We start from the raw sequence: 72089 nt of genomic DNA, 5'->3' as shown, positions 1-72089 counted from the left end.
GCAGAGCTCCAACTGTTTCTTAAGTAGGATTCCGAGTTACAAAACATTAGTCTAGGCTATGCAATTTTTCAAAAGTACTTCCTGACCTGAAACTGAATATCTTTTATTTGGAGAGGTGACATTTAGAGACAGAGGAAAAAAAGAATATTATTTGATACTTAGAATAAAAAATACTGTAAAGAAAATGTATCTTTTAACAACTTGGAATGAACTGAGACTTGTATGAATTAAACATTAAAAGCTGTTTAATAAATATATTTATCAAATATACCCATAATTTATTGCACGGAGCTACAATTTTTATTTTTTGCATGGAGCTGCAGGAATGTAAAATAAATCTAAGCATTTCAAAATTGCAGTCATACTCCCAAAATTACAAGAGCTGATACCATTCATAAAATAACTTTAAATGCTGGAGGTTCCTTTAACATGATTTTTGAGGTTTTTGAACTTATCTGTGTTATCACAAATATCCAGAAAATTACTTGATCAGAATCCCTAAATTATTTTCTATCAATCACCTGACTCCAGGAGCTGATATTACAAGAATGATATTATGTAACATAATTATTTGCAAGATTGTTTTTTAGAGGTGCTCCTGGAAATTTTTTGGTTTTACTTTACAAAATGTAAGGGTATGGAAATTCAGATTAACTATCTGCTAATAGTAATTGATTCGTAATAGCTAGCTTTCAACGTGGACTATGTGACTATAACAAATTTTCATTGTATTGAAAATGTGTGTATCAAATATGAATTACACTCTTTATTAATTTCTAGATATCTTTCTAAACTAAGATTAATTTGGTCAATGCCTAGTCCTAGTCTTTCTTTAGGCAACAGCAAAGTTTCTATTCACAGTAAGACCATAGTCACTGTTTTTACAGTAACAGACAAAAGTCAATTATATTTAATTTTCTAAAATTTCAGTTAAAAAGTTACTTTTTTTCTTCTTATCTTCAATACATATACATGTTCATACACATTGTAGAAGTGTTCTCCAGCATCATCTTCATATGCAGCACACAAATAATTCTGTAAAAGGTAATTAGAGAAAAATATGGCCTCAGCTGGAAACAGCAAGTGTGGACTCTGGTACTTGATAGCAGGGATTAACATTGGTAGATGGTTTTAAGATAACACTGTGACTTATAGCACTACAAGTTCATAACCGTATACAGAGAAACTAAAGGTCTCAGGAGAAGGATTATTTTAAGACTTAATAATAGGAATTGGACCAAAGAATCAGCAGATATTTTTCAGGTCACATTTGATGAATTTTAATGGCATGATTTTTCAAATGTAGCAGCATCCTTAGCCAGCTGATACATATTTAAACAACAATTTTGGTATCAGTACTATGTACTCTTAATTTCTTGCTTATGGCTGCATTCCTAATCAATTGTGCTTTAAAGAAAAGCAACCACCTTCAACTGAACTAGTATACATATACACCCATTTATTTAAGTACTTAGCATAAAAGGAGTGGAAGCTGGATACTTCTCTAACCCCAGGCTACCTGCAAACAACAGAATAACAACAAGCAAATAGGTCCAATCACACAGTCACTGTTTTCCAGCATAAGAAAGAGTCACTACTACTAGGTATGTTATACAGTGGTACTTAGGAAGCTCTAACTAAAATAGATCCCAGGCCATTGGCTTAGTTCTACATTTAATGTGATTTGCTAGGAAAATGTGGTTTCTTATAATTATATGTGTTCCGTAAGAGTCATGACAATTGTCATGGGAATTTCCAGACTGAGGTAGCTACTGAAGTCACCAAACTCCCTCCATAAAGAAGTGAACCGACATATTCAGAACTTATTTACTGTACAGTTTCACTGCCTTCAAGTAAACAAACACACACAAAAGACGACTGAGCTACAAGACACAAGATGGTGCCAAAGAGGGTATTGCTTTTCTTCTCAGTCTTTCAGCAGATGTGGGAGTGTTATCATCTTTGCTCCTGAAGTAATGAACCTCAGCCTGTATGAGGACTCTTTTCCAGCAAAACTGAATAGTAAATGCAGTGTGGACTTGAAGTATCAGAGTAGTTCTAAACAACTTTCTAGCCAGTGGCAGAGTACAATGTCTACTGAGATCCAGCCCAGACCCTCCTCAGGAGGCTGTGCCAGCCCAAAACAGGTTTTGCAGCCAACTCAAGTATGATCTTCAGACTTGTCTTTTAGATGATCTTAACTCCCCCAACCAGAAAACCTGCTATTCTCTGCCTGTGTCGCAGTCTCACAAATGCTGTCTGCTTTCTGTCTTCTCACCTACAAGTGTAGTTCTAAATTGTACAGTCTTCCAGAACACAGAATAAAGCATGGCCATTCGAGAAGACAGTATGCATAAAGCTCCTCTTCTTCCAGTATTGCTGTTGGTTGTGGGCAGCATGGGAAGGATAAGATGACAAGAACGAAGAACTATGGCACAACTATGAGTGCACTTCTTGCTCATGAAGCCAGCAGAGCAGAAGCAAAATTACTCAGTTTCTCTACCTGTGAAATAGTGATTATGGCTCTCCTTAGTATGTAAGATACTTTGCAATCCACCAGTTATGTGCTAAATATCTTTTCCAAAATGTGTTAGGAGGACTAAGGATGCATCTCTGCAAGTTAGAATAGTATGAAGCTGTTTTAAAGCCATAGAATTTACTAGTATAAAGAACAAACCTTACTTAAATAAATAATAATAATAAAATAATAATAATAATAGTGATGATGATAATAATAATAATAATAATAATAATAATAATAATAATAATACTATAAAAGTAATCTCTACAAAGAGATTTTTATTTCTTACTCATTCTAGATAAATACACTGCATATGTGATTCCATTTACATTTTGTATGAACTGTCTGTTTGCAGACAGGAACAGCTACATCATAACCATCACTATCCTAATGCATACTGGTGCTTTAGTGCCTAACATTAAAAGCAATTCTAAATGGCTCAGTTTGTAAAATATTATTTTCATCAATGTAACAGTGCCCTCTATGTTCCAGAGATTGCGCTGAGGGTAATATCATTCTTTGTATACTTAATAAAACTTCCTTTTATATTTCAATTCCTTTTTAAGAAAGGGTGAACTTAGCATGGCAACTTTTTTTTTTAAAACGAGATTTTAAATTTGAAGCTGTTAATCTCATTGTAAATACGCAGTCACATATCATTTTCTGACATTAGAAAAAAGGAAAAACAGAAATGTTTTTTGTTGGAAAATGGCTGTACAAACATTTTTCAAACCCTACAATTAACATTTTAAAGGTCTCAGAAGTAATAGCATATTTGCTTTCAGCAGAAGATCATAACCAGTGAGTTATAGGTTTATTGCACACATGAAAACCTCCAAGAGGCTTCATGGTGAAAGGGAAGCACATATGAATTATGAGGCACTGAGATGTGTATACATTCATGTCCACTGAATCTGTATTATACAGAACTGACAGATTTTCGTAATATATTTGTAAGATAAATATGGGAACGATTTCTTCGTATTGTGTGCAAAATTCTCACAATTAAATTGTAACACAAAGGAGCTCTGTCCGATTCTTCCCTAATGTCAAGAAGATGACCTCTTGAGGACATAATTTCTTTATTCAGAGTTTTTCTAAGAACAATAAAAGAAGGAAAAAACATGAAAGAAAAAAATCTTTCATGAGAGCTATTGTACTTACATCGTATGCAGTGGGACCAACCTACTAAGTACAAGTCATAAACAGTTATTTTGGGACCAGGAAACCACAGGTTATTATTCAGCCAAGAGGGAGGAATAATTGTAATGATGCCATTAAACACACAGAGGGGATAGCGTGAGTCCAGGTGGAAAGCATGCTGAAAATAAAGATTAATTTAAACTTTTTCACCTTATTTTGAAACATTTCAGTTCTATGCTCTCTCTACATTAGCTTTCAGTCTCTACACACCTTGATAGGAAAGAATGGGAGAACAACAGGGTACTAACCCCAATTTCTTTTTTCTCAACTCCTGCTACTATTTAGTGCTCAGAATGCTTCTGAACTTCTAGGACAATATCTCTTCCTTGGGGGTGAGCTGAAATGAGCCCACAGTAAACTGAGCTGTTTTAAAAATTCCATGACAACATTTTCCTGGAGCTTATGAAAAGAAAGAGGAGATGGGTGGAAAGGTTAATATATTTTACTTCAGGTGAAATGTTGCTATAAAGAAAATCACTTTGCTGAAAATCGAGGCTTTTTGAATTAATAGATGTCTTACTGTTTTCCAGATGCAAGGTTCCTGAAATAATTTATGGTGAAACATATTTAACAGCCAAAGCACAAGGCAGCTACTAGATACATTATAACAGAAACTCATTGCAACTGCCTCTATTTCTCTCTTGAAAATGGCAATGTTCAATGAATTCTATGAATCCTTAGAAATAACACGGTTCCAGTACTGAGAGTGGAACCTTCTCATTGCCCAAAGAAATTTCATTGTTTGCTTATTCTTTGTACTGTATATGCTTACAGAAATGCAAGATGTCGTAGAACAACAGCCTGTTATGCATGTCTGTTCTAGTGAAAAGTGCCACTTCCCCAGGAACCTCAGGGTTTTTTTCATAATAGTTGAGGCAAAGAAAGTTTGATAAAATACCTGTGGCCTTTCATTAAGAGAATGATGATGCTTTGTGTGGCAGAGCACGTGCATAGACAACTGCATGCTTTTCTTAATTATCTCTGTATTCTTTCCTTACTCTTTCCCTACTCTCAGATCCTAAGAGTCTGGGAACCCTGACTTTGTTGCTATCTTCTTCTCCATATTAGCACCAAGTGGTTTTGGCACTATTTCCATTTCCCATTTGTTCTGAAGCCAAGAATATCTTCCTTCCTTCTCTTCTTTTCTATCTATCTACACGAAAGACAGAGATTTGTGTCAGGCAACAGTGGTAATTAAATATGAGTCTCTACCTTTCAAATTTTTAAATTATCCTCACAGCATGTAGAAGACAGCTCCTTCTACTCAACTTCTTATGGAGAAAGATGCTGTGATATAAAAGCATTTTTCATGGAGGTGAAGTTACAACAACAACTAAACAAAACAAACAAAAAAAAAGATTTTCCAGCTACTCAGAAATGATGGAGAAATGGAAAGGTCAAGGGACAGGGCACACCACTGTAATTCAAGAAATATACAAGGCACTGAAATTAAATTCATCACCCTGATGACAAAGGCTGTAAAAAGTGCAAGAAATACAGAGTAAGTCCTTCTTGTGATAGTGATTACAATGACTGAGAAATGCAATGAAGTTTGCTCACTGCTGTAATAGCTTCAAATCTCATGAATTTACTATCCTACTCTTTTACTCCATTAACTCAATCCCACTGCTTTATTTGTCTAAAAGATTTGCCTTTTGGGGAGCAGGCAGTTCACAAAAACAGGATTTGTGATGCATCAATCTGCACTTTTGTTGGCAGAGGACAGACCTGAAATACATAAAATATACTCCCTTTCTAGTGCTTACTTAAATTGATTTGAAACTAGGAACTGCAAATGAAGATTGGAAAATGTTCTCTAACTCATTAGTATGAAAATCAGCAAATGAATATAATTTTAAGAAAATAGTTAAATACACTATACATAAAAATTTGCAGTGACAAATTACCCAACCTACAGATAATTATACACAGTTATCTATCCTAGAGCTCAGTAAATGTTAAGAGGGACTAAATCGTGACACTCTCTAGTGACCCAGTTTACTAAGTTTACTGAGCCTTTTTTACCTACCTTATGAGACAGGAGCTCAGAGAAAGGAGCTCAGCTAAGGCAGTAACACAGTTGTCTAGGAGAACCTGCTATCTTAGCTGGTTATTCAAGAGAACAAATGATAAGAAACTTCTATAACCTTCTGATATGTGGTAATCAGTGAGTGTTTTCTGCATTATATGAATAAAGAAGAGAGAGGTGCCTAGCCACTATGACCATGAAAGAAGGAAACCTTGTAAAAGCAAGATGGAGAACAAGAGAAACTAGGAAAAGTCCAATCAACGACAGAGGCAGTATCATTACAACACTGTACAAACTGATCCTGTATCCACATTTGAAATAATTCTGGTTGCTTGTGATATAGAAGCATTTTTCAAGGAGGTAAAGTTACAAGAGTTAAACAAAACAAAACAAAGAACAGAATTGGACTAGAAAAGATACAGAAATAATATGACAAGGACAGTTTCTATAAAAGACTATGCAACCTCGAAATGAGACAGTACAAACAAATACGATGGAGGTCTCAAAAATCATGAATGGCAATGACTGTTCACTCCCTCTGTGAACTAGGAGTACAAAATGAAAACAGTATAGCACATATAAATAAGACAAATTTAGTGATTCTCTACATTATACAAACTATAGATCCCCATATTAAAGCACTTTCAATTTACAAGTCCACAGTACTTCAGAAAGTGATTGGACAAAACTACCACCTCTGGATCAGGCATTGACTGAAGTACAAATCACTAGAGGCTGTAAAATGCACCAGCAAATATTATTCTGTCCTGTTGTTGGACAGTCTCTGTGAATCTTGCAGCAGCATTTTCATATGGAGTGATGACTAGTTGGACTGTGCTGTAACCTAACTATTCTTGCATTGGTGAGAGGGGTTTCTAAAACTTAGTGCCCTGAATATCCCTCCCTGTAATGCCTGAACAGGTTTAAGCCTAAAAATATTATCCATTCTCTAACTGTATGATTTTTTTTTCCTTTTGATATCAACAGGACACTGACATTTTTTCCAGAAGTTAAAATTATCCCAGATACCCTTTTCAAAATATCTTGCAAACATTGTTTGCTTAGTGTCACCAATTTTTGAAAAAAGAACTATGCAGCTAGTATATTCCTAAAAGATTTTTGAAATTATTACTTCTACATTTAGATTTATGAACAGATTTTTAATTTTCTGTTCCATCCCCCTTTTTCCTTAGTGTTTCTTTCACTCACAAAGTTGAAGGACGATGCATTTCTGAGAGGTTATATTGGTAGGTGATCTTTCTTATGCTACACACTGCTACTTGAAGAAGTACAGTTAACCCAAAAGAACTTGAAGATGGGGTGGGATCCTGTGTCTTCAATGCATCCTTGTTGCTGTGAGACAAAGGAGCTCTCTGGTACATTGATTATGGTACATTGTCTTCCTCAATCAGGAATCGACATGTAATTGCAAGACTGATAAGAATTGTAGGGTGGTTTAGAAAATCACTGGTAATAATCTGTTGGAACAGATAAAAGGAATCTTGCATCAGAATGCAGAGACAATTCCAGATTTTCAAGATGTTGGAAGAATTTTTAGGTAAAAATTTTCTTAACAGTTGTTTTCATCCCATGAAGGCGAAAGCAGGAAAGCCTGAATGTAAATTGCCCTCTATGTTGCTAGTGTCAACCCTGTTTGGCTGAAAACAAGTTATTATGGAGTTGTAATGATAGATTACCTTCTAGTTCAGAAGGAGAATACATAAGCATGATTTCTGATGTCTCCTTAATGAAGAGACCAGTCTTTGCCAAAGGCAGGCTAGAGCAGTCTGAAGCTGAAAGAACTTTTAAGAAGATTTCCGGGCCATTAATTTTCAGTGTTTAATAAATCTAGGGGTAGGCACAGTACAGTATCATAAAGTACAATATGTTGAATGGATCAAGAACTGGTTAACTGACTTCTTAAAAATAAGCCATCAGTGGTTAATCATCACTCTACAGGAGAATGGGGCTCTACAGGGAGCAGGACACTGTCCAGTGAGACATACTAAGGAAGTAATTATCTAATCACCAGCAATAAAACGTGTGGAAGGCATAAAATTTATCACAATGGTAAATAATAATGAGAATGTAGATGCCATAAAGTAATCTGGATAGCTTGATAAACCGGTCATATCCAAATGAAGTATTTCTAATGCAACCGGATAGAAAGCTATTAATTTAGTAACGGAGTTTGCAGCTGCAGAATAAGATTTTTTTTTCCTGAAAAGAAGGGATTGAAAAGATCTAAGAGTCATAGAGGCAAGATAACCAGCTTTCAGAACAATGCTGTAGCAATAAGAAGTAATCTGCTTCTTGGAGAAGGAAGAGAAAAGTTAATTAGAGCACATATAGTTGATTTTACCATTGCTGAGAGTGTTATCAGGATATTCCCTATAATTCTGGTCGCTAGATATTTTAAAAGACGGATGAAAGTTAGGGAAAGTTCATGAAAAAAAGATTAGCAAAAATGGTGGAAGCATTGGAGAAAGTACCTTAAAGTGAAATACAGAACATATCGAAAAGAAGATTGTAAGGTGATTTGATTACAGTGTGTAAGTATCTTCACTTAAGAAAAAAACAAAACCCCAAAAAAACAATATTAAGTACTACAGAGCTCTTTTATCTAGTGGAAGACATTGTAACAAGAAACAGTAGGTATTCACACTGGAAATAAGTTGTGCATTTTCATCAATTAAGGAAGAAAATCTATCAATGCTAGTGACAGATTTTTGCATCTCTTGATAGCTTCAAATCAAGACTGGGAGGTTTTCTAAAAGCCTGTTACATCCTGATACGGTGAAAAAGTAAAAGAAAAAAGTTTTTCTGCTTAATTTAAACCATCCAGGTGAAATTTAAGGACCAGAAACATTCAAAGATTCAAATAAAATGATCTCTTGTAAAAATCCCATATGATTAACAGTCTTATAAAATTGCATTTTGATTTCAAATTGATAAATCCCACTTGTTGTTATCACAATATAGAGCGAAGGTGCCACATTACAAACTTGGTCTCCAGATGATCAGTTCATGGTATGCTGCTTCTGCAATGTCCTCAGGATGTTATAGCACTCTCAAGAGAAATGCTACACTCCATCAAAGAAAATATAAGCACTTTATTTCTTTTCTTCATTTGATGGCTGGATTTTAAGTAATGCCTTTCCCTTCCTCCTACTCATCATCACCTCAAGCTCTCCATCATACCTCCCTCTCTGACCCTTGAATTCTGGTTGCTTCTAATCTTAAAATTCCTTTGTCTCTGCCTTTTTCCACTGGCAGCATTGAAAAGAATTTTCAGTCTCAAATGTTTCCTGGATTACTAAATTTTTCCCTTGTGAAAAGTAAGCTATTGACACTATCGTCTGTGCAGGTTTCAAAGATTTAAATTTATTTCTACTTTATTTAGGAACAAGTGACAAAAAATCTCTTAAACTATTAAAATAGAACTAGCTTTTCCACTCTCTATCATAAACTTGGAAAAGATCTGAATTTTCTTTTATGAATACCATATCTGATTCTATCTGCCTCTCGTGTTGCTGTCCACCTGCTTGCATACCGTTTACTCTAAAGGAGCATGAAAGCAGTTAGAAACTGAAGAAGAAAAGTAAAATAGTGATCCAGTCAGAAGTATCCCCAAAGGCAACACTGCCAGAGGTATAGCTGTGAAGGACATCTCAGGAGATTTGATAATTCATCAATAAAAAATGTTTTGTCCTGGAAAATGTTTCATCAAGGCTATTTCTGCAGGGGTGTTTGCTACTTTTGCTACTGGTGGCTCTGGGCTTCTTTCACACTCCCTTCTCCGCCAGTAAAACTTTAAAAAATCTTGGGTTCATCCTAACCTAAGAAACTCCTTTTTTCTATCATAGGGAGCCTATCAATAGAAGCCTCCTAGTTCTGCTCTATGATCCAGCCTTGGAGACAAGCTGTTTAGTCAAGACTGAAAAGAGGGACATCAAAAGTCAGTGATCTGTTTGAAGAATGGTCATATCAAGTGCTGTGGGGTAAGGCAGGCTATCTAGGATGAATCAGAAGAAGCTGACATGAACGTGCTTTGAATTGATGAACGGAAAAATAAATAATGCCTTGTTTTGAAGAAGTTGGTTTAAAACCATTTTGATAAAACAATTTCACAGGTTTTCGGAGAGAGATCCCAGGCTAGATTTGATGACAAAGTAACATCTGTTATCCTGGGATCTGTAACACAGGACTCGGGTTGGGGCTGGGCAGGCTATAGACCCATTCCTGGAAGGTGATAGCATGATACTTAATGTCTGTATGAGGGATGATAAGACCTTGAGCAAGAACTGTAATTCAGTCAGTCTGGTATGTGTAATATTGCCTGTATTTCTCTTTCATAACAAGTTTAGATGATAACTTTCCTGGAAATGATCTGGATTTTTTTTTTTTTAATGTTTCTCATTCTGACTTCTCCCTCCTTACTTAGGTATCCTTATGTTCAGGAAGTTTTTCTGTGGACTGACCTAACCCTCATTTTCATGAATTTAAACACTATTTTTTTGTTCTGTCCATCAGGACATGAAATTCTTTCTTTTCACAGCAGCACTTCACATGACTTAAGGTTGTTATCTTATCCTTGATTAGTCTTCTCTAAATAGGTAATTCCAGTCCTCTAAATCTTTCTCTAATATCTTTTTCAAATTTCAGTGCTTGCATTAGCTTATCTAGTTGATCAAAACTCTTCTTGAAGTATGATGCCCAAAAGTGTGCCTTGAATTATGGTGCAGTTCTGCATAACCATGCTAGAACAGGATACAGATAGCTTCCTGCATTTTCAAGGTGACACTTTTATTTATTCCAATAAACCTGACATTTGTCTTTTTTGCAACCTATTATTACTTATGTTCATAAGTCTCATGGTAATCCTTGGTTTATAGAAGTAAAAAAAAAAGGACTTGTTGGAGGTCACTTAGTGGAGAAATGTCTTGAGTCCTTTTCTGGTGCTATAGCCAATCATTCATGCTGTTTTGGAACATGCTTAGTTTCATTTTCTTTTCAGAATATGTTTGCCCCATTGACATGTGCACTTACAGTCTGTTTCTCCCCAGCAGATCTGACTGCTGCAGACACGCTGCTGGGCAGACACTGCGTCCTGCCCTCTTCCGTGGCATTGTTCATTGCTATGGGTCACTCCTAGGGAGCTTGTAATAAATCACTCACGTATTTCCCCAAATATCAGGTTACAAAGAATAAATACTAAGAAGATTTCATCTAGCAAAAGGACCCTCCTGAGATGTACACAAAGAAATAGTTTGAATCTGGAGACAGCATAAATTATTTCAGTGTGTCCATAGCTATACACAAAAACATTTAGCAGCCTATATGTCATTCCTGTAGGTCTAATGATGCAGGCTGATGTGATTTTTGCTGTTGTCTGAAGTGTAACCTCTACTCTACTTGTTTGTAATTTGCTTTAAGATCATTTATATGTGGAAATGGAAGAGATAAAACTTTGGGGTGTTGAGAAAAATATATTTAACATTTGTGAAGTGCCATCCACTATAATCCTATGACTTTTTTGTCAACACCTTTCTTCAGAGCAACTCTCTGTCATTCTAGCCTAACAGTGGGAAACAAAAGAGCTGAAAAGCCTGCAAGTGTTTGCTAGAGAGCTGCAATATCTCATATATTTAAATGTCACTTATTAAATTATAGTGGATGATTTTTTCCTATTGCAGACAGTACAGTAAAGGGGGACAGAGAAGAGAGCAGGAAGCTATGAAAAAAATTCATCAGTTTATTTTCTTTGATCTATCCACTGGAACTGGAGAGGAATTTTTTTCTTTGTTTCTTTACACTAATTAATTATTTGTATGTATATTTGGGTAGCGATTCAATAGTTTTATTGGAAGTTTGAGTAAAAAAGTTTCAATATTTCTAAGATTGAGTTCCAGGGAACAATTGCGGTCCAAATCAGTGCTACATTAGAAAATATTTCAGCACAGTGATTTGACTACTATCCTGGGTTGCAAACGAGGATGTCAGTTGCCTAAAATTAAACATCTAGGGGCAGTTTAGATGCCCCAGGTTATCAACCATGTTTATATGTGCCTATAGCAGTCCAGAGAAGCAGCTGGGGGAAGCCAAACAGTGAATGAAACCAAAATGGATGTGCAGGAGAGAAACATGAGCAAAAAGTCTTGTGAAGTCCTGACCTAGTTCAGCTTTAGCCTGGCAGAGTATCCTTTTTACTACTCTTCAGACATAGCTAGTCTCCTGTTTGTGAAATTGTGAAGATCTCTAGCAAGAAAGATTTCCATTTCAGAATAGTCAGGTAAAGAGATATACGTGCAGAATGAGCATCTCCAACTTCAAATTGAGCAGGGAAGGAACTTGAAACTCTTTTTCCCATGGCCCAAACAATTGCGCTGACAATGGCTGTCCTCCAGCATCCTGCAGTTTCTCTCTTTATTTTATCCACTATAATTTAAATTTCAAAAGGTTTTGATTTAATCCTAATGTCAAACAGCAACAGTTTTTGAATACTCAGAAATTGTTTTGCAATGGAAAAACTGTTTACCAATCTAGTAAAAATCAAAAAGGCTTTTGCTACCCGACAAGTACAAATGACAAAAGATGAGTATTTAAAGGTACATACAATATATATTTTAAAAATATTAACTATTTTAAATCAACTACAGGTTTATTTCATAGGGCTGCACTGCACTGACAGTTTCTGAGGTGACATCATGAACACAGTTTCAACACTGGTGTGTTTTTCCTTCTGTTTTTCTTTCCCTCCTTTGTGGAAAGCACGTCTCCATGCCTAAATGCTTCCTCGGTTGACTAGTATCATATTTCATGTTATCTCAGTACTTTCTAGTAGTATCCAGCATCATGAAACCTACTTCAGCAGTGACCTTATTTCAGTCTAGCTATATGTATGTTAACTTGCATTATTTTTATGTCTGACTTCATATTCCTGTTTACCACCATGTTTCTAACATCTCATCTCTTTGTTTTATCTCTGTTTCAGCTGTGTTCAATATTGCTTTCCATGTAATATCAGACTGATTATCACTGAATTCCATGAATAAGCTCTTTGTTCTTTTAGATCATTAAAGATTGGAAATAAGAAAAGACAACACAGAGAGCTTGTTTCTTCCAGTAAAAACCTTCCAGCAAATTCACATTTTGCCATTGCTCATTAACCTTTGTTTATATTCCTCCAGCCAGCATGCAGTTCAAGTGAAAGTACCTAAGTACTGTTAACTGAGTAAATAATGTTAAGTATTTTGAAACATTTACTCACTACTAGGCATATATGCGTAGACAGTGTTCTTTATACTGAAGATAATTGTAGTCAAATAGTTTGGAGTGAAACTAAGATTACTATTTCATGACAATGTTACTCTAGTATAATAATTATTGTATTTTATCCACACAAGATATAATAGTAGCAAAATGTAAGCATACCATGTGCATGTGCTAGTTTTAAATATTGCTCTGTAAATCTACCCAGCTACGTAAAGATATAACAGAATTACAACATATTTATTGACATAGCTGCTACAGCATTATTATTGCCACAAAAGAAAACATTTTCAGCTTGCATGCTCTTAATCTGCTGGTGCATTTTCCAATTTGTGCAGGCAATTTTCCATCCTTATGCATTTATTTGCAATGTAGTAGTCTAAAGACACAAATCACTACACATATACACACAGGCATGTAGACATTTGCACAAAGATAGACACTTTTATGTATATATAGATATATATGTGTATATGTGTGCATAAATTTAGATTTAATGTATCTGCTTTTATATGGATATTTGTGTTATATTTAAGGTACAAAACATATTTGAACAGTTATTTAAAATATGTTGCTAATTTGTACACCTGCATGAAGGCTGTGAGTTACACTATTTTCACAAGTGTTATGCTGACTTCCAAGCAAAAGCTTCAGGAATTTCCAGTATGGCTATTCAAAATCCCATTTATTACCTTTCTTGCATTCATGACACACAATTATGAATATAGACACTAATTGCATCACATTTCCTGAGTGCTTAGTACCGTTGCATTTCAGAACAATTTCATTATACCTTTAGGAAGCTGATGTAATAAAATTACCAACTGAAAAGTCACCCTTAATTTATTGTCTTTTAAGGATAGTTTCAATAATCTGAGAAAAAAAATGTGATCAAGTTTATTATCAATTATGGAGTTTATCTTAGTAGAAGGAAAAGTGTTTATTTCTAGCTAAAAAGAAAAGAAAAACTTGTGCCACAGGGCTCAGCTTGCTTCAGATTGTTCAACATGGAATTCAAGTGAGGTTAAAAGATGAGGAGAGTTCCCAGCAGAGCAAAGGCATCCTCATTTTTCATTGTCATATCCCATTAGAGCTAAATGACATGAATTCAAGAGTAATGTGGATTTCTTTGGGCACGTATGCAGTCTATACAAAGGCATTCAGTAGTATTCTTGAGATCAACTTAGCAGTGCTGGAGAGTTTCAGGTACTGAAAATTCCAGCTTACTTCATATACTAAACACACAGACAGAGGCATCCAAAACTACTAGTCCTACTACTTGGACAAGTATGTACAGAAATACATAGAACAGAAGGAGCAGGGAAGGAACAGAGGAACAGTTGTATAAGCAAATGGAAACAGAATTTGATAGGCAACTGGATAAAGACACAGACCAAGTTACTAGTTTCAATCTCCATATTAATAGACATGGAGAATTTTATTTGCAATGACTCCTTAAGTTATGTATAGGATGAAATTAGCAACAATGCTAATACATATAATAACAGTAAATATCACTAAAGTAGCTTCTAGAGTGAGTATTACTCCAAAAACATGCCAAATTATTGAATAATAACACTTTCATACATTAAACACATAAAATATCACAATTTAAATTATTAACTTACATGGTTTTGAATTACACTAGTGTCCTGGTTTTGGCTGGGATAGAGTTAATTTTCTTCCTAGTAGCTGGTATAGTAAGATGTTTTGGATTTAGCATGAGAATAATGTTGATAACTGATGCTTTAGTTGATGCTGAGCAGTGCTTACCCTAAGTCAAGGACTTTTCAGCTTCTCATACTGCTCTGCAAGCAAGGAGGCTGGAGGTGCGCAAGAAGCTTGGAGGGAACTCAGCCAGGACGGCTGACCCAAACTGGCCAAAGGGATATTCCATACCACATGTCACGCTGAAGAAAACAAACTAGGGGAAGTTGGCTGGGGGGGTGCAGCCACTGCTCAAGATGTGGCTGGGCATCGTTCAGCGGATGGTGAGCAATTGCATTGTGCGTCTCTTGTTTTGTATATTCTTTTTTTCATTATTATTACTTTCCCTTCCTTTTCTGTCCTATTAAATTGTCTTCATCTCATCTCAACTCACGAGTTTTAACTTTTTTCCGATTCTCTCTCCCATCCCACTGTGGGGGGAGTGAATGAACGGCTGTGTCATGTTTAGCTGCGTGACAGGTTAAACCACGACAACTAGTTGCCAGCTTAAATAATAAATGTAGACTTTTGATGAATACAAATTACATTTTAGTACAATTGAGATAAGGGCCAAGTAAGTTTTACTAGGGAAGTTTTTAAGAGCAGGAGCATAATCCTTTATGTCTAACAAGTGTTGATCTCCAGCCACTCCTAAGTATCTTAGCCATCTCCATATTTTACTGTTGCTTATCTTAGATGGCTTCCACATACCCAGGGTGATGATATTTAGTGTGGTCAGGTTTGCATGAGGTGAAAAGTCTAGTCAGCAGCAGAACATGCAATAAGTTGAGTTTGCAGTATTCATCCTAAAACTCCGTATCAGCCCTTTGAATCATGTGAGGGTAATGCTATCTTTCTTGAGCAGGCTCCTGTGACCACATATAGAATGACCATAGGATCCAAGTGTTAAATAACATGGCAAAGAGAAAAAGAAAGCAATAGGGAAAACAAAAGTGGTGTGCAATAACAGGTTCTCTCATATGCACTGCATGGTGAATTTCTGTTTGTCAGCTGTTAATACCGTGAGTTAAAAGAGGTGAGAAAGTCAAGAAATAGCACTGAAATTGAAGTGGTGGTGTGAAAGAAAAGAGCTCTTTCAGGCAGGTTCAACACAGAAGACTTTTACATTACAGGAAAGGGAGGTTATTAATACTTCAGTTTACTATCTGATTAATAAGTCTGTCTGTAAAATGTAAAAGTGTTTTTTTTTATACTTTTAAAATACCAATTACAAGTTTCACTACCTTGCAAAAATCAAGCCAATTAATCAAAGGAAATGTAGAGAAAAGGAATGAAAATAAACAAATAATTAGTAGTGATGAAGTCTAATCACAGATGATTCTTAAATCATTACTTTGAGATTTAGGTATGAAGGTTACTAGAAACATACAAAGTGCTTTATAAATTTGGAGTGTGTATTTCATTCCTAACTGCTTACCATCCTTGAATAATATGCACCCATACCGAAGATCAGAGTTCATTTGCATGTTAATAACTGACTAGTAGTGATTTACCAGTCTGTTTATACAGCACCTGATCCAGGTGTCATTAAAATAAGGATGAATACTTAATTACTTTAATGGGACTTGGATGATCTCCCAGGTGATAAGAAGCAGTGCCACCTTTTTAAAGTCTTCTGGTACATTTCCCTGAGCAGAGATGCCTGAGTAACTTTCTGCCAGCAAAAGTGACAATTTCACTGTTCATTCCCCTGCTCTTTTTTGCATCATTCCTTCACTTGTGTTATATGGCTTGGAGGATACCTTGCTGAGCCAATTCTATTTATCAGCTTGGCAAAAAGCTGATAAGCTACAGTTGGTCTACAGTTTTCTTAGCATTTTTTGCTGAGCTACTGAAATGAAGTAACTCACAGAAGCCTCACTAAAACATCAAGGTGAGCTGAGCAAGAACTGTGCAGACAAGACTGAAGAAAAGAAAAATGAGATGGAGAATAATAATTCCTTTTTTTTTAATTGCGATCTGCCAGGTTACTCCAGCTAGTGAAATCACTTCTGTAGGCATACTTTCCTGTTACTAATGCTTTGATGCAAGATCTGGATGAGGTTCTCTTCTCCTGTCTCTCCATCCCCTCAGCATTATGGATTCAGAGACATGAGCCCATGCTGTGAATTAGATCCTGGAAGAAAAAAGTTGAGGTTCAGCAACGATTAAATCTGGCATTAATTCTTCAGCAGGATGGATTAGTACCGTATTAGTGAAGTACTCATTTGGTACAAACTAACTTTTCCCATTCATGTTCACTAAACAAAAATCAGTGGGTAAGCTTGGTACAACCAGATGTTGTGCCCATCCTCCTGCAGCCATCAGTAAACCAGTGTATGAGCATAAACTCAGGAAAAACTTGTGGCCTGTTAATTCAACAGTAATGCAACCAAGAATCTGTCTAAGCCCCCCAGGTGATCTGAGAGTGTATAAATCTAACGTGAACAGTAGAGTAACCATGGATAAAGCATTTCTCTAAATCAGTGAATGTGGCTAGCTGGTTCAGTACACAGCAGCACAAACAGCTCATTTAGCAAAGAGGAAGTATAATACTGGGGAAGGAGGGAAAGCTAAGGGTGAACAAAAAGGGAAAATAAATACACTGTTTACAATGGGATGATGTACCATTACGCTTTGGACATACGTCCTTTTCTAGCCCTAAGTTACCTTATGGACTTCTCCAGCTGCTTATCTCTGCCTCTGTCCGTCCTGACTCCCAGGCAGAATTTATCACCACTCTGATATCCTAGCTCTGCTGCTGCCAAGACAGCTTCAGCGTGTTTTGTCTTAGGAATAATCTTGTATTTAAACCTGTTAACTTAACCTGTCTCACTTTGACTGAAATTTTGACACGAGCAGCTCTGCTGAGAAATTTAAGGGAGTGATAGCCACTAGTGAAGAGAGCTGGCAATGAGCAGCTGGGAAAGTAACCCTTCCACCTGCTTGCAAAGCACACTTCTGCCTGAACACTTACAGGTTAACGTAGCAGCATCATTGACTACTGCTTTACAAGAGCAGCTCTGTAACTATGTTTTGATATGTGTGTAAGAGTAAGAAATTATTCTCTCTCTGACAGATTTCAGATCCTGAATGATTTCATGTGGACTGAGTACTGGCAAACGGAGTAGTGAAGACAGCTTTTGGATCCATGAATGCTCAGTGAAAGGCATTGCTAAGGTTGTTACCAAACTGACAAGTAACTGAAATATATACCAGTTCACTTATTAATCAGTGCAGCAGAAGAGAAATAGAGAGGCAATTTTTATCCAGAATAAGAAAAGATTGGTTAACATATCAGTAACAGGTCTGGTTTTCTATGTTGGAAGGCTGAAAGTCTATGCTTTTGTGTTGGAACAGTTCAGGTTTTCCTTTATGGCTGAGAAGATGTTGTTTTGCCCATATGCCAAACAAAAATAATACAAGCAATAAGTAAGGAAGAGTTAGTAACTTACTTATCATTCTTCCTTATCAAATATTACAGCTGAAAGGGACCTCAGGAGTTTATTTAGTCCATGCTCTGCCTCAGAGACACTTACCTGTACCTAGATCTTTCACATTTGTCTAATTTGTTCTTCTAGAATTCATTTGATGGAAATTCCCCAAAACCTCCATACAGTCTTCTCCAGTTTGATAATATCTTATTGTTAGGAATAAGACGGGGGGTGGGGGGGGGGGAGGAGGCTCCCAAATATATAATCCAGTAAGTAAGCAAAAATTCAGTTCTTGAGGAAGAAAAAGAATTAATTACAACTTCAGAATTGCATCTTTGCCAATTTGCCAAGAGATTGAGGGCACTGGAAAGGAAAGGTTTCATTTCACTCACATTTGTACTCATCCAGCTACTGTCACTAAAACTTTGACAATGGGATGAATCAAATAAAGGCTTGGCTACACAGGGTGTTAGGCTGCATAAGAGAAGTTTCTGCCCTATTCACAGGCACCATTCAGCTATTTAATTTTTTGTTTTCTTTTTCTCTTTTCTGTAGAACTCTAGTAAATCCTCCTTTTGTTCACAAAGAAATGAACATGACTGTGGCTGTGAGAGAGGGATGTTCTTCCATGGTGTTCCAAGAAGAATCTATCTGTGTCTTCTTAACAGGCAGAATAGCACATGCATAATCTAAAGGCAAAAAACATCACAGCATTTGTAATCAAGTCAAAATCCCATTCTTTCAAAGATCCTATTGATTTTTAGAAATTTCTTTTGGATGATAAGAAAGAGATTACCATTCTTTATTGGACAACCGACCAAAGCATTCATCCTGAGTATGGAGCAACTCATGTCACTTTTTCTGTGGTGAAGAACTTCTCATATCAGATTCTTCTGATACAAGAAGATCAGAGACTTGAATTTGTATTTCCTCTATCCTGGACAAGCACATTAATCAAGAGATTGAAAAGTGTGTGAATTTATTTCTCATTAGAGGTGGCTACTGAGCACCATATAGAACATTTTTTTTAATTATTTGTTTTATTCTCCCCAAACTGAAAGCTCCAGTTCCAATTAAAAAAGATGAAAGAAATTGGATCTTTTAAATACTTTCCAAAAGGTATTTTATTTGCTTTGATGGAAAAAAAAATATTTTGAAGGTTAAGAAATAATTTCAAAATGAAAGTGTCGTTCTCTGGATAATTGCATTAAGAATATAAGATTAGAAGTTATATATAGTAATTAAAATAATATTTCAATAATATCTTAAAAGTTTTTATAAACAGCACAGCCAGAAATCATGAGTTATAGATGTTTACCATTTCCTGTTATATAGCTCAGATTTGCTTGGTAGATTTGTTAAATTCAAATCATTTGGGCACAAAACCAGAAAGAAAGCCAAATATATGCAAGGAGCAACAGCTCAAGTTCACGTTTTTCAATAAAATTTGATCAGCTGTTGCTGAGAAGGAGCTGTTTTGCCCATGTTTCAAACAAAACCCAGAATTCTTGAGAAGAACCAGTTCATTTGACAGTATGTCATTATAGAGGCAGGAAACGATTCACTGGGTGCTAAAGTTCTATAGTCTTTAGCAAAAGCACTGTGTAATTCTCCAAACTCAGTTTGCATATGTTGAGTAGAGACTGATTTTTTTTTCCCACTACTTCTCACAAGATTTGATCCTTGCTAAACACACTTCATCCCCTCACAGCTCTTAGTGCGCATAAGTCATTACCAGACTGAAATTCCCAAAGCTGGTTATGCTTTCAATGTGTAAAAGATGGTTTCCCAATCCCATGCTACACTAGAGAGACTTTCTCATACTGCTGCTCCGCTTGTTCAACTGAACAAGAAGAAAGAAGAGGCTGCATTTAAGAAAAGCTACAAAATAAGAATAGAAAGAAGCAACAAGGTAAGGGAGAAAGAGTAAACACAGGGAAAAATAGGAGCAAGCAGATAGGAGAGATGCACACAAGGCTGAAAGAAAAACAGGGAGAGTTTAGAAGAAAAAGCTTGTGAGCTGGGGAAACATGGTGAGGAGCTAAGAGAATAATTGTGGACTAAACCACCAGCAGAGGCTGAGGAGATTGGTATGAAAACAGGGAAAATTGTGTGGTAGTAAACACAATACATCTGTAACTGTTAGACAATATTTCCTGCTGAACATGGAAATTAATAAATTATTTTCATATTTCAGCCTTTCTTTGTTATCCGAAAAAAGATAGTCTTCATTTTTTATTGCTTGAGGTAATATTTTTTGACAACACTTTTTTTCCTAATACATAAAAAGAAAGTGGTCTGCTTCACCAGAAGCATCCCAAAACTGTATGCTTAAATCATTTGATCACAAATAAAAATAAGTGAAAAAAATGAGAAGAAAAATATAATTTTGAAGTTTGATCAAATGCTATGTTTTGAATTAAAACAAACCTCACACATGAAACGAAGCACTCTGAGGGTGCCCTTCACCATCTGAATGATTTTCAGTTTGTTATACAACAATGAAAGAATTTAATTCTGCATTAGAAAGAACATTGCCAGAAGGTCAAGGGAGGTGATCCTTCCTCTCTACTCAGCACTGGTGAGGCCACGCCTGGAGTACTGGGTCCAGTCCTGGGCTGAGGGATATGGAGCTACTTGAGAGGATCCAACAAAGGACCACTAAAAGGATTAAGGGGCTGGAATGTCTCTAATCTAAGGAAAGGCTGAGAGAGTTGAGGATCCAGGGGAGCTCATCAATATGTACAAATACCTGAAGGGAGGGTTCAAAGAGAGGGGAGCCAGTCTCTTTTCAGTGGTGCCCAGTGACAGTACCAGAGGCAGTGAGCACAACCTGAAACACAGGAGCATCTGTCTGAACTTCAAGAAACACTTTTTTACTGTGAGGCTGACTGAGCACTGGAATACGTTATCCAGAGAAGGTGTGAAGTCTCCACCCTTGGACGTACTCAAAAGCCATCTCAACACGCTCCTGGGCAACCAGCTCTAGTCAGTCCTGCTTGAACAGGGTGTTGGATTAGATGGCCTCCAGAGGTCTCTTCCAACTTCAGCTATTCTGTGGTGCTGTGATTCTGTAATTTTGGATGATATCTTTGGCTTCAAGCTTGAGATTAAACAACAAACCAATTAAAGATGAAAATCAGCTTCTCGAAGTAGACTTGTGTTAGGTTAAATAATTAATTATTTTTGAAGTTGAACGATTAATCTCAACTGCTGTATCATCCTGATAGAGGATGATACTGTTACCAAGAATGTAATTTTCATTATTTCCAGCATTCAGTTATAAAAGTGAAAAAAAGTTTCAAACAATGTTATGACTAGAATATTTCACTTGCAAATAAAAATTTCTGAAGTTTCAAAACAGTTTCCAGTGCAAATTTAAGTCGGCTCCTTTATGATACCCTGTATTTGGGTAATGTATGAAATGCTTCCTTTTTAAAGAGAGTTCCTAGCTTATCAAAGGCTAAGAGAAAGGAGAAAGGACTGAAAACGCAACGTATTAAATCTCCTGACCTGTGAGTAGTGGACTCATTGAGTCCAGTAAACTGTGAGTACCGTTATTAAATGAATGTTCTTTTAATAATACTTTCTTTTTTGAAGCTGCTTTATACTACAGCTGAGAAAAGCCTGCGTTTCAGTAAAGGAGTAATAGTGCAGGTTACTCTTCTCTTCCAAGGCAGCATCAGAAAATTACATTTGTTAAATAGTTTTATTCCTTACAGTCTTTTGCATTTGAAAAGTGTAGAGAGCCGGAGAGATGGAATGAGAGAACCAGGAGTTTGAATGGCCACCCACAATCATATTCTCTAAAAGATTTCTAGTTGTGTGATTTCTTTGGTCACATAATCAATTTTTTCTAGACACGCATATGAGAGTGTCTAGAAAAACACCCTTAAGGCCTGTCAAGTCTATAATATAACATGTAATAAGAATTTTGGACATTCCTGATAATGGGAAACCTTACAAATCTCTTCCTGACATACCTTGGTTGTCTACCAAAGGCAGTAGTGGGTATCCCCATACATAAATTTGTGTGGCAGCCATTTCTGTGAGGAGAGTTCCCTCATTCAGATTTGCAAACTGAGAATCTGGCTTGATTCCTCTCAGAGTAACTCAGCAATCGCATGGACAGGTTGATCTTAGACAGGTTGCAAGTTCTATCTAATTTCTTCACACAGTCCAGTTTTCCCTGTCAGGTGACTAAAGTACATTAGTATATGAAGCTGAGAAGGAAGGAAAGAAATTCATGTTTCTGTATATAAGAGAAGATACAGAGTGCAACTGTTTTAAACATAATTTTTCAAAGAAGAGAGGTAGAATATATACAGTGCACAAGAGAGCATAACTGCACTTGAAACTGAAAAAAAGGTAACTACATCTGACTTTTTTTTTTTTTAGCATTAAGAAAAATTGGGTAATGAAATGATGCCCAGAAAGAAAGTTGAGGTATAGTTGCTGCAATTGCTTGACTGAGGATTACATTAAATTTTAGGAATATATGTAGTTGAGTATTTATGTGTGTATATGTTTATGTGTTCACACACATAGACACCTCCAGGAGACAGACTAGCAGTGAAAAAAACCCTGCTATGTGCAAAAAGATTGTAGACAGATGACCCAGGAGATCTTTTCCAGTCGTATCAGCTGAGTGATTCTATGATTAGGAATAAAAACATAAATAAAAACTGCATACAATATCAGTTGTTTATGCAAAATCCAGGCTCAGAACTCATTAACATATTTGCAGTGCTTATTTGAACAGACTACAGTAAATTGTATTTTTAAAAATAGTTCACATAGATTCCAACAAAAAAATGGCACAGAAAAAAAACAGGTTGTCAACATCAAGTAAGAGAAACCTGTCCAAAACAAAAATAAATATGATTGCAAGGGAGAAAAAAGTCTCTTCTCCCTGAAGATTTCTCAGAGTAGTCAAGAAAAATTAAATGTGTAACTGAAACTGAGAGAAGGGAGGATGATTTCACACAAAGATGAGTTATGTGGTGTGACAGGGAAATATATTAATAAATTTCTTATTTAACTTAGCAATAAGATCAATATAGGAAGATTAAATAACCTTTTTTCAATTTAATGTAAAGCTTTTTAAACTTACAATCTTGATGAGAGACATATATGCACACATATCTGTTATTATTTTTCCATTATTCTTATTATTACCTATATTTTGCCCAGTAAAGACTGGATATTTAATACTTCGCATATATTGCAGGGATCAGCAAAGGTTGATAGAAGAAGAACAGAAGATTTTTTTTTTTCCATGCTCCATGAGGATAATATTGATACGCAGCCCCTGTATGTGACAAAGAGTCGCCAGACATCTTCCTCTCTCTAAGATATTTTAACATGGAATTCAGGTTTCAAAACAAGTTGATGATCCCAGCAAATCCCAGCCCTTCCTATATGTGTGAACCTTCTACCTGCCGAAAGAAGAACGCAGTAATACAGAATGATTTAACACTTTATACAAATAACATTGTTCTTGATCTGCTTATTGTATCACGTTTGAAAAAGCTAAAATAAAATTAATGAGGGTTGTGTTTTTTTCCTGTTTTTTTTTCTCTTTCTTTTATTTTTTTCTCCTTTCTAAGTCTGATTGTGAGTGCCTGCTTCTCCAGAGTAGGTTCTTTGAACTCCCATGAGTTCCAACTTACAGCTGGAAATTACACTTCCCACCTTTTGTTTAAACAAAGAAATTTACTGAACCCCAATGACTGAAATTTTTACCCCTTGAGGCCTTTACAGAATGAGAGAAGCCTACAGTAAAAAAATGGAGTAGAAAGAAAAATAAGAAAAGAAAACTCTATAATTACTTTTATCAGGAAATCAAAGCATCTTTTCCTTTTTTTCCTTTGTTCTTTTACCTTAAACATCATCATCCATAACTGTTTAGTTACAAGGCTTACTTCAAAGATTAGTAACTTATGACTGCAGTTCTAAAGAGACCTAACCATGTAATTTCTTTGCTTTAAATGTAAAGGCTACATTGGCAAACCATAAACACATTTTATTAAGTCTCCATAATTTCTATTAGTTCTCAGATCTATAGATTTCACTCAAAACAAAAAAACATTACCCTCTGAAAAAAACATTTCATTGCTTAAATATGTAATTAATATGCGATTCAAAATTCCTTGAATTAATCAGCCAAAGGTGAGAGTGTTATTGAGGAGTGATCTGAGGGCATATGAACATCTGAAAGCTTTTGCAAATAACAATATAAAATACATTCAAGTGATCTAAACAACAAATGCAAGTGCGAAAAACACTTTATCCTGCTGTCCCTGCTAACTATAATATATTACGAAATATTTGGTCCTGATCCTGAATGGTGGCAGATTTATGTATTGTGATTCTCAGGCAGATATCTTTTATTTTTCTTTTATTTCATGGATGCATATTCATCTCACTAAACTTCAATATCTCTGGGATTAGAAGGAGAAACGCTGCCATCACTGTGTGGAAGTGAGACTTCCAGGTGATTAGTATCAATCACTTCATAGCACCATTGAATGTCAGTGAACTGCATGCAGCACAAAGTAAATATTTGTAATTAATATTTTTAATTAACTGCCATGATTAATAAGTTGCATGTAGATCTGTTTTTTAATCATTTGGAAATAGATTAAAGTTCTATCTGAAAAGTAATATGCTGTAACAATGAATAAGCACATGACAGAGACAGGGCAGTTAGGCTGTGTTAAACAGTCTCAGCATGACTGTTTTTAAGCACAACCTTTGAGAGATACTTTGAAATTTAAAATTCAGTTCTCTCAAAAATAAGTTTTCATTATGCTATGAATTGATAACAGAATTATAATTTCAAATAAGATTGCAACTACCATCACATTTAGTACACAGTATCTAGAAAGTGTTAAGGGATATTTATTCCAAATTCTAAAAGAAGGTCTCTGGGGTTTTTGGGGAAAGAGGAGATGGAAGGCATGGAGACAGGAAACCTGAGACAAGGTTCAGTGACTGAGTCCTCAGGTTGCAGAATGAAACTTCCAGCTTTGGACTTACAACACTACAGTGGCTACAAATTGAACTCTTCAGATTCAGAGTTGTTTCAAGGGTTGAGGAAATTTGGGAACATTTCTAAAGGCATAAATCTGGATACTTGCCAGTAAACAAAGAAATATGTATATCTCCAAGGATTTAAATGCAATCCTAGCCATAAAATTAAGATGTATTTTGCATAATGCAGGGTACAGCAGAGAGTTCTTGTATGGGGATGTTCAAAAGTAATCTGTCATATTGAGACTCACTGTAAAAATCCATTTGTTGTAATTGGTTTCTAAAACGTGGTACTTACAGAAGGCAGTGCTCCTGTAATGAACAATTAATCTTATAAGAACACGTTTTGTTAGCACGTAACAAAATGGAGATTTTTTAACATTTTAAATAGAAATACATAAAAATATCGTATCACCAATAGACATGAGAAATTAAAATAGAATGGATTTCTAATCTTGCCAGCTGTCTTGGGAATGTTTTAACATCAACATCTTACTACATTCTCATCTATTACTTTTGCCTCTGACATTGTGACCTCTGGCCTGCTAGACCTTAATGACTTTGAGCTCTAAGAAAGCAAATAAAAGAGAAAATGAAAACCCTTTTGGTGGTTGTTTTTGGAAATATTACTACTTGTTTCATTACAGGTCCAGCTCTTAGAAATATGAGAAGATTAGCTTTCAAAAAAAGAAAAAAAGTTTCTGCACTTTGTGACTAAAGAAAAAGCTTTAAAAGTGTTCATAGAGCAGCATAAAGATTCAAACTTCAAGAAGCAAACATAAGAGCAAAATGTGCTTCTTCTCAGATAATCTTAATAACATCTTCATTATAATGTAGTTATACAATGCATATCTCCTCATTGTAATTCTTTATATCTTTATGATAATCTTCATCATTTGGGGAAGAAGGAGAGCCAACCAATGATTATGGGACATTTAAACTGAAAGAGGGTAGATTTAGATTAGATATTAGGAAGAAATTCTTTACTGTGAGGGTGGTGAGACACTGGAACAGGTTGCCCAGGAAAGTTATGGATGCCCCCTCCCTGGAAGTGTTCAAGGCCAGGTTCGACGGGGCTTGGAACAACCTCATCTAGCAGAAAGTGTTCCTGGCAACGGCAGGGAGGGTTGGAACTAAGTGATCTTTAAGGTCCCTTCCAACCCAAACCATTCTATGATTTTATGATTCTGTGATTCTATGATTCTATGATTTGGAACAGAGAATACAGCTTTTTTGTCAAAATCCCGCTCTACAAGAATGTGTCAGAAATTCTATTTTTCTGTTTCAGTGAATGCTGTTCATTTGTACTAACTTATGTGTATATCAGCTAGAGAATGAGATGAATAGAGAAGGTTGATTTTATAGTCAGTGGGAAGAAGCAAACACCTCCAAAGAGCAGGCATTCTGACCCAAGATACTAACAGCAACATGAGTTCAGTTGCCCTCTGGAGTTCTGTAAACCAACTCGCTCTTTATCAGTTGTGAAGGGACTGAAGAGAAACTTACTCATCTACCCACTGGTGGTGAGATGGGCCAGCCCCATTTAGCTATAGGTATTTACCTACAGGTATTCCTAAGAGTTATAGAATAGACCAAATATGAACACATGTGAAATTCCCAATTGAGACAGGACTGCTCTAATTTCAATTTGAGTGTGCTGAACCTAACCTCTTCTTGGTTTTGAGCCTTAGCCCCCTTCCTTTGAGTTATTTTTATTGGTATTTTGATGACACTTTAATTGAGTTTTAATTATTTAAATTTATTTGGTCTGAACATACTAAAAAAAGTATTTAATTGATATTCTGTGGACACAGGACATTTTTTAGTTTTATATGACAACAATGGAAAATATTAGTGTTTACTAAGCTTCACAGGTTGTATCATTCTAAGTATACATTTGCATCATGTGCTGTAGGTGTTCTTTAGTTTCATTAAATTTTAATGTGTTTTAAATCATATTCATTTACATATAATGGATTGTCTGTGTAAGAATGAAGAGCACATCAGACACTTTTACAGAAAGTAGCTATTTCAGACACAAGTTAAATTATTTGTATTTCATTGCACTTCATGAAGAATCAAAATATACTTTCATGATGAACTAATTAGGTACAAATTTTGTGTTATTGATAACTGTTAAGGTTTACCAATATTTTTTTTTCTTTTGATTTTCAACACTTCATAACATGGGCTCTTAAAAGAGGACAAGAAATTTAGACAAGGTACACTGTCTGACAAGTTAAAAATTGTGAATGTGGTTTCTCCTTATGCATGTATGTATTTATGTATATATATATGTTCTGCTCAAATCTCAAAACCTAATTTTTTCAATACCTAACATTTTAAGTCCATTTTCATAAATAAAATATTTCAATGAGAAAAAACTGTACTAGCTCAAGGACATCTTGAGGAAACAGCTGAAATCTAACACCACTGGAGAGGGGAGTTGGATATATAGTGTTATCTGACTAAAGGCTAAACAAATTATACAGGCAGGTAAGGATCAGAGGAGCAAAGGCAGCAGAGGAACCTTATGAATGGATTCAGTGAAAATGGTGTATTATGCAGCAGCTGCACCTGACACCTTCAGAAGAGAATGATTAGACCATTGTCATGGTATGAAACCCACCAAGATGTCTCAGGAAAACTTCATCCCCTAATTGCCATGTAAACTAAGGTGGGTTATTGCCTAAAGGAGTACAGGACTTATTTTCAAAAGCATGGGCAAGATAATTTTGGGGGTAGAGCAGAGAGAATTTTGGGATCATATAAAGCATATTATGGGATGCTTTAAGGGGATTGCGGAAATGTGCATAATTTATTACAGGATGTTTGGCAGAAAGGACCAAAATTATGGAAAAGGAAGGATCAAGGTGAATCAGAGGAAAAAAGAGTTTGGAAAAATGGGGGGAAAAGGAATAAAACTGGATGGGTGTGTGTAGGCAGGTTGCTGGCCAGTATGCTTGTTCAGCCAACACTGCATCTAATAATTTCAGTTTATCCTATTTTTTTATTAAACCCTATCTCTGTCTGAGTTCCCTCTCTGTTCTGAACCTGTGTGAACGATAAGTGGCCTTGCCGAAAAAGGGACCACAAGTACGAAGAGCTTAAAGGTCTAGGGGTCGCCAAATTAAGAGAACATGGTCTGGAGGCAGCTACTGGGGAGACCAGATGTCAGAGCAGCTGCACACGGACTGGGCTGTCTGTGATGTTCACGTTAAGGTGAATGCTGTTTGTATGGTTTATATGGTTACTGGTAAAGGCACTGCTCTCTCTGTGTTGGTGTGACCAGTTGCAAACATATGTGCACGCGCACATGCACACACGTGTGTGTGTGTACACCTCATTAGTGGCTGGACCTAAGGACAAGAACCCATTGCAGCCTCATGTCTAACCAAGTGGGATTAGAGAACTCTTAAATCCAAAATCCCACCAGATTCACCTACCTCCAACACCTACCAGCTTGTTTGCTGGCCCTTAAAACCCCACTGTTTACATTAAACCATCTTCCCTGTTGGGAAGCAAAACTGATCAGAACTCTGCATCAATCTGGTAAAGTAACTCTGTTAGTCCTTGCGGATTGTACAATGAACTTTTTTTCCATCACTACCTTTGCCAAGTATTGTGTATTCTGAATTGGATCAAAGTTCAAATTTATAGGCGCCTTGCTCTGAGTCAGGAAGTACCCCTGTCACTATCATTTAGAACTCCAGGTTTGTTTTAATTCAGAGTTTCTCCTTTGAAATTCATCCATAAATCTAAACACAAATCTTATGATTTTTGATTAATAAAAATGACTTCTTATTGTCAGAGCAGAATGAAGGAAAAGTAAAGTAGAGGCAGAAAATTATGGTATATAATCATGGGTTTTGGTACAAATTGTCTTGCCTTATAGACAGACCAGTTCTTCCAAAAGAACACTGTTTCTTTGTAAAACACATCTTCTTAACAATACAAACAACCAAGTGGCCAATGAAGCCCTAGAGATGCACAGGAGACAGATATTTTTTGATGAATCATGTCCTAAGCTGGCAAATCTAATTCAAGACTGCTTAAAGGAGCTTGTTTGAGTATGAATAAACAGCAACAGCAAATCCCAAAAGTTCAGAAGACAAAGTACAGTATTATTTTTCCTGGATGAATGAGATTAGCAAAATGAAGGAAGAGTGGGCCTCTGGATGTGGCAGATCTCAACAGTAATCTGACAGTATGAAGATAGGTGCAGGATGGATGTTGCTATAAGGAAGGTCTGTGAATAAATCAATGAATGGTGTATATTTTCAGCATGACTAGTACGCAACTAATAAAGGCATGGGTTTATTAATGAAAGTTAAGGCAATAATTTAATTGTTGAATCAAATATTCTTTAATTTTCAGCTAGTCTGATTTTCGTAGTGCTCTCCAGTGACTTAATTTATGTTCACTTTTGAATAAAAAACTGTATTCCCCCAGTTCCTGAAGGGAAACAAGGAAGAATAACCTACACTTGAACCTAACATGCATAGTGACAGACAGGATCAGATCTCTGCTTCAAAAGATTTCTCCTTTCCAGCCCTGCTTTAAAGCAGATCAGCAAAAGATCTATATATGATTTCAAATTAATTAATTATGTGATTTTTCTAAATAAGCAACTCTCATGTACAAATGTATGAATAGAAGAAATGTCTGTGAAACATATTAGACTGTTTACTCCACCCATTGGAATTAGGACCTTGGCTGGAAGCTCAAGTTTAAGACTGAGCTTAAAGAGAGACATTTTCCATTTAGAGACAGTCTAGAGAGGGTAACGGAGATGATCAATGGGAATCACTGGAAAAATTGGAGTTACTTAGTCTAGACAGAAAAAGGCTGAGGTGAGATATGATAAGAGTCTTCTAATGTGTAAAGGGCATCTGCAAGAGGAAGGAAATAAAATCTTTTCTTTTTTACTGGTGACAGAGTAAGAAGTAATGGACTTGGAGTTCATCAAAGATGACTGTGGGAGGCATTTAAAAAGAATGACAACTTTGAAGACAGATCTGCAATAGACTAGATTGTCTGGCAAGATATGGACTCTCCATCACTGACGATTTTTTAGAACAGATGAGATGAATATGTGTCTTGGGTGGGTTAGTTACAGCTGATTCTGCCTTGGATCTTCAGACTGGGCTAGATGACCTTTCAAGCTCTGATCTATGATGCTATAGAAACAATACTAACCTCCTTTGTAACACACTTTCATATCTACTGTTAAAAAGCCAAGTGTTATCATCAGATCCAGAGGTGAGACAGATTAAGATGTAGTGAGAAATTTTCTATAAATGTTTATCTTTGACTTGAACATATTTTCAGCCACTAAATTTATTACAAGGTTTAACAGACAAATAGGCAGACACGTACAGAGAGTACAATTGTATGACTCTAAAAACTAAGGCAAAAAAACTAAACTGAATTTCCTGTGGAGTTTGGGTATCTGCACTGCCAGCTTATAACTGAGAGAAAGATTTCAGGAATAAGATTTTTTCCTTCATTTTGTAAACTCTTCTTATATTAATCCTTCAGTGCTATGAAGCTTTTTTTGAGCTTCTTTCTTGGCTCATTAGTAACATCACTTCCTTCATTTACAGAAAATGTGAGGTTATAGGAATCCAGCCTTCAATCTTTTTATGCCACAGAATCTTTTTTATTGCTATTTCTAAACTGAAAACCGTATTAAGCATGGGGGTTTTTTAAGTATTCTGAGATTTTTTGCAAATGCCAGTTAAGTATTGTTAACTGTTAATGTAACTGTTAACACAACTAAAACCAAAACTAAATATAAATCACAATTTTTAAATTATCTATAATGATTAGCTGATGACTGATGACTTATGAATTAATGAGTCTTATGAGCTCACAGGTGAGTAAAAAATTAGAATTATGCATCATAAAATTTCTTCTTTTCATTTTGCTTGAGATTTGGGTTTTTTTTAAGGGGGTGATTCATGTGGGGGTTTTTACTATTTTTATTTACAAGATACTAGTTTAGGGGACAGGTTATGATAGCTTTGCATTGAATGTTAGTCTGCCTCTTTGACTTTTAGACTATTTGTACCATAAAGAGTCATTTGGTGAAATTAGATAAGATTTTGACCAATTCTTTTTGCATTATTTATGTTTACTTTCATAGCATTTTTGCCATGAAAATGAAGTCTCAGTGGTATGCAACTTTTCAAAGAGATGATAATATTAGCTTTTTGTTCCATAATAAAGGTCGCCTATTTGGTGAAAATTATGGAGATTGAGGTTTGAAAAGTGTCGTTAAGCAAGATTCACAGTTTAACTTGCACTAAATAAATCACCCTAGAGCACTCTGAAGGCAGAAAATATCATTCATATGCCAATTGCTATTGTTGGGGGAAGGATAAAGGAAAATATATACTCAAGAGGAATGCCATTATTTAATCTTAGCTGTGAATTTTCTTAGTTTAATGGACTGAATTTCTCAACAGAATATAAAATAAAGTAGAAACAGAGAAAGCTTTAAACTTCTTTCCATGTTCTCCAGCTAGTCTGTCCTCCAGTCTTTTTATTGACTTGCAATAATATCAATGAAAAATTTATTCTGCAGAATTTAGCACCATAGGCTGGATTAGCAAAAAGACCTAAATTGTTGAAATGCTAGCCACTGGTATTTCTGAGCATTTCAGACAGGCAGCCAGAAGAGAGCAGTGTGCCAGACATCAAAAGAGTTGAGAAGAAGGGTTTAACCAGCTCAGCAGTTTAGATGTAGCCGAGACATTTACCTCTGGGGTGAAGCCTCTAGCTACATATGAATTGCTGCTCCATAACTGTCTTCTGGCAGTGGATATGTCCACTGGACCTTTCTCAAAAAATACAGTAAAAATATTTAACTCTAATCAGAATAGCTCCAATAAAAATCTTCACATTTGAGAGCATTTGAAATCATATTTTTTCACCAATATTTCTGTCTTTCAGTCACTGCTTTATATGCCATTCTGAAGAAACACAACATGAATCTGTCCTGTTCCACCAGAATCCCCTGCCCATGCTGAAGCTAAATATTTTATTCTAAATACTTACATTAAAACTCTTAGTAACAAGATATAAATAGGAAGTCAGTGAGAGAAAGATGCTTGGCTGCACTGCACTTGTGGTAATATTACTCACAACCTTGGGGCTAAACCCCCAGTTTGAAAAGGAGGACACAGGCCAGATATAGAGGTTTTAATCCACTGTGCTGCATAATTGCTCTTTGCATGAGCAGCTTGCTTGAAAAATGTAAATTTTTGCAAGCATAATCAGACTCTTATCATAAGCACAGTGGATTTTTATGCACATATACTTATTCACAATGCCCAAGGCCTTTCTTATTGCTAAGCATCAAATTTAGAGAGCGTGGACATGCATATTTGGAAACAGAGGTTTACTTCCCTAAGGACATTTTACTGTCAAAATGCAAATGCCCAATGGCTTTAGGTACTATGTAGCTTAATATCAGCTCAACATTGGTAGTAAGAATCCTTTTGGGTTTTTAGGGGTAACATTTTTTAGATTTGGAAAACAACACATTACCTAAATCATTCAGAATCAGGGTCTAAATATTTTCTTTATAAGAACAACTAAACCCATACAGTAACACCAGGCAAATAAGAATATTACTAGCTGACATTTGCAAATATTTCATCTGTCTTAAATGTATTAAGGATGATGTTTGTGGTTTTTCATTCTTATACCTCTGTTTCACCCAATGCTGTTTTACATGGTTTCTTTTCAGTTTATTTTATCATTATAAAAATTCTACAGTTGCTTTCCTCTCGGCTCCAGAGAGTGGTTGCATAAAATGAATAATCAATTATCAAGTACACATCTGCTCAGGAAGCTATCGACTACAGAATTCACAAATGTCTGTGAGATATGTTTTCAATTCTTTGAAACTCTTATAAGTCAATTGCAGGTTAGGTACCAATAATGAACAAGACTCTCTATTCATCTAGGTGAATCAAGGAAACATAATAAGTAAAATAAAAATAGTAATACCACAAAAAGTGCTTAGAAGATAAGCAAGTTTTCCATACTTCATGTCCCCTTGTTTCCTGGAAACATATCTTTTCAGTTTCTCACATGATTTCGTTTCTTTCACTCCGACAAATAAATATATATGTCTCAATCTACTATTAATATATGCTTTCTTTGAAAATCTCTAATGGAATTTTTCATCTCATATACAGCTTTCCCCTCAGAAGCACTAACATCATATTGCCATGAAATATTTAGCTCTAATAAGTGTAAGCCAGCTCTTAACACATAACTTATAATTTAATAACATGCAGCCTGTAATCAGTGACAACAATTATTTCTCCTAACATACAGATATTTTAGAATCTCTGAGAAACCTGGGGCAGAGAATAAATATATCTCTTTAAACTAAATTTCTTCACTTTCCACACATGCAATCAGTAAATGGAATTACATATAAAAATTTAGAGAGAAAAGATGAAGTTCTAAGCAGTTGGTTTTAGATGCTTAACAAAACAAACTGGCTTTTGGCTGATAGGAAGGTAGCAATGGTAAGTGCGTTGCTGATATAAATGTACTGAAATTTAGAAGTAAATGAAGATGTGAGTACAGGTGCCTTTCTTCTGTTGGTAGTCTGTGATCTCAGTGAAATGCCATAAAGTGCTGTTCTTACCTCAGAATAAATTATTGCTGAGTAAGGACATCATTTAGAATTTGGACAAAGTTACTTACTTTGTGTGAACTTTACCTAATATTAAGCCTGAGAACGTAAAAATTATGATTCAGTTTTAGAAAAGATGAACTTCATCGCATTGACATTTGTAGACCTATTTAGTGTTTTGCAAATTACTATACTTCCATTGTTATAGTATGTCCATATTACTATAAATGTCCATGTTATCATATCATTTAAGCTCTTCCACATGAGAAGAAAGCATGAAGATAGAAAGAATGACCCATTTACATCTTTCACATAATTAAAGTATGGGCATTATCTGTTCACTTTATCCTATTAAAAATGTAGATGGATGTTTCTAACTCCTGACAATAATGTCAACTAAATTTGATTGTTATGAAAAATAAACTGTGTCTGAGTAAGACAAACATTAATGAACATGATATGCCCATTATTGATATTTGCCTGTGCGGCTTCATGTTAGAAACTTCAAGTCAGTATTTGGCAGAATAAATGACAGTATTACTAAGAGACATAGGCTTTACTTGGGCTGTACATAGAACACACTTATGTGCCTATCACACAGCTTTAGTAGAAATAAGGATAATTAAATTAAGTGCATAAAAACAATGTAGTGTATGCAGCCAGAATAGTATCTGCAATCCTTAGATCAGCTTTCCTTATGAGGAGCCAACTCTGACCTCCATGAGTCTGTGGAACGGAGGTTCATTTTCCTGTTATGCCAAAAGAAACGAGATCACTATCACTTAATTAGGTTTTTCAGTTACCTTTGAGAAAAGTGAGATGATGATATATTTGTGATTCCTAGCAGGAATTGGTAGATTTTCTTGACAGCATTGTTTCTTTAAACTGAAGATCACAATGGCTGAACAATTGTCCACCACCAAGGTATGTTTTTGTAAAGAACTGGAATTTATTGTGTTTATCCGTCTCTCCTTCAATGTGTCCAGCCTGTGTCTTTACTTTGCTTAAGCCCATGTGTGCAACAGAACAGAAGTATGCTCATTGTATGCTAACATGGATTTGAAATAGACAGTTTGTCTTTCATTTAGATTCATTGAAACAGTAATACATTTTTATAAAGCAGTATTTGTCATGGGGAGTTATTACAATGTAAGTGTTACAGTTTAGCCTTTTAATTCTTTCAGCTCCACCAGTTGCATCATGTGTTCACAGAACAGAGTTATGGCAGTGCAGAGCTGAGGTCTGTTTGTAGGAGTCCTTTAACCCAGGAACATATCAAGTTCATCAGAGCCTCTCAGTTCACTTTTTCATTGGCTCTGTGAAATGGATTTCTGAATGCAGGCAGGCTGGGACAGCTGAAATTTGGGGAGCACTGAAGCTGAAGAGAGGGAATGAGCCAGAAGTAGAGCAGAAGTGAGCTATTTTTCCACTTTAACTGCTGTATATATGCTTGTTTTTCACATATATTTCAATATAGTTTGTATGCACTGAAAGAAGGTGAATGCATCTCAAAGAACAGGGTTACCTTTTACAAAGCCTATTTACATCCTTATTTTAGATGAATGTTTTTAATTGAATTAAAAACAGATTTCCTTTCCTCATTCTAGGCATCTTACCTTCTCAATGGTAAGTTTTTTGAAGCAGCGTCAGTCTTTCACCAGCCATCCATACAACACCTAGCACAATGACGATATGTTTTCATCTGACAGCTCTATACATTAATCATAATAGCATTTTTGAAAGTTACTCAGAGTTTCACAAGTAATGAAACAGGAAATACAGGCAAGACTATTCCAATGGAAATTAAGTGTACCAACTCCCTAGTTTTGTCAAAAAGCTACTGAGTGTAGTTAGCATAGTATTTCACAATAACTATGATATATTTCATGTCACCCACTGATAACTGCATGTGTTTTATAGCATTGCAACCATAGATAAACTATGCCTCACAAGGAATCTATGGTCAAACGATTAGCACAGTTTTTACTGCAAAGTCCTCTTCAAAAAGAGGCTCGTATCTCAGAACTGGTTTCTCGGTTTCTACTTTGCAAAAGAGAGGAAATACTGGTGAATTTCCTTTTAAACTTTACTTTTCTGATGGATAACTTTCCTAGAACTGTAAAACAGTATATGAAGTACACAACAGTCAACATTCTTTTGTAAAACTGCTATATTTCAAATCATGACCCAATATTCTATAAGAAATAGTGCAAAAATGATGTATTTTCTTTTCCAGGCCAATATGAAACCATCCCTCAATAACTGATCACTTGTGGGGCAGAAAAAAAAGGTAAACCCAACCCTTCTGTGAGTACCCATGTGTAACTAATAGCATCACTTCATGTCAATGTACCTGCAGGTAGCTTCATAAGCAGAAATTACTTTTCAGTTCCACTGAAAATGCACGAGTTAAAAGAGTCCATCCATTTATCCAAAGCTACTGTGGCTCTGTAAAGCTGTCATGGGTAACAAGTAAAGTTACTCATATAGGTATGAGATTCCCCTTGGAGTTTAGCTTCATCAACTGCTAAAAGGCAAGAGGAAAAGAAGACGATGGTGGATTAATTTACCTGTGATAGATAATAACTTTCATGTGTGATAGTGACAAGATGGTAACTTTTTCTCTGTCTCTGGAAGAGAATCGCCCACTGCTTCTTCTGTCAGACCATGTAATGGGAAAGTGGGGAATGAAGTCCTTATTTTCTTACCTCCTCTTGCTGCAATAAGCACACATGACTAAATAGATCTGTGGAAAACATTTTTTATTTAGAATAAAATTAATGTGCAAATAAGACTTTTTACCATAAATTTTTAAACCAGGAATACTCCCATTTGTCGTATGATTTTTTTTCCTATTTAAATTACCAGTGTATTGAATAGAAAGTTTGTTAGTTTTAGTCCTGAGTGTTAAAGCATCATTTACTAATGGTGAGGATGTACTCTGTGTTCAAAGCAGTACAAACAAAACAAGGAAGGTGACTGCTCTTAAGAGCTTGGGAACTGAAAATTAGTTAAGAAAGGGTGGATAGATGCCAATAGACAAAAACAAAAAGGATATGGTAAAGTAGTATTTATCAGCATGTTGGTTAAGGGGCTCAGAACCATTTAGAACATTTCCTACAAAACCAAGCATTAACAAGCTTCATAGAGACTGAAATGTTTGTTACTGGAGCAAAGTCAGCTCTCCCATACTCCTCCTTTATGGACTCCCAGAGTGCTGGCAGGGGGGCTGGGACCTGGGGCTTTAAGTCCTTGAACTTCATGGTTTCTTACAAGGAAGCCACTCCAAGAGTGGTAACACAAGCAGTGCTGGGTCCTCAGCCCTTAATGAGCTCACCTCAGGAGTCTCTCAAAGACACAGACTACAGAAGTACAAAAGACTAAATTTGTTGAGTAGCAGCATACTGCAGTTAGGAAACACTGTATTTCCAGGTTTTCTCTTGGAAGTTTCCCGCTTTTGGTTTAGACTGAAGTTCAATGAAACCTGTGCTTGTATTCAGGAAACAAGATTCCTCACAAGTTAGAGACTTTGTTTTTGAGACAACTTTCTGTCCACCCAACAGTTGTCAAGACTTTTGGCAGACATCGTATCAAAGGTGGACATTTACTTGGTAGCTTTGAAGCAATTTTTAGAGAATGAACTTAAGAAGTATGGAAGAAAGCATGAAAAATATTTGAAAATCTAATAAGTAGTAATAGAAACAGATCTTATGGAATCAGAGTTAGGAATCAGTCTCTCTACATGGAATAGAAAATAAAAGTAGATTGCCATGTCCCATGGCAATCACAGTCACATCTGATGATAAATAATCCTTCTGGTTTTAAATGCCTTAAAGTTTAATGGGAGTTTTCTTTCAAGGTGGCTGAATGTTAATCCTTCATTCAAGTCCTAGTAAGTGTATCATACCTAAGGTAGGTCCTGTGTAATGATTTCTGAAAAGCCAAAATATGACCTATGTATCAGAAAAGTTAAAAGTAAAAATAGTGGAAGAGATTGTAACCTCTCATATATCCTTGAACTGGTATTCCACAGATGCAGCCATACATGTGCATACACACACACACACACACACACACACACACGTTGTTTCGAGGTACGAGGCTGAAATGTATTTACAGTAGAATTAAAAGGAAGTCCTCCATCTCTGTCATGTAAAGAGATAACCATTAGGGAGGGGGTGGTACCAGAAATAACAATTAAATGGGAACCTCTGCTAATCAGTCCTCCTAACTTTTATATCACACAGTCAAGGCTTACATGTTAATGTAGAGGTAATATTTTGGGCTAGCTGAATTTGGTTCATATTTTGCAGATTTTATTGACATAATATGGAATAGATCCTGCTGACTAATTTCTGTATATGTGTACTAATGATTTGAGACATTTTTATGCATTGCATACAGTAATTGCTGTGGGGCAAAACAGGCACAACATTTAAGACTTAGTTTTGACTGCTCATTTGCCATTTCTTAATCAAAGTCTAGTCTTTGCACTATATATAACAAACTTCCTCAGGAAGAGAAAATTCTTAAAAATTGTCTCTTCCTAAAGCTATGTGGCTTAAGATAATCAGAGGAAATAAAGACATTACTGCAGTTTTAAGATTATACTTATATATGCAAATGCCTTTCTTAACTCTCTTGTATTTTACTTCTTTCACGATGATAATTCACACACTTCCCCTACCTCTGGTCTACATTTCATCTTGGTATAACCTAACTCCTTTCAATTGTGTTGCTGACTTCTCAGGAGAAAGAAAAAAAAAAAAAGTTTATTACATATGTGATTGATTTCCTTATACTCTCTCTTCTGTCCATCCACATTGTCCTAAAAAGACTTTTTCTTTCAGGTCATGGCAAATAGCATAGTTGGGTCCTTGTTTAAGACAAGTTTTGGACTCTACAGTACTTTACAGTACTTTGAACAATTAGTAGTATTAGATAATGAAGAAGAGAGCATAAGAACTCAATATCAGCCAAGGTTATATATGAAGTATAAAAGGTGAATGCACTGTACCAGTTTTAGCTTGAATATATACACCTGTGGACAAGAAAAATGGATTATTCTTGTGTAAGTAGGAGGCAGAAAAGAACAAAAAGAAGGTATGTTTACCACTTTGAAACAGAGGCAGAAAAGGGAAACTCTTAAAAATGGGAGTTGTAAAACTTGAGAATGTGAGTATAAAAAAACCAGCAGTGACTGTGAAATTTGATGAAAATGAACTAGATTCTCTCCTCTCTTCCTTCAAAGGCAATGCTAATCCTGAAAGGTCAAAAGAATATGAATATGAAACACACATGTGAAAGAAAATCTTTAAAATACATAGCCCAGATTATACTGTTTTCTCAGTAACACATGCACTTTCTCACTAGGTGAAACAAGTATCTCAGTGGGGGCCAGATTCCCGCTGCTCATGTTGAACAGTACAAAGAATAGGACAAACTGTGAAGGAGCAGTGGTGTTGGATGAGGTAAATAAAACATGATGACACTTGTCTAGACAACCACTGGTGCTGAATTAGTTGCGAATGACAACCTTAGAATGCACTGTTGCATTATCTAAACAACATCCCACCATGCATACCCTCCGAAGTGTTGCTTTTTGCATCTGCTGTCATATACAGTAGCAGTGGTTTGCAGCTGTTGTATTTTAGTAGCATGAAAGCGGTGTCCTTTCTCCATTCTGACACCATATTCCCCTGAGGAAACCTGGAGTTAGACAGTACTGTAAGAATGGTCTCTTCATGAGGCTTTTTTTCATGTATAGTCAGGTCAGTGATTTTTTTACCAGTAAGAACATTCACAGGAAACTAATGCGACACTCCTGCAAGTGCATTCATAAACAAAAAAATGTTCCTGAAACCATTTAAAAACTGGTGCTCTGACAATTGATACAGGAGGGAAGGAGTTAGGCTGTTGGAGAGGAGGAAGACCAAAAATTCATAGAGACTGTGAAGAAGGTCATATCACAAATACCACCACTCTACCAATTATTTATAGGTTTGGATCACCACAAGTGGAAAAGAGATTTACACCTCTAATATCCTGAATCATTGATCCAGACACTGACTTTTGGATAAAAGAAAGCATCATACCTTTATCTTCCCTCTGCTTTTGCCAGGCAAGGCTGGTGGAAGTAATCGTCTCCCAGAGCAATATGTTCCCACTACAAAATACCACCACCTTCCTAATACATGGGTTGATTTCTGCCTTCTTTAAGAACCTTCCTGTGTATGGACCTAATACATAAATGACTAATTTCCAGACATGTCACATGGGAAGCCTGAGATTCCTACTGCTGCATCGTTTTTCAACCGGAAATTAGATTCCTAAAACTGGAGTTTGTGTGGTTTAGTCCTTCCTTTTTCCTGTTTCAGTTCTTTGTTATTGTTGTGGTTTAACCCCAGCTGGCAACTAAGCACCACACAACCGCTTGCTCACTCCCCCCATGGTGGGACAGGGAAGAGAATTGGAAGGGTAAAAGTGAGAAAACTCATGGATTGAGATAAAGCCATTTTAATAAGTAAAGCAAAAACCATGCACACAAGCAAAACACAACAAGGAATTCATTCACTACTTCCCATTGGCAGGTAGGTGTTCAGGAAAGCAGGGCTCCATCACGTGTAATGGTTACTTGGGAAGACAAACACCATCCCTCTGAACATCCCCCCCTTCCTTCTTCTTCCCCAGCTTTATATGCTGAGCATGACATCATAAAGTATGGAATAACCCTTTGGTCAGTTGGCGTCAGCTGTCCCAGCTGTGTCCCCTCCCAACTTCTCATGGACCCCCAGCCTACTCACTGGTGGGGTGGTGTGAGAAGCAGAAAAGGCCTTGACTGTGTGTGAGCACTGGTTAGCAACGGCAAAACCATCCCTGTATTATCAACACTGCTTTCAGCACAAATCCAAAATGTAGCCCCATACTAGCTACTGTAAAGAAAAATCACTCTGTCCCAGCCAAAACCAGCACATTCTCCACCCCTTCTTCCATACCATTTATGTCATGCTCAGGTCCCACACTACCCAATAAATCCTTATTAACCCTGCCTCTCCTTCCCATCTTTTGATATAATATGCAGATATCATTCCCTTAGTCTATGGACCACCCTTGTAAGATGTTCATAAAACATCCAGAAATGTCAACAAAATGTCCATTGAGTTAATTTAGCCCATGACTTTGGGTCCCATCTCTTATGGTGGTCACAGTTATTCGCACTCAAAACCATCACTGCTTGAAGTATTGAAGAAGGAAAGCTACTTGGCCATGTAAACTGGTAGGTATACTGGATGTCTGCATGAGATTTAAACATGACTTTCTGGAAGACAGCTCTTTTTAGCATCTATTTCTACATTCAATGACTAGTTTACTCATAGACATACTAAATCTCCTGGGAATCGAAACAGTAAATTATAAAGCAAAAGTAACTTGTCTGAACCAATGAATACCATCTTGATACAATGGAGACAAGAAATACAGGATAGGATCTTTTTACAAAAATAATTATTTGAGCTGTGACAAAGAGCAAATATATTCCTAAAATCATTGTTCACAGAAAAGTTAAGCAAGAAAGAAGTTACATTTCCTGAAAAATTAGTCACTGAACATTATTCACTCAAATCCCTCAACGTTAAGGCTCATAATTTTTCCAGGATATGTGACAAATGGCTTCAGATCATTTAAGTCATGCCTGGATGCAACTGTAAAGCCTCCAGCAACATACAGCTGAAGTGAGAAGAAGTGTAAATACTCACAGCGGCTGCCATATCAAAAAACAATCATGATTCTCATTGAAACAAGCTGAGCTCTTTAAAAGAATGTTAATCAGCACTCTTCAGACAGATCATCTCACTGGAGACAATGAACAGCGAGTCCTCTACTGTTTACAGTCTCTGAACAGATAATTTTTAAAGGAATTATTTGTAGATGAAATGAAAAGTACATTACATTAAGAACTTTTTCTTTTACGAAATTCTGGTGATTTGTTTTGTAAGTCTATCATGTTATATTTGCATATGTACTGACTATGAGTTGTTCGAATGAAACACCCTAGCCAGCATTATTAAACACAACCTGGAGCTTTCCTAGAAATTAAAAGTAGCCAACCCCATAATGGACATAAACTCTTCTATGCAGGCTTCTGTGATATGCTCTGTATCATCAGCTGTACTGAGGGAACTACACAGAAAACAGCCAGCTGTGTCCTTGATCAAGGTATTGAACATAAAAGTGCAGGTTATTTACATAATCTCAAGAATATAAAGAAATCACTCTTGTTTGTGTTGCGTGACATAGACCTATGTTTGCTCATCTGAAGGAGAAAATATTTCAGTGGACTGTAAGGCTGCTGAGTTTGAGCTGTGCATACTGTGGACAAACACAGATGGAATCCATTGAACAGTAGGCAGAGATATGCCAGTCTAAGGAAAGGTTTTTGTTGTCTAGTAATCACAGCAGAACTTATTCTCTAACAAACCTGAAACTGTGTCAGGTGGGAGCAGCAAGGAGTGAGTGCGTTTTTGTAAACTTTGGAAGATAAATGCTTCTTACTAGATTACAGCTGAATATCTTGATAGCACATTCTGCACTGCCTTATGTTCCCTTCCTTGAAGCCAGATCTACAAAAGTTTCTAACCCTTCTTTAAATTCCTAATTTCTTATTTGACTGGAATTTATGTCCACTTATAGCAGCTAAGTATATACGTATTTTTATGGAGTTGGTCATTAATTTAAACACACATGCTAACCTCCAGTCCCTTTGGTTTTGGGCTTGAAAGTGCCTAGTGGGGGACAACTGGATTGCTGAGGAGGCAGCACAGCCATGACCATAAAAAAAACAGTACTAGTAACAACTATTCTGTACATGTTTTTTCTGCTCTGGATTCAAAAAGGATTCTTCCTACTATCTTTGAAAATGGCTGCCTTTGTGGTTTACAGCTATGGCAGCTTTAGGGTCATCAGGGAACTCATTATCCATACCAAGTCCACTGGCAGAGGAAAACAATGAACTTTAAAAATAGAATGTGTGTGTGTGTGTGTATAAATAATGTAAATAACCACAAAATACTCTTAGTTAGGCAGAGTTGGTGACATACACTTCTTTCCAGGACTTCCAAATGGGAAAAAATGAGAGAGATTTTAAAATAGTGAAAGCTTTTTGACTTCTAGCAGCCAGGTGTAGGGCACGTAATAAATAAGCAAAGGGTTCTGTGACAAGTAGTGCTTTGTCTTCAATTAAAATTGTCCCTTAAATAAAAAAATCCAAACAAATCCTTAACAATAGCAACTAAAAAAAACAGGTCTAAAACTCATCAACAAAAGAAATGTAAAACAGGTTTGGAAGAGAAAGCAAGTAATAAAAAATTAGTTTCTGAAACCAGACTTTATCTGCTGCTGCTTTTTATCCCGTTTGGAAAAACAGGGTTATTTTTTACGGGACTGAAATAAAATCTTAATGTGGGCATATAGACAGTGTCTTTATATGGATGAATAATAGGCAAGAATAGAATTTAGAGAATTATGTAAATTTCTTTAGGATATTTTAAGGATGGATGACCATTTCAGGATAAAAAAGAACTTCCACCTAGACAAAAGCACATCTGCTCTGAAACACTGTCTCTTGAGAATACATCTCCTGTAAGGAATTTTAAAAAGTCTGCATTAAATTTACCTTGAATTCAAATGACCTAGGAATATCTTCAGAAAGACCTTTCAACATAGCTTTTCCATGTGTATTTTGCTTGTCCTACCTTCAGTTCCAACCAGAAATTAAATAGAAGCATGAAGATGCTTTGGGAAATATTCTCTCTCTACTATTTCCAGACATAGTTATAAGTACACATGTTCTAATTCATCCTCAAAAACACATTATTTATTGATGAGTGACCCACAGTAGCTGAGCATCCCACCTTCTGAAGTATTGCTATCAGAATTATTTAATGTTTATCTGCTTTCATAGCACAGTTAGGAACATAAAAATAATATTTTGGAGTGACTTGAACATTGCGACAGTAGTGACAATCTCAGTACTTTCTGTAACTAAATCTGCAGCTCAACGTTTTGTGAGCTAGAGAATGAAGCATCACAAAGAGTATTCTTGTGCTACACCACAAAAGAGCTGTTGTGTTCCTTGCTATGTGCCTGAATAAAACACCAGCTCCAAACTGGAGGTGGTACTGGACAAAGACCAACCTTGTCAGCATCCTTGATGAGGAAGAGAGAGAGGACATGGAGGCAGTGGGGTCAAACAGGAGTGGTAATGTCCTCCAGCAGGCGGCTGATGCAGATGACTGGGGAGCAAGACCCAATGCGCAAGGCTGACTGCAGCCAGGGAGGACCCGCAGCACACTCACAGCCTTGTGGACTGGGAGCAATGCACACACTGACTGAAGCACTATGTGTCTTCTGCAGAAAGAAAAAGCTGCTCTCAGGCTGAAGTCCACTGTTTTTACAACCCCAGGAAACCCCTACTGTGTATAAGAACAGCTGTACTAGTGAACTTTGAGGTGTAAACCAGGAACCTTCAGAACTAAAAGAAAAAACATCTTTAGCTCTAACTAAAGAGTAATTTCTGCAGGTTAAAATGCAAAACAGTGCTTTCTCCTTTATGAAACTGTGTAGAGGCAATTCTATTCCTTTATCTATTTCAGTATCTAGGCTTTCTTTACAATGTTGTATGCACTAGTTCTAGTTGGCCAAGAGGAGGAATATTAGTAATCTCACCTTTCTAACCAAAGTGGTTGAGGAATTTTGCTCCTACTCGCATTATGTGAAACACAATCTATTTTTGGTGACCTGTTTTTAAATTTGCTGATTATCAAGCTTATTATCTCTTCTGACCTTAGCCCTGGCTTCTTGGTGAAGTCAGCAATAAGTATGCTTTGCAAAATGTGCTAAAAGCCAAGTAAGACTCAGTATAAAAATCCATTTACTCAGCACACATACAAAAAAAAGACTCCTCTCAGAAATAAAATTTTGTAGAAATATGTTGAAATATTTTACTTAGATAACAGAAATGTTTAATTTCCTTGTTAAGCTTTCTGCAGCTTTTAAAAACTTAATACATGCAAGCATATAAAATTTGTTAATAAATAGAGGCATTTATTGGAATGTGATGGGACTTCAAAGTGCTTTTGATATGATGGTATTCTTCTCTGAAATGAAATTTCAACAAAGACGCAACCTTCAAAACATTCAGAATATGGAATTTTTCAGTCATCTGTTATAAAAAATCCTATCCCACTACGATCTAGCAAAAGTTATCACATAATAAAAAAAATTTCTTTTTTTTTTTTAAGTATTTATTTTACCACAAGAGGCGAAGTAGCTATGCTGAAAGAAGATAAGAGTTCACAGTGGCATTACCATATAGTATGATATTACTTCTTCCCGTTATTTTTGTTAGATAGCAACAAATGTAAAATATGCCTTCTTTTCCTTCAATTAGCCTTTTCCAGATGCTTTCAGTTACTAAAAGCCATATTCAGAACTCTTAGTTTTGAAATCCAGACAGAGTGTCACAGTCCTTGATCCCAGTAGGGTCTAAATCACAGAATAAAAATATAAATAATAGGGAATAATACTAGAATCTCATTTCTCTCCCCCAGTCAAATATCAGGCTGTTTCTTTGCTCTCTTAAAATGTTCATATTTTTTAAGGTAACTTAAAAACAGTGGGCCCAGGAGTATTTTCTAACTTCCTGACATCAAGTGCACCTTAGCCATATTTTGACAACATATTGCGTAGGAAGTGCAGGTGTGCACCGATACCTATCACCTACCTGGTTTCTATGGAAGTTGCAAGTGAGCTTTACAACTTAAAATGGCTTTGTACACACTCACTGATCAATAGTACAGCCTCAGGAGCCCTGCAAAAGTATTTTATTTTATAGGCTGGTGACTAGGGAATACTTTTGGGAAGTGAGAGGTTTGAATCTTTACACAGAGAGGAGGGAAATGAGCCCATACTTCCACTTCCAGAGTACTCTGTCCACTGGAGTATTGTGAAAAAGGTATATGGTAGCATTACTAAAGTCATATATACCATCCAACACATTTGTGACAAGGCCCTTTGTCCTTTATATGCATAAAGATAAAAATAAGGACCAGTACAGGAAAGTGGACATGAAGCCACAAAAGGGTAGTATTCCTCTTTGATGTGGATTGTGTTAGTTGTTTTTGCTTTATCCTGCAAAAAAATGAAAGTAAGGGAGAGCAGAGTGACTGCTTGTTGTGTCTTTTCCCCCAGCACAGATAGATACCTAGACTGGACTGCAGCAGCTTGTGATAAGCCACTGTCTGCTCAGTCTCTGTGGCACCGTAGCTGTCAGGCTTATTTAAATTGCTCCATACCAACCGTTGTTTTAGTTTCAGTAGCACTACCATATAAAAGCACAATATATGAGGCAGATGTAGTTTCAGGTTTTTAAATGACAACAAGATCAATCCTATTACATATGGAGGGCATACAAAAGGGGGCTGAGGGCTGGTTTATCCCCTGACTCTCAGAACAGCAGAGGAGCAATTCAGCACCTTCAGAATCAAATCCACATACGGCTCAATGACTGTTAGTTTGACCTAGAAAATGACAGACTATACACGTATTTAATATTCTGTTCTACTAAGCAGGATCTCAGCATGTGGTTACTGACATTCACCCGTTCAGCTGTATGAGTATATGCTTGAGAAAGGAAACTTATTAGCTTCAGTAATGACACACAAACTCAGTTCATGGCCAGAGCTGAGCTGCTGCTCTAATTCCACTCCCCCCAGCTGAAAGCATTCTGGGACTTCACCTTAAACTAACTGACACTTGAGAGAAAAAGCAAGAGGAGATCAATTTGCCTGCGACTATGATGTCTAATTAAAACACCATATGTGCTGAGAGACTTGTCACAGTTTGTTAAACCATTGAAGGAGTTGCTGGCATTAACTCCATTTTACAGGAAAATTCTTCTTCGGTTGAGGCCCATTAAAATGTTTTTTACAAAAAAACTAATTTCAACTTTAAATCTGGAAATTCTGTTAGCTTCTGTATGGGTGTTATGTTCTCTAAATTTAAATACACCTGTTAATAAACCTTTTTACTGTTTCCAAAACACATTATAGTTTTACCAATACAGTTTTTAATTTATTTCATTTCCTACAACTTATACATCTGATCTGAGTGTGGTCTTATTCCCTTGACAAGTTTCTAGCACAGTTTTTCAGATTTCTAACCATTTTAGTTTCCTATACTAGGAGCATTTATAATTTCCTGTGTGATAGTACCAGACCTATTCTAAACAGGTGGGTTTTAAAATTTACCCTAAATGTGGAAATCCAAGAGATTTTGATAGTTTTAACTGGTAGTCTGAACCATATAAATCTTTGGTAATTTGGCTTAACCTAAGAGCACAGCCCATGTTCAAAAGAAGCATCATAGAAGTTTAAAAATGCCATGCATAAAACCCCATACCAGAATCTTTTATGACAAGAAGTGTCATATTTTATTTGGATTCTCAGTCCCATACTGATATTACTAGGCGATCATGATGGTTTGGTCTGCCCATTACATTGATGTATCTTGAATTCTGTAAAAGACATTAACTTATTTGGCCAATTATTTTTCAGGTCACTTAGGATATAGGAAGTGATGGGAGTAAATTCCCTCTGAACATGTTATGCTGACAATTAGCAGGTTCCTGACCCACTGATCCATACCATTCAATATAACCTACAGCTCAGAATAGCAGAAGAAAATAATAACTCTTCAGAGAGAGTTGAAGACATTTTTTAAGGTAACTTTAATAACAAAGCATTAGGCACAAGGGATTCAGGTTACCTATGCCTAAACGTAGGTGTGTAGTGCCATTTAAGATGACCTAAGGAACCTGAGACATCCCTGTGTGTCTGACAGCTATAACACGGGATTATGGGAAATGTATGTCCTTCTGGACTGAAAGCTGGAGGGATGGTGGAATACCCTAGGGCACCTCAGAAAGCATTAAATGCCTAAGTTTCCAACTGCATCAAACCCAAAGAAAGACTTTGTCTCAAAGGATTCCTCTTCCAGTCTGAAGTAGGACCGAGTCACACAGTACACATTTAAATACTCTTGCAGAGAGAGGTGTGTGGAATTCAAAAAACAATTCCAAAACATACATGTATGTGTTGTGTGGAGAAATTTGAAGAGAATAACTTCAACTTTTTTAGTATGCTGTTTTGGCACAGTAAAGCATGGTTATTAAGGAAATTCACGACTATGATCTAATCAGTTTACAAACTATAATTTGTTCCTTATGTCCACCCCAACTGTAACCAGCTAGACCTTTTTTCACTTGACTATAAATCAAATTATTTAAAGTATTTTAATGATAAATCCCAGGTTATTCTCTATAGCTTTGCGATGCTGCTAATTAAACAAACACAGATGAAATTTTTAATAGTTCAGAAATGTATTTATCATGCTGTGGTTTTTTTCATTACAAGTGCTCCCAACCTACTAAAACACTACAAGTAGAGTGTGGAAGTCAAATCGTTCTTTTTACTCCACATTTATTTTCAGCAAGAAGCTACTGAATTACAATGCTGGGCAAACAATAGATTTAATTAATAAATTTAAATAACAGTGGAACAAGAAGCATAATCCATATATTCCCTCTATTTCCAGAAAACCCTCTCTTGTGTAGTTTGTAATAACACCTCTCAAAAATAAAGTCTATGTATGTTGTGTGGCATTCAGGATATACACCCTACCAAATACTCTGTCATCAGTTAATGCCAACAAAGAATCATGAAAATATTCATGATGGCAACAAAGAATAACAGATTGCATGCAGTAGTTTTATTCTTGAGTTCCCATTTGTCATCAGTTTCCCATAATTTTCATAAGTTTTTTTTTAATTAAATCATACATTCAGAATTTGTTTCATAATTTTTAGGTTCTATGCCTTTAAAGGAATCAATAGAATATACTAACTTCGCTTGAGTGAAAAATGAATTAGTTTTTTAGATAAAATTGTGTTGCACATACCAAGCAAGGGTGCCGTGATATTATGTTACCGTTATTTGCTTGTCCTTAGGAAACAAATTTCTGACTGCTTGTCACGGTTTAACCCCAGCCAGCAGCTAAGCACCACACACCCTTTTTGCTTTTTGCTTTTGCTGCTTGGAGCCACAGTCTCTTCAGGAGTATACCTACTGCGGCATAGACTTATCCAGAGCCACAGTCACTTAGAGGTGCTGCTCTTCCAGTATGGCCTTCTCCATGGGCTACAATGCTTTCAGAGATATACCTGATCCAGCGTGGCCTTACCCACAACCACAGTCTCTTCAGAAGTAAACCTGCTCCAACATGGCCTTACCCATGGCTGCAGTCCCTCCAGGGCTGTACCTGCTCTGTCATGGGCTTATCCATGGCCACACACTTTGAGGTGCTCCAGCATGACCTCATGCACAGCCACTGATGCTTCAAGGTGTACCTGTTGCAGCATGGACTTATCCACAGCCATAGATGCTTCGAGGTGTACCTTCTCCAGTGTGGAGTTATCATTGGGCCACAATCCCTTCAGAGGTACACCTATTACAGCACAGACATAACCATGGCCACAGACACTTCAAGATGTACCTGCTCTGGCATGTGTTTATCCATGGCCACAGACACTTCAGGGTGTCCTGCTCCCGCATGGACTTATCCACAGGCCACAGTCCCTTTGACTCAAGTTCACACTGGAGTTCCAGCCTGTCCAGTACAGCAGCACAGAAACAGCAGCGATGCCCTGACCATCTGCTAGCCCAGGCGCATGGCCATTGCTGTTATCAAAACATTCCCAGGCACAGCAGAGTAAGAAGGTAAGTAGTACAGCAGTACAGCAAGTGGCAAAAGCAAAAAGCAGCCACTAACAAGCACAAGACTAATATACAGCAAGGCAAGCAAGCCCCATGGCAAGTACAGAAACTTGCCGATTAATAGCTAAACAGCAATAACAGCTATAAATTTGATCTAGCACATTCCAATCTAATCTGTTGTCATCTCGAACCCTTCGAGTCCCACATTGGGCGCCAAAAAGGACTGTTGTGGTTTAACCCAAGTGGGCAACTAAACACCACACAGCCTCTTGCTCACTCCCCCCATGGTGGGATGGGGTAGAAAAGCGGAAGGGTAAAAGTGAGAAAACTCATGGATTGAAGTAAAGCCAGTTTAATAAGTAAAGCAAAAACCATGCACACAAGCAAAACACAACAAGGAATTCATTCACTACTTCCCATCGGCAGGCAGGTGTTCAGGAAAGCAGGGCTCCATCACGTGTAATGGTTACTTGGGAAGACAAACACCATCCCTCTGAACATCCCCCCCTTCCTTCTTCTTCCCCAGCTTTATATGCTGAGCATGACATCATAAAGTATGGAATAACCCTTTGGTCAGTTGGCGTCAGCTGTCCCAGCTGTGTCCCCTCCCAACTTCTCATGGACCCCCAGCCTACTCGCTGGTGGGGTGGTGTGAGAAGCAGAAAAGGCCTTGACTGTGTGTGAGCACTGGTTAGCAACAGCAAAACCATCCCTGTATTATCAACACTGCTTTCAGCACAAATCCAAAATGTAGCCCCATACTAGCTACTGTGAATGTTAAAGATGTGTGGGCTTGTTCCTTTGCTGCTTCTATACTACGTTAATATGTATTACAGAAGTGTGTTACATCAGAGTATGTAGATGCAGCATCAGGTAGTGCTTAGTAAATATATACTTTATAGCTACCTCTGACATATACTGCAATTATTTCGATCTGGAGTTTTGATCTAAAAATGCAGTGATCTGGATTGTCATCAGCTAATTGTTAGTGCATTATTGAAAAGTAATTTATTTTCTCTAAGTAATTCTGCCTTGCTAATCACCCACTCCTATTCAAATTAAGAACTGAACAGTGTAAAAACATAGCTTTTAAGAGTGACTTCTCTTAAAACAATAATAGCAAGTCATTTAGTGTTTAATACATGGGACTTCTTATTTCCACTATCACAGTTATTTTGTTAAAAAATACGTGCAGATAATAAAATGACACCTAGTCATATGTCTCTTTTCCTTTTATCTCAAAGATATCCCTTCTGCTTTTACCTTAATTCTGAAAATACTGTAAAAAAGAACACTTGGAAAGAATACGCTGTAACCAAAGCAACATCTCAGATACCTAAATGTAGTTTTCAGCATGGGCAGCAGATAGCATCATGAATATTGCTAACTGATTCAATCAAAAATGGGGTTTAGTAAACAGAAGTAGTGACCACCACTTTTCTGTAATCTCTGTGGGTGCCTTACTTGTGCTATTTCTGTTTAAAATGATACCTCTGTTTATTCCATCACGTAATTCTGATTTTTCGAGGTGTATCATGAAGATTCACATAAGTAGTAATTTGATAAAGGAACTGTCTTTCAACCAATTTTTAGACTGTCACTGATACAGCTTCTATCTTATGTCCCCTTATTGCTACTGCAAAATAAAATAATAATAATAATAATAATAATAATGAATGCAAAAAATTCTGCTTGAGCATTCTTCATTAAAAGAAGAAAGGTCTTTTTATAAATTTTATTGGAAAATTGATGAATAACTAAAAATTGAGCTCCATAGTTATTTTTCAAATGTTCTCATCTTCCAAATAATTCAACTCATTCATCAACCCACTACATTGCTTATTTTGATGGCACTGTTTGAACCATGAAACATTATTCCCAAGAAATTTTCAGAGTTACTTTGGCACTGACTGATATTTATTTTCCTTTTTATTTGAGATAACTGATTGAGGTAAAAGCTTGGTTTGACAGCAGACAGCAGGTATCTTAGCAGTAAATAAATAAAAGCCACAAGCAAGTGAGCATCATGACACCAAGGATTTTGCAGGACCTCTTTTTTTTTTAATAAAATTGTACAGAAAGGTTTTCATTCTAAGATTTCACTTTACCAGGTTAGAACAACTTTTATGGCTGTCTTGTGGGACACTGTGCTAGAGAGCAGTTACAGGATTCAGTGGCAAAGCTGAAGGGAAAATTCATGAAGTCTTTAAAAATTTTTAAAAGTAAGAATACGACACACTAGGGCAAGGGATGGAGGAGGAAGTTAGGCCATTTGGACCTAATCCTACAGAACATTGTAAAAAAGTACATTTTCATATTGTGTTTAGTTCACTGACATGAATTTTTTTGTTATTTTTATGATTTCATTAACCTGTTCTTGTGTAATTTTCCAAATTGGCACAAGTCAAAAATAAATAAAATAGAAGAAATATGTGCTCTTTCTCAGTGAATCAGTACATAAACTAGTCGCCTTACTGCAGATAGCATTCCACAGTTGAATAATCAATATTTTGTTCTTGGTGGCATACATATGCTTTTACCACTGTTTGCTACTATTTAATGAAATAAATATCTTCTGCTAATATTTAGCTTTATTCATAAATTTTCATGTTAATTTACAGGAGCAACAGCATACATATTTGAACCAGGTTATAAGCTACAGACATAAAAGTGTTATACTACTCCAAAAAGGTTTAAAAGCAAGTCTTTATTAAAGACTGTAATGAAGGACTTTTTATAAATTCGTAGTTGCATTATTTTAAGGCTTTTAAATTCTGTTCCTGGAGCAGTCAGGTGATTCCTACATGAAGGGATAACTAAGTATGATCTATATATTTAGAACATGGCCAAGACAACTGATATAGACATAGCAGGCATTGCAGGTCTAACAGCCCTGGAAGTAACAGATATATCTTTCCCTTCTTTTGTGGGTCTCTTTACTACTCCCCCAAATTAGAAAAAGAGCAGCCACATAAAACCAAGTAACTCTGACTTGAAGATGGATTTGAAAAATTCACCATTTGTGCACAATAGTGACTTCTCCACAGTTGTGTTGTCCCCTGAGGATGCTCCTGGAGCTGCCAGCTTCATCGTCTGCCAAGTTTGGTTCTGTTTTATTAGCTTGACACATTGCACAATGACAGTCTCAAGCCTTGTGTGTCTGAATTCTATCTTTCAACATATTGCTTCAGGCCTGTTGTTTCTAACTTCCCATCAGGTGCTGTCATTTTCCAGTAGTCAGCTGTGGAGAAATACACTCTATGCTTACCTAGCACACTACAGTTCCTGTTTACATTAAAGAAATCTGCACCAGCTACAAGAACAATGATGACCTGCCCTCCTGGCAGAGTTTTTGTATAAAAGTGAACGGTATAAATAAAAGCCCACTCTGGAATGAAGCCAAGAGATTACATTAGGGCTTTGTCCCAAAGAAATTTTATCAATTAACTTAAATATGTGTGACTTCTCACAATAAACAAATGTCTGGTTCATGCCTTGACTAATTTTCTGTCACCAAAAATGGATATTATAATACAGTGCTCTACAGTGCAACTTATTTAATTCACCTAAGTTAGGAGAAAATTGCTTCCAGTTATAAGACTGAGTACATAAGCACTGAAAACCAAAAAATAATGCATCACAACTTGTTCTGAGATCATTTATTTTTGATGCACTCATGTAATTTTAGTAATTCATAATTTACTAGTAAATGCAGCCAAGAAGTGCTTGTAAATATTGTAAATTCTGAGTAATGTGATTTCACAGTGATACTCTCCTATGAGATCTTCCATTTTTATAGAGTAATGTCTTTGTTTTACAACTAGGCAATAGTTTTGAAAAGGTATTAGATGCTGTCTCTCTTATTTTAAGTTTCCAAAAGTGAAAATTTCAGCTTTGAAGGAAGAGATGATATGACGGCTAGTATTTTTACACCTGTTTAATTACTATTGATTTCTTGATCTTTTAGTCATATGCTAAGTGAGCAGATATACATAAAAGTACAAATGGATTCAAGAAGAGATCAGAGATCTTCCTGTACTGGCTATTAAACCCAATGTCTAGATACATCCTCCAGGTGAGTTTTACCAAAAGAGATAATTCAATACCTGTCTTGCTCTGGAAATTGAATATTTGGTGAGGTGATCCCTTCTTAGGTTACAGCACAGCCTGGGCATGTATACTTTTTATTCCTGATCCTGTTCAGTCAAGAACGCATGGTCATCTTTCCCATAATATCTGCTATCAGCCATGGTGGGAAGCTCCATACCAGACCGGCTAGGGGTTTAGTCTGACCTCCCACTGCATTCATTTTCATCTTATACATTCTTCATTGCTCTCTCTAAAGGGTCTAAAAGCCCAGGACAGTTTGAAAACATCTTCTTTATAAATTCCTGTTTAAAATTTGGTTCATCTACCTGGGACACTTTGAAGGATTACTGAGGCTGTTTGTATAAATAGCAAAAATGACTACATCTAATCTGAAAAAATCCTCCACTGGAAGGTGTGATCCCCAGGCCAAGTGGAAGGGGACAACCTGTGCTCATGCTCCTGCAGGCTGCCCCTCTGGAGCAGGTCAGCTACGCCCACACTACGCAGTGCTCTGGCCTGCATCTCCTCTGGGTTTTCCATGACATTTCCACGGCCCTAAAACCAAACTACCAGTTGTTTAGGTTATTGAAGTTTGAAATTCCTGAAATGATGGGAGGATTGTGTTGCTGCCCACATAAATACTGTTACAATCACGGTACCGTGCCAGGCCTGGGCCCTGGCACTAGGAACAGTGGAAGTTCTCAAAGGCCCTTGGGAATAATCCTGGAAAACAAGGAATGGTGAAGTAGCTCTGCCTTCCTCTACTTACACCGTGCGTGGTCTATGATCCCTGGAGCATGCTATGCCAGAAGTTGGATCTGGGCTTTGTCTCAAAGGGAAATGCACAGTTAATTGCAAAAGAGAATTAAGTAATATATGTATGTGCAGGGTGGACTATCAGGGGAGCAGTCAGGACTTGGGAGCAAAACAAAAGGCTAAATTGCTTGGCAATACACACCATCTATTATCTGATTCTCATTGAAAAACATATTGTTATTTCTTTCAGAAAAATTTAACTCTGCACTTTTCATTTGTTAAAGATTATTTTTAACTGCTATCCAGAAATTTTGTTGAAATCACAACTGCAGTGCTCACCCAGATTTGGGAATTCAGCTTTGAGGTGCCCACCGTTATATTCAGTTGAATACAAACCCTATTATTCCTGCATGTCAACATTTTGTGTCCAGGTCCACATTTTATTTCTGCAATGAAATAAGAAAACAAATTTTGCTCATCTGCCTTGTATTTATGCACTATATGTGTACACATATGTATCACGAGGAAAGAATACAAATGGACTAACGAGAATTATTTGCACAATGCTTTTTACCTGTATGTTGCTGAGTCCTCAATAAACAATTGTAGGCAGCAAGAATGACTAAAATCAACATGCTTTCTACTGGGTTTTCTCTGGGTACTGGAAGTGGAACATTTAGAATCAGTTTTACTGTTTCTTCTATCCCTTGATGCCCTGCTAACCGCAAAGTCTTTTTAATAAAAAAAAAACCACCACCACAGCACTATAAATATCTTCTGTTCTAGTTCTGAAGGGCATTTCTCAAACAAATGAGGGTGGAATGCACTGCACATAAATCAGAAAAGAGAACATCAAGCATCAAAATGAGCTATTAGCTTCTCTGTTAGGGATAAGCAAGGTAACTCCTAAATCAGACATCTACCATTGTTAGTTGTCAGGGTTCAGCTACGTCTGCCTTCAAAGCTTACATTTTTTGTATCTGAATATCTACAATTTAATGGCAAGCAATAAATGGAGGCATGACTCTATTTAGAGGATGAATTATAATGTGTTGAAGTCTACATTAGAGGGTGCTGAAATGAATAGGTCAAAAAAAGAGACTGTGAAGTTGTAATATTTAAAATTATAGACCTAGAAAAAGTTGATGTAATTTACTTACAAAGCAGTTAAGCTACCACTTTGTTTTGGAAAACATAGTCAGATATGCCCAAATTATAGAAAAAATTCTATTAATCACTTCACCTTTTAAGGGAAAAAAAAATTTATTTCATAGCTACAGTATACTACAGAATACATTAGACTTGTTATTCTTTAATGATTCATTTTTTCCTCAATATATTGAATAATTTTTTCAAAAAGTCATCTTTTCATTATTCCATGAAGGTACAAGAAACACTTTCCCATATAGAATACAGCTCTTTACTGGCAGGATTGCGAGAATTGTCACAAAATTTACATTTTTCACAATTGCTCAGAACTTCAGAATGTAAAAGGATGAGCCCTTACTGTTGGAGATAAAAGCTGTATATCAGCTCAAAATGTATGAAACTCAAGGCTCAAAAAGGGACCATGAGCTATGTAAGTCATAAATATATTAGAAATGCAAGGAAAGAGTTGTGGTTGCTGGTGGGATTTCATAAAACACTGAGCAAATGGAGTCATGTAATTTTGCCATTTTTTTACCTGAATTTCTGCCTTCACAATTAGGCTTCTATAGATACCTGCCAGTGATCAACTAATTTGCAAGTATGCAGCTGTGCTGAAAACAACACTTTTAGGGTGTTGTCCCTTATCTATATTTTTCTATAGGGAAAAGCAGAAAGTCTGGCTCACTTTCTCATGTTATAGAAGGCTCTTAAGCCTAATCAAGAGTGGAAAAAAAAATCCATTCTTTCCAATCCTCAGACATTTATGAAAGCCATCCTTCAATCATTCTGATTTTTCAGTTTAGAAATTAGTCCCTAATACTCTAGAATAAATTAAGCCTCATGGCAACTGGTTGCTTTTTTTATTTCTCTTACACAGATCCCTCAAAAGTAACATAGATTTCAGGGGATCATGTACCTCATAAAGGGAACTGCTACACTGAAGTTGGTTTCACATATGTCAGCTTCATGTATCCTCACATTAACTGCCTGAAAGACTGAAGGAAGTACATTGGTGGTTGAAAAGCTGACTGGGAATACAGTTTCCCTCTTTTGCACAACCCTGTGCGTTGCTCCCCTCTTTCTGAATTCCCACACTTGGTTCTGAAGAGTTAGAAGATTGAAATGCAATGATATATAGTAACAGAACTTTCATAAGCTAGTTAGGTTCACTGACATCTCCTCATTGGATATAAGACAGGAACCTTCCTATCTTACTTACGAAGCCTGTTTTTTTTAAAGCCTTTTATGAAGTCTGGGTCTACTTAAAAACCTTCTGAAGTCAAGACAACTTCTTTTTTTTTTTTTTTTTTTTTTAAGCTAGAATGACCTGTGGATCGTAAAGCTAACAGTTGCATAAAACAAAACAAACAAACAAAAAAAACCCAAACAAGCAAGCAAGCAAGAATCTGTTCATCCTTTGTTCTAAGTTGATGCACATAGTGATAGGAAATTCTAAATTTTACACAGCCATACCGGAGAGAAGGAAACACTGAGGCAGACTGAATTTGCTAGAGAAAAATGTTACCATTTTTCCACAGCAAATCTTAAGCTCTATAGTAAACAAAATAAGATCTCAAATTAAAAAAAAAAAATTGTTTTAAGCCATTTTTATTAGCTCTTGAGAAAACCTTTTCTATTTTGTATGGGAGGAGAAAAGATAGTACCATTTTGTGAGAAAAATACTAATTTTCTGTTAGAAACATCTAATATAAGAATGCCTAAAGTAATTACCACTTTTCCCTACACTAATATACATATTTTTATTTACTTATATTTATAAGAAAAATGTTTTCAGTAGACATTGCCCAATAGACAGTGTTTTACCAGTGATCTTGCTAGCAGTTTATGTTTTAGAAATACTCTATTTTGTCCCAGTTCTTAGTATTCCTGTTGAACCAGGGGTCATTACCTTCAAAACTGTTATAAAACCAACTTTTTTTTCTGCTATATAAGGAAACACAAGAAGTTGTCTAAAGAACTTAAGTTCAACAGCTACAGGCTGACTGATATGGTTGTTTCTATTTATCATAAAGTGTACCTACATAAAGAATGCAGGTTGTGTTTCCAGGCCATCAGTTCATTTCATGCTGCTCTTACAGAAGAATGTGAAAATGAAGCAGCGAGAGAATTGCTTGATAATTTTTCCTGCATGAGGGAACTTATCAGTGTATAAAACTGGTGGGGCAATGCCATTGTCTCTTAGCTGTTTTCTTCACCACCCATGACTGGTAGCAGGAACTCTACTGACTCGGATGAAAAGAAGCAGATTACAAGCTATGAGCTGAAGGAGAATGGGAAGGTGACATAGCAAGACACATCTCTACTGAAACTGATGAATGAGTTGGTATCCTTAAGGATTTTCAGCCAAAAAGGAGTGTGGTTTAAACAAATGCCAGTGTCAGACATCCTGGGATCTGCAAGCCTTATATCACTGCTTCACAACAAAGCAGAGGATGAAACATATAGACATTTAATTACATCCTTTTGTTGGCATCTCAAAAAGTAGTTGTTACCATAGCCTGAATATGTGGTAGACATCATATCCTTCTGTATTTATTGACTACTTAAAATCCTATCTTATATCTTCACTGAGCCTCCCAGGGAACACAGTAAAATTGGAAACAGTACGTTTTGGGTGAATTTTCCAAAACTCTTCCAAATCCTCAAGCAATTCTTCTTATCATTTTTGCTAGCATTTAATTTTCAATTCAAAACTTAATTGCTTTAAGCTTGCTCACTCTTTTGGTTGTGTTAGTCTAATTTTCACAGTATTCCTCAAACACAGGGATGATAGATAGTCACCCCAACTCCATTATCATCCTCAAAGGAGTGATTAACATTGTGTCTGATCTCCATAAGAAGTCGGTAATAAGCTGTGGGCATTAATCCATTTTCTATTTTTGTAAAATGTAGAACTGCTGATATACCTGTTTATATCATGAAAATCATCAAAGCCTGGGAAGGAGTGGCCTCACACACAAGCCAGTGGTGGTACCACAGATATCTCTAGCAGGACTGACAGTTTAGGATTTCACTGACTCTTCCTTTTTTTAAGTGGGGGTACAGGGTTTTTGGGTTTTTTTTAGTTGGTTGGTTGGGGTTTTTTTTACTATTTTGACATATATTTTCTTTCATCTTAGATCATCACTAGCAGCTACAGAAACACAAGCAAGAATTGATTAATTAAATGGAAGGAGCAGAAAAGAAGTGGCAAGAAGACTGCTTCTTAATAACATTTTACCAGCAGAGAAATCATAATGCTGGATCACTATGGAGTTTATTGAATAAAGTGGAAAAGAACATTTTGTACTTGAAAGAATTAAGTGCTTGCCAGTAGTTCGACTGAGTAAATGAGGTATTTCTGTTAGGTCCAATAAACAGATCTTTAAAAAAGTGAAGAGCAGCTGATAAATCCTCCTAGGAGAGAACAAGGCAGCGAAGAACAAACCTGCATTCCAAGGTTCCCAGGCAAGCTTGTGAGCCTTGTATTGTGAATTTTGCCTTTATTGTTGTCACTGAATTGCATGACCACAGGGGTAAAATCACTCTTATTAATGCTTTCTATGACTGTCAGTAAAAATAGTGATAAAACAAAAAAGTTCAACATACTGAGGGCAAGGCTGACATCAATTAAAAAAAATCTTGTTAAACTTACTTGGAAAAGAACTAGAACTGGTGCTATTGTTGAACTTCTTTTCCTTGCCTTCTAGGGAAAAAAAACTCAAAGAAGAAAAAACCTCAAAGAAGAAAAAAACTGAACACAAACCCACGGAACTGTTCACTATCATACATACAAAGCATCTTATGTTGTATAAACATTTTGTATTGTATAAAAGTCTGCAGTTTCTAGCCCTTGATGAATTATTATATCTGGAACCCAACCTTTTGTATTCCATAATTATGTGATCTAGTGTTACATGTATAAAAAAAAAAACTTTTTATTTGATATGTTCCTGACAACTTAATGTACCTTGTCAGACCTCAAGAAGTCAAATTCATAAGGCAGATCAGTAAAAGTCATAAGATGTATTTAAAAATCTTCATAGTAAAAAAGAATGATTGGAAAGTCTCCATCAGAAAGAGGAGAAGACTGCTCTTTGGTCATAATATTATCAGTTTGGTTAGTTCTGCCGTATAAAATTAGTCTCCTCCCGAATTCACTATAGTTTAAGATGCATTTTGACCATATTAACACAACTAGGATTTTTGCCATTCACAGGAACAAGAACATAGCTGAACACTGGCATGATCTAGATCCCTCAGTGATGCCCATGCATAGGGCTTTGATATGGGAAAAGATTTTCTTTCAGAGAAAATAGTTACTTAATTTTTAATGTATCTTTAAATCCCTTAAATCAAATATTATATTCATGCAGTATTTATGGGTAAGAAGACACAACTGATGAACACACCATAACCTGAAGTTATCAAGTCAAGATCAAATTTCTGGAAGATGTTTTTTTTTAGTCAAAGACAATTTACAGAGCTTATTACTGGAATAAGTGCATTAAATTTTCCAGTTTTGTTACATAAAGTGTCAGGCTAGACTGTCTAATTCTTACTTCCAGGGTCAAAACCTATGAACATGGTAATATACTATCTTGAATTGTGACAGATTTAGGTATGTGCTTAAGTGTTTTTCTGTACCAGGTTCTAAGTTGTAAAATTATTTTTGTTGCAAGTGGAAGATTCCTGACACAAGGGAACACTACTCTGCAAGTTAAAAGAAAAAAAAATCTTACCAACAATACATTTGGTCTTAATTGTAGCTAGTAAATACCATTTTTAGAAGTAATTTCAAAGACTTTTAATTATGGATACAGTAGAAAGACACAAATATTTTTACTGTGATTACTTAAAAAGAATATAATGAGCAGTTTGAAGCAGTCTACAAACCTAGAGACTGTGCAGAGCAGATAATTATATAATTGGGAATATGTCAGCACCTATACTCTGAATCAGAGAAAGGACTTGAAAAGGAAAACATCTTTCTTTTATTTGAATTTTATGGGTTTAAAAAAAAAGTAATTAATCACTTTTCCTTGAGAATAGGTGTTGGGTTTCTTCCCCTGTAATTTATACCAAATTGTCCTCTGACATTTCATTTTGCTGCTTAAAATTGTTGCAAATTTGAATAAAACATTTTTTGTGCTTTGTGTGTTGTAAATTAATTGCTCCTGTCAGATAAGCAGCTCATCTTGGGAATATAGCAAATTATTGTATATTTGACAGTGTTTTTTAGTGCACCCATGAAAACTGAAGGGAGCTGATGCAAAAGAAAAACCCAAAACAAAACAACAAGCCCCACTCCTCCCTGAACAAATAAAATAATAAGCAGAGCTCAGTTCATCTCGGAAAGGGCCTCCAAGCACTGTCACATCAGATATTGCAGAGTAGAGTACGTTCACCCTTCAGGAAAGACGTTTTTAAATTCATTTCAGTCATTGTTCGTAATTGAGTTTAACAGCTGAAAATCCTTCAGTTGACCTCCTGTCTATCTTTGTTTCTTCTTCTAATACAATTGCTTAGAGAGCAAAAAGTCTATCTAAACAATCTGGAATGACAACAGTACACATACATACACATACATGTACATATATATATATATATACACATATATAACAACAATATGCTGTATATGGACAACAATATTTATATTGTATTGGTTTTATATACATATATATGTGCAATATATGTTTATATTGTTGTTAAATACATATAACAACAGTAGATATTTATATAAATCCACCATATCCCTACACACGGAATAAAAAAAAGTCAAACCCGTCTGTTTTGGGAATGTTAGAACTGATGCATGTAAATAACTGCAATTGCTTAAATTGCCTTTTTTCCATACACAAAGAAAATCTCAGAGCCACATGGTACAAACAGATCACATATGGAAACTAATTAAAACCCTGTCAAAGTGAACCTGTCATCTTCAACTGAAATGAGTGAGCAAGAAAATGGAACAACACTGCTATAAAATTTGGCACAATAAGTTGCTTTTATTTGAAAATATCTTGAGAGAATTTAGAAGCTGAAATAGTCTCTTCAAAACACTGTTTTAAAGGAGGTATACTTATCACACCCCTACTATTCTTTCAATACCTTGATGTTTCTAGCCATAAAATTCCTCCAACCTGTTTGGAATAGTATCCTAACATCACAGCTTTATCCAGTTTTGACAAAAACTTATAATATCTTGTTCTACAGAAGAAAGATACGCAAAGAAGTAGAATATGGACAACGCAAACTAGATGAAAACAGCAGCAGGAATTCTGGATTTGCTGCCCTTTAAAGGAGGACCTCCTAGAGGGTCAGTCCCACTGACTCATCAAACCTTTGGCAAAAGTACCAAGAACGAACTAATTGCCTAAAGGCCTGAGAGTCTGCAACTCCACCTCATGCAAAAAAGTTTTTCTTACTTACTTTACTTTGGCTAGTTCCTTACAGATGTTGCCTGTGCAGCCAGCAAATAATTTCATTTCAGCTCTGTCCCTGTCCTATCAGCATTTCTTTTTGAAATATGATCAGTGTGTTTGACTAAGCTAATAGCTAAAGTGTGCATTTCTGAGGGAGGCACTTACCATTGTACCACCTATCAGATAGAAAAGGTGAGGAAAAAAGAAGCTTTTGCTATTTGGTTTACAAAAATATGTTCTCAGACAGTGTACAAGTTCCACTTCTACATTTCTTACTCCCTCATTTCTTTCCCAGCTACTAGAACAGCCAAACTTTTTCACTCCTAAGGAAAGACAAGATAAAGTTTGACATCTCTCTACTGATGTTTTAATCATCTTCTAAATAACTTAGATCTGTTCTGCTGAAGGAAAAAAAGATTCTCACCCAGGATTTCTGCCTGCTCTCTTCCAGTATTTATCCATCTCCACTTCTCATACCAAAAAACACTCTCTAAATATATCTCCAACATAAAAGAGTTTACTAACCTGGATTTTCCTTTTCACCAGTATTTCTTTCAGGGCCCTGACCAAACTCACCTGGAGCCTCCACCCATACCAGTCATCAGAGGAACTCTATTTAAGCTCAGCCTGGGGCATTCAGTCCCTGCCTAAGCTATACCAGAAAAATGGTAGTCTCTAGCTCAACTCTGACCTAGTCATGGATCCTCTTGATACTGATCCTGACCTATAGACTGATTTCTTAGCCCTGCCTTATCTTCTTTGTATAGAAACATACAATATGTTTCAGGCTGCCTAGGGAAGTGGTTGAGTCCCCATCCCTGGAGGTATTTAAAGGATGTGTAGATGTGGTGCTTAGGGACATGGTTTAGTTGTGGACTTGGTAGTGCTAGGTTAATGGTTGGACTTGATGATCTTAAAGGTCTTTTCCAACCTAAACGATTCTATGATTCTAATATGTTGAGGTATTGCTGTTTTCTCTCTCTTCTTCCAGACATTTGGAAACATTTTTCTTGACTGTATTCTTAGCATGTGTTGTAATATATTACAGTCCTGTTTGACATACTGGAAGGTGAAAAAGGAGAAGAGGCCTCCATATTTGGTTCTTTGTTTTTTATATTAAATCATTTCTCTAGTAGGATCAATATTTACAGACATGTTGGAATTGTGATTAGTTTCAATGCAAACAGATTGACATTTTATAAGTGCCTTCAAAATATAACCTTTTTCTTCCTTCCAAATCACATCCAGGCTGCATCTCTTTAACTGAAATTGCCATCATAGCTGAGAAAACATTTAATTGTTGCAGCCTCCAGTAGTTACTAGTATGCAGCCCCCAACAAACTTATGTGCAAGATAGGATATTTATTAGTATATCTTCTTATACTGAAGTTCTCTGAATCTAAATGTCTTCAAATACAAGGATCTTCAGATACATTTTCCACTTCTCTGTCCTTGTTATAGCAATAGCAAATGACCTTACTGCAATGCACTTGTCCATTGCTTCAGTTAGTGGCTTGATTTTTTCATATTATTTCCTATCTAGTTTCTTCTAACTTGCTTGCTTCCTGAGTGTTGATTCTGCTGGATACCAATTGCTCATGATAATACGTTGGCCTAAAAATAAAATAATTGACCATCTCCAGACCAACTGTATTTTTGCTGAGATATTTTCTAGTGTATGAATTTGTGTAACAATACACAACATAACTGTTAAGCATTGATTAGTGTGCCCTGTCCTGTCACTTTGTCTCCAGATTTTGGTATTCTCTTCATTTTTGCTGCTTACTGTTCATTTCTCTTAGTATATGTATCCAGGGAATGACTTGAACTCAGTGGCACTGGATTACTAGAGTTTTAAATTGATGTATTATGGCACATATATTTATTTGCAGCTTGCAAATTATACCTTCCATTTGAAATCATCATTCCCAATTCTATTTCTAAATTCAGAAGCTGTGCTAGCTTTACAGTTGTTTTGTAAGAGCAGCCCTGGGATACCTTCATTTCTGCAGCTCAGGACAAATGTACTTCAGGGCTCAGCATGTCTTGCTATTGGCACCATTGCTGCTGCTGTCAATTAATCTTTTAATTTTTCAATAGTGATGGTCCCCAGCACTTTATGGACAAACAAAGTTCAGAGCTCCTCGCCTAAGAAGCATTTATGAGATATACCTCTGAATAATTCAGAAAAGTCAGTGCTGATAAATATTGTGCATGGAAGCAGTTGTAGTATTATAACCTTGATTTCCATTAAACTTCAAAGAGACCTTCTAGATTTGAACCAGCAACAATCAGAAAAGATGCAGAGGCAAGCATACTCAAAGTCAAGAAAATGTACCATAAAACTGTACTCAAGTACTTAAAAATCGATTTTTATGAGGAATATTGTGACTTTTTTTTACTAGCTTCCCTTGGAATTTGTTTTTACTTAAGACATGAAAGATAATATTCCATTCCTCAATTTTCCATTTCCAATCATGTTGCAGTATCTAAAGATATATTTCAATTAAGTATACAGTGCTTTTTATGACATATTCTGGGGTAGTTAGAAAGTGATTTTGTCACAATTTGAGAAAAATAATGGACAAGTTAGGGTAGAATTGAAAATATTTAAGTGCATTTATTTTATTTATAAAATAGAGGAGAAGGATGCAATCCTGTGAGAAGAACCAAATAAAGGAACACAGTTTCTCCTGTGATTCTATAGGAGTGAATGAGGAGGTAGCAATGTTAACTTCAATTCAATCAAGGTCCAGGACTCATATAAGTTTTGTAAATCATTTAAGTACCATTTAAGAAGGGAGGTTTCTTTCATGTCAACGATGAGCAGAGAATGGAAGATTTTGATAACGAATATTTGTTTATTGTGGATTCTGTGTGGGTAACTTCTGCATCCTCATTCATTCACTGACTGAGTAGGAGGAGTTTGGAATTTGTCTTTAGTTGTTAATACTTATTTCCCTTCCCATAGAATACTTGCGCATACACTGGTTAGGTGTAAATACATTGTACGCTGTTTAAGGTAGAAGAAAGTATATTTTATTAAACAGTATTGACTTACAAATGGTGACAGGAAATCAAATCAATATGTACATGTTTAGATTATTTACTGTATATAATTAAGGTCTGAAAGGTGGTTTTGTGTTTGGAAACAGGCTTCTCTTCTCCCATTTATCTATCATTAAAAATATAAGTGATATTGCATTTTGTCTTCCTTGGTTGCAGGACTTCTGAATTCCCCATTAATGTTTTAGGCACTCTTTATGCTTATAGTGGAAAGCTTATTCACCAGCATGAAGGGTACTGTCATTCACTGCTGCCAATGGATGTTTAATGTAAACATTTCAAAGGTTATTTCTAGTAATTAATATATATAGCTTGACTATGCCCAGGAGCTCTGGCCTAGAACAAATATGATTAATTGATCTTTACAGCCTGCACTCAGTTTGGATATCTTCCACTGCAAAGACTGCGTATCCTTCTACCTTGTAAGATTTCTCAGATCCAGACTCTGTTCAGCAGTGGCACTGAAGCAGGACCAGAATAAATCATTGCAGAGTCTCTAAGCCAACAGATATCATTAGGGTTGAAGTTACAAGCTTGGACAGATGTCCTGAGATTGCAGTACAGATCCATCTGTAATCTGTGAAAATAAAGAGGAAAAATTACAGTGTATCTCTACAGTGAATACTGATTGAATCCAAAACTCAGGTAAAAACAGCCAAGGCACTTTGGTCCACTTATTTTGAGGAGCTTTGACATGACTTTATGCAGTGGATCTAGACCCCAGTTTGCATATTTCCAAGTGATATACAAATATTAATCCAGAAGGACTATTTAGAAGTCTAGATCTCACAGAAGGCAGACATTCAGTACCACCTTCATATTCAGAAATTATGAGGAGGAAGGAGAGGAAGAAGATTTTTATCCTTTCATTTCATTGTGGCTGCAGAATAGTCAGCTGAAAGATTTCAACAGCTGTCGGACTTTATCCTCCTTGAAAAATCCTACAAGACATAAAAGCTCAAGTAACTTCATATTTCCAGTTCTACCAGTAATGGGAACACTGGAAGACCTGCCATGTCTGTACTTTCATGGCATTTTTATTTGGTTGCAGAACAAAGAAGCTCAGAGCATAGATATGCATAGAGATGAAATGTAGATTTTGTCCTTCAAATTACAATTTCAATGCCTTTTAATTTCACCCAATCAGCATTCCTGATTTTCAGACCCTTTCCTTGTAACCTTCCTATGGCAGTTTCTTGACATCTCTTGCTGTCATCCACTTTCAAGTTACAGAGATAGTGCTTGTAAGGTATATTTTAGTGTGATTCTTTTGAAAGGTAACTCTTATGCTGGGTCTCAGAAGGGACTAGCACATTAGGCAAAGCACAGGAAGGGTTTAAACAAACAATAATTGGAACAACTACTGAATTTGAATTTCTATCATTTTTATTTTGTTCTGTTTGATTTGATGCCCTCATTTACAGAGTCAGACAATGTATCAATAATTTCATTGTCTGTTCCTCAGCTAAGTTATTGCTCCATTCACGTTAAGAAAGCTTCAGAAAGCAGCCTTTCATATCTTCATAGCAGAATGGCTAATTTAACTAACACATTTCACTGAATGAATTTATGATGTTTTCTCCTTGTCTTGTTGCTATGAGTGTATCTGTCCAATAATGATGTTTTGCACTCACTGGATCAATTATGAAGATTCTAAACTCAATTACACTATTTTAATATTAATATTGCAATGAAACTATCTAAATTGCAAAGAATTTTTCACAATGTGAACAATCAGCCATTGGAATAATCTCCCCAGGGAAGTGGTGGATTCCCCAACATTGGACACTTAAGACTTGGCTGGACAGTGTGCTGGGCCATCTTGTCTAGGCCGTGCTTTTGCCAAGCAAGGTTGGACCAGATGATCCTTGAGGTTCCTTCCAGCCTGGGATCCTATGATTCATATCTGTTCCCTGATTGGAAGAGAGATCAGACCCCTTCAGCACAAATATTAAAGGTAATTTAACACTGCTTTCCATAAAATTTGCGCCAGTAAACTGCATTTCTCTAATGTGTGTGGAAAGCAAATATAAAAAAAACTGGAACTTGGCCAAATGGATTAATTTATGATTCCAAAGAATGTTCCTAAGAGATCTTGTATTGTTTACCATATTCTTTTTAATATTAAGAACTGATGTTCATCCTGGAGAGAACTTGATCCTACAGTGCAGAAGGAGACCAAGCTAGAAAGAAGTCATTATCTTGCATCTTGTGGCCACACGTTTCAGCTTGCATTGCACAGTAACAACTTTAAATAAACCTGAAAAGAAGGAAATTGTTCCTACAAATGGCCCTGGTAAATAATTCTGAAGCTGTAGAACAAAGAAATAACAGCTGCATAGATTTTTGGACTTAATAATGAGGTTGTATAGGTATGGCACAACACCTGTGTTCTAGTACTGAACACTGAATTTCTTTACAGATGTATTTTTTTTAGAGTTTTTTCCTTCTGTTCTAATATTTTTTTTCAAATAATATGAAATAAATTTTGTTAGGTTGTTGCAACTTCTTTTTGAAAGGTCCTAGATGGATTGTATTTTACTTCGACAGTGTTCACTCAGAATCCACTGCTATGATCCCATGTAAAAGACTATAGAGTATGTTGAATAAATCACAGATAGACCTTATTTTGTGTGTTGATTGTATTGCTGGTTAATTGAAGGATGGAACATATGACACAGGAAGCATTACATGTGATTTCTGATATGATCTTTTAGAACTGACACTCCATGTTTACAGAAAAAGTACTGTTATGAAAATAGCAAGGAACTGGATAGAGAATGAAATAGCTTCAGTGTTTTTTAGATGGATTCGTGAGTATGAATTCTTACTAGTGTTGCAAATCATGCTGTTCTGGGGGTTTGACCATTAACTGAAGAATTCAAATCAATGGTTCAGAATTTCCCCACAAGGACACTAGGTGGATACCCTTATGTCTCATGCAGTTGGAGAGAGTGCAATTCATCTCTTACTTCAAATTGCCTTGCTGCCTCTATAATATTAACAAGTCCCAAGCAGACCAAACAGGGATGTAGAAATTAAATGTAGCTCTGAAAGCACTTAGGTGGTTTTTGTTTTGCTTTGTTTTCTCCTGTTATCTGAGAGAGGAGGCATTTGAAAATATCATGGTACTGCAGTAAAGGAACAATTTCTGAAGAGAAGTTGTAAGCAGAGCTGGTGATCAGCAGAGGCAACTGTTGATTCTTAGAACAGGGAGCAGACAGAAGCATTGAGCAACTGCTGAGATGAATAGCACACAAAAAATGTTCATACATAATAAAGAACGAAGATGGAAGGAAAATCATAATTTAAAAATTACAATAGAAGAAAAAACTTCTGATTTACCCAAATGCATCAATGACAGTCTAACTTACTAAAAGAGTTGCTCCTGGTTCATATGTTGTTACTTAGAAATACAACGGCCTCTCCATACTATCCTGGAGAAACGTATTTCTAAGCTGTACTGTACTGAACTGGAAAGGTGATGATGTTGGCAGTCCTGACTCATATACACATTACAGTTTCGCAATATGTATGTGCGTCTATATATATCTAGTCATATATACAAGAATTCCCATACACTAGTGTAATGGATTTCTTCCTAGATATTACGCCAATCCATTCATCTCAGGAGAAAATTCATATTCTAGCTCAATTTTTAACCTGATACAGAACTTGAAAATAGATTAGTTATCAAGGTCTGCTCAGAAATCTCAGCAATTGGTCACGTTATCTGCCTAAACAATGCCCTCTGCCATGCAAAATAAACTGGCTCATCCTGTTCTGAATATTCTCCTCTTAATTTTCATGTTCCTTTATTGTGTGTTGAATATGTATGCACATATATGTATGTGTGTATATTTGTATACACCCCCATGCATATATATGCATATCTGAGGGCTTCTGCCATTTCCAAGGACTTTGGTTTGAAGAAATACTTGGATGACAGTTATGCTATTTTCATCACATCCCTTCTGAAATGTCTGTCAGGCTTGATTGTGATGACATCATCTATTTTGTCCTGTGTGCTTCAGGCCACAATTTAAATGAAACCTGAGAAAATTTTGTTATCAAATACTCTAAGAATGAGATAAGTAGGATGCAGCAAGACATCCAACATGAAAGTGGGAAATAAAAGACCTCCCTGTCAGCTCCTGTTCAGAATCTTTACAAGTATAATGCTCTCTCTGTTTTAATCTAGCCTTTGGTCTTGAAGCCTCAATACATTTTGATTTTTTATTTTTTTTTAAATAACTTATCTGGGGGAATTGAGTTAATGGCACTTTTGTAATTTGCTCACTATTGTGAGTTTGTTCTAAACATTATTAGTAAGGAATTACATTGAGTATTTTCTAACTTGATTATACTTATTTTAAGAAAGAACCAGGATGTGTGTTACAGAACAATCAGGGTTCTTGATTTATTCATTAATGAGCAAAGCAGTGTCTCAGATGTTGTATCTCAGAGGCTTGAATTCCACACTTACCACTGCTGGATCATAGGATCACACCTTCTATTTTTATAAAAACAAATGAAAAGAAAAGGGAAATATTTAAAATAATACAGTTCTGTTCCTTCTCTCTCCTGTAAAGAAAAATAAGAACAAAAGAGAGAGAGAGGGGAAAAAAGAGGAAATATTCCTAAGCAAAATCCTGAAATGTAAATTGTGGTAGTTTAATAAGCAGATGAATGAAAGTTGGCTAGTTTTGCTGCAATTTAACCAAAACATGTATTCTATGTTCCAATAGAAATGCTTTGAGCTATTCTTGCAGCCTGACACATACCAGTTTCTCCTGTACCTTTTTTTGTCAGGGTATCTCTTTCTTTTGCCTTGTGTTTTGCTGGTGTTTTAAGGAGAATATGGATTTCTCTCTGATATTATGAAGATATTGTTCTTCCAGTCCTAAGTGGCCAATGATATGGTCTATTTTTTTTTCATTTGAAGACTGTTAGCAAGTACACCTCTGGAATGTGTTAGGAGATTAAATTGTACACTAGATCTGCAATGAATGGTAAGTGAATGGTGAACTACCCTCATTTCCAGTCTTGCATATAATTTAAAGTGTTGATTCCATCAGGGAAGGCAGTGTAAATTGATGCATAAGCCTTTATGTACCTTACATATTTTCTCAAGGATCTCTGTTTAGACTACTGAGAAAAACTAAGGCTTTATTGTTAGTGCTGCTAAGTCAATACTTGAATCACAAACTGAAACTGATTTTTTTTTTTCTGACTCATGGATCACTAGAACTGCTAAATTCCAATTGGGAATATATTAGCATATGTATTGCCTGCCAAAGTTGTTTCTGGAGCTTCAGAGTAAACTAGTATTTTTAAATAAGCTCTTCATATTTCATTTTCAATGGTTTTATAAAAAGAAGGGGAGATACAGGGGCAAATGGGACAATCATTAACAATTTTTTTTAATAATTTTTATTATCAATCTGCATCACCATCTCTAAAATTAAGCACCACTATTGATTACTGAATATACTGAATGTAAATAAATCTAAGACAAAATACAGAGTACACAAACTTTGTAAGAGCGATTTGCTTCCTCTCTATATTATTCAATATTCAACTTTCTAGGTATAGTATTAAAACTGAGGCAAAATATGTACCCATGGAAAACTCAATCTGTTAATTTGAGTCAAATTTTGTGTTATATTTTAAAATGCAGAAGGGACCATGATACAGAGTTTTCACCAAAACTAATAATGTTGCTCTCCTCAGAGACATTTCTTAATCTCTTCAAAGTTTAAGAAACATGATTAAGGAAAGGGCTTAAGAAAAGTTCATCTTCTCTAAAAATGTGTAGATAACAAAAAAATGTTGATATTTTTAAGGTTCCCCATGTTTGGTGTCTGAAATCTTGGTGTTTTCGACATCAGTGAGATTAGAATTTCAGCAGTAAGTTATGAGGTTGCTGCAACAATATCTCTAGCACACAGATATATTTTGGAGTTCTCCACACACCTGTACTGAACTATTGCCATAAGTTACAAGACTAAATTCAATAAATATTTGAGTTAACATATTTGAACATTTATCTGAAATTTTACAAAAACTTCTGCTAGAACTCATTAAGTTTGTTCATACAGCTTTTTAGAACTATAGACTGCAATTAATACAAGAAAATCTAATAATGAGAGAGCAGGTTTTGTAACTTTGCAACTCTTATTGGTTTTGCAGTATTCCTGAGTTTATGCCTATTCAATACTATTGTTAGCACACATAGACAGAATAAGATGTAACAGCCATGCATTATTTAAAAGCCATGCCTTGACAAGTGATGACAGTTGAACATGACAATTTTGGAGGTGCTTATTTGTTAAGATTTCACAATAATCACTCTTCAGACTTCTTGCAAAATTCCTGTTAAATAATAGTTTGAGGCAGTTCAGCAACAGTACTTTATTCTATTAAACTAGAAAATTCCTTCCCAAACCATCTGGGCTGGCAGGTGTTCATCATCAGATCTAGGTTGCTATGAGACAAGAGATTGCTTATGCTAATTAGTCATGTAGCAAGAAACTCCAATTTTGCTCATTTGAAACAACTTGTGTTTGCAAGGGCATATTATCAGTACCTGTAAAGCTCAAGGTGTAAAACTCAAGTTAAGAATGTGAGAAAAAGCTGCTTCAGAGAAAGGCCTGTTGTGGGCCTACTCATACACGTAAAAGCTCTCAGGTTCACCCCTACCCCTGTGACCCATGAACAATCATTTTATATAAATGATGTGTTAGCGTTTACCTCTGAGAGAGATTAAGTGCCAAGTCCAGCTCAGTCATTCAGTTTAACAGAAACTAGGATTGTCTCTCCAAGTTGGAGCTATTGTAGTGTTGAATTTTTCTCCTGTGAACCTTCCTAATGCTTCCAGGCCCTGGACAGGAGAAGGCAGGAAATACTACGCAGTT

The sequence above is a fragment of the Nipponia nippon genome, unplaced genomic scaffold, assembly GCF_047370975.1.
Source record: "Nipponia nippon isolate SJK-2023a ecotype South Korea unplaced genomic scaffold, ASM4737097v1 scaffold_3, whole genome shotgun sequence".
NCBI classification, from domain to species: Eukaryota; Metazoa; Chordata; class Aves; order Pelecaniformes; family Threskiornithidae; genus Nipponia; species Nipponia nippon.
The sequence above is the reverse complement of the archived record's forward strand: the minus strand, read 5'-3'. Positions refer to the sequence as shown.